Raw genomic sequence first — 72089 nt, forward strand, 5'->3', positions numbered from 1 at the left:
TCGGAGTTCAGGAAGGTACTCTGACTCTGAGAGTCTTAGCGCGGGTTGTGCTAAGCAAGAGAAATCTGACACGAGTGAAGTGTGGGTACTGAAGAAGTGGTTTCTTCAGTGGTACGATTGTGTGCACCCGGCAAGCACACGGTTTAGTTTGCAGTGCACCTGTTAAGCACTTGCGGAGTGGATTGTTGGTCTGATCAACCGACCGTGAATGTAGGAAAGGGTTTTTTCGAACCACGTAAAAGTCTCTGTGTTGTTTACAGCTTTCAGTTTTACTTTCCTACTTGTGTTGTTTCAATTGATAAACTGAATACTGAATAACTGCAAAGAGAAACCTAAGACTAACAACATGCTCAACCAAGTCTATTGTGAAACTAAGTTTAATTTCCGCTGCGTATGATATCAGTCTGACTGGTCTATCTTCTGATAGTCAGGAAGAGTGTTATCATCTCTGTTTTAGCAAACTCGACTGAAGCCCTTACGTGCATCAGTTAAGTTCCAGTAACTTAACTGATAACTCCTTACTGAAGAGCTTTCAGTATCAGTCGTCAACTCTGTTTGGTCAAAACTGTTTTCAGTTAACAGGCGTCACTGTTTGCGTGTAAAGTTTCGTTTTGATCTCTATCTGGAGATCCCTCACTTTGAGGAAAAGAAAAATAGCCCATAGGTGTATTCCCCCTCCCATACACCTATTCGAGACCCTCCGGACCTAACAGATGGGGACCACCATTTAAGCACCCCATTAAACACCTCCCATTAGAGATGCTTTTAACTACTGTCAATACTATTAGGGCCCGTTTGATAGCGTTGTAGAGCATAGTTAGATAATAGGTATCACGCTTATCTTGCATTTGATAGCCGATTTATATAACAGCGAAAGCCCGCTAAAAAGAATGACCCGCATTAAAAAAATCATTGTTCTTTCTCGCTATTGTGACGAGCGTTGACTCATGGTTCCATTAACACCATTGCTACAGTAAAATGTTATTACTTTTGGTGATAACATTTTGCCCCTCAAATTCGAAGATTCAGCTTTTATAATTTCAATTCGCGCTTCATTCGCAGATCTGTTTTGACTCCTTCATAATTCGGCGCTCTCTTCTCCAGCGACCAGGTAACAAGGTAAAGTACAATACCTTTTGTGAGTTTTTAGAGTCGCATCTGCTAAGGTTAACGCAACATCAGTTTTGAATCTCTATAAATGTTAGGGCTTTTTTCTTCATCATTTGAGCTCGAGATGCATTTGACTTGTTGACAGACAAGATCGAGCAACAATTGTAGATCTGTGTTGGTAGTTACTTATGCTCCGAGTCTGTGAAAAAAAATTCGAAACAAATTTTTGCCCTTTTTTTGTTTGTCTTGAATCAATTTTGTGATACAATTTCTGTCTCGATTTTCTACTTTCCCAGTGGCAAAGGGGTTTGAGTTTCTTAATAATAATTCTTCCTTTTTTTTTTGCTTACATTTTCTCTGAAACTTGTTTCTACATTATGAAGATGAAAAAATGTTCATCGCCTATTGATAGAAATAAGTATATTTGCAAGTACTTAGTCGATGCTATCGGCGCGACGATTAACTATTCTTTGATAAAAAAAATTTGCCCCCCTTATGGATTCAAACTTCCAGAGTAGATAAAATCAAGTTCAGACCGTTGATGATTGATCTAGTGTTTGTGGTCGTCGTTTTACAAGGAACAAAAAGAGCTTCGGAGGCAATAGATAGCTGCACCGACACTGCTACTTCAATTTGAAACTTTGGGACTTCAACAAGGGAAATTGAGGAAGCTTGCTGGAGAGGGTGCCATTCCAGCTACCTTATTTTATTGAGGTACTATTTTGACTTGTTAACCTATTGATTGTCAACGATTTCGTGTGGTAATTACTCTCATCATATATCTCTTTTGCTTAACGGCATGCTAAATGAGTTTATGATGTTATTTTGCAATGGTTTTACATTGAATTTTGATTATAGGGAGATAGATGGAATGATTGATTACATACTTTGCTACTTAAAGTCTATCGTGCATTCCATTCGTTTTGTTGTATGAATGACCTATTGTTTGGAAATTTTCACTAGACCTTTATTGATCCACCATACGATACTACATGCTTCTTGTAATGCAGCAATGTATTCGAATATCTTGTTCGCTCAAATTCAGCATGCCGACAGATGTGAATAATAGTGTTTATTTTTTATATTGGTAACTTATGTTATTATGGTTATGATGAGATCACGTAAACGAAAAAGAGGTGCTAATGCAGTAGCATTTGGTTATATCGAACGTATCCTTGATCAGATTAAATATATAAATAAACTCGTAGGTGTTAGCGACATAGATTGCTTTACAAACTTACAAATGGACCGCAACACATTCGGTAGATTATGCATTCTATTGCACGATCTAAGGGGCCTAACTGATGGGTGGTATATTAGCATCGAGGAACAAGTGGCAATATTTTTGTCAACCCTAGCACATCATAAAAAAAAATAGGGTAGTTAGGTTTGATTTTTGGAGGTCCGGACAAACTGTTTCAAAATTTGTGCATATTGTTGTAAAGGCTATTTGGGACAACGCGTGATCTTATTGGTGAAACCCGAGCCCGTATCGGAGAACTATCCAGACAACCGGTGGCGATGGTTTAAGGTAATTTGTTGCCTACTATCTTTTCTAAATTTATATAGACTTATGACTCAACTAGAAACACCTCTAGATTGACTTACAATAGGACAAGGACACTCTAGCAGCGGTAAGTTAACCCAATGTCGTCTCTCAAGGAAGATCTTTAAAAGCTTTTAATTATGTCACGAGAAAGCAGTAAACTTGGATTATTAAACTAAAACTTGTAAAGTAAACTTAACGTGAAATTAAACTTGTAATTAACTAGGCAAGAAAGAACAAAGCTAAAAACGCAAGCATAAAGAAACTATAAACCCTAGGCAAGAATTAAACGATTAAAGTAAAGGCAACTAAGAATTTAAATACTTGTAAATTAAAGCTTCTAATCTAATGAACATAAAACGAAAGTGAAGAATTGAAATTGCATAATTGAAAGGAAAGCATAAACATAATGAAATTGCATAATTGAAAGTAAAGCATAAACATAACAAAGCAAGTAAATTAAAATAAATACTGAAATACCATAAATCGTCTTGAGAAGCAATCCGTCACTCGATTACAACTCTAAACGAGAACTAACTAAAAATGGAATTGAAAGAACTACCATAAACTAACTAGAACAGAGATCGAAACTAAGAACTATGAAAGCAATAAAAACCTAAAGCCTTTGGTTGCCTAGCGGAAACTAAAGATTAGGGCAAAGATTTATTCTAACTAAGTGTCGGAGGCAGAAGGATGTATTTCTTGATTCACGTTCAAGCCCCTTTTATTGACTTCATTTCAACCCTAATTACCATCAAAAAGGCCTTGCAAAACTGGACTTTTAAAGATAAGCATCGTGAAATCAAAGGACAGTCCAGCTGGCAGCGTGCTCTGCAAGTAACTCGGAAGCTCTGGCGAGAAATCGCCAGCTCTGGAAACGTGCTAACTCTAGTGGTCATGGCAGAGCTGGAAGTCAGCTCTGGAAAGTTCAGCTCTGGCGAGTCATGGCAGAGCTGGAAGTCAGCTCTGGAAAGTTCAGATCTGGAACTTTAGCTCTGTCGAGTCTTAGCTCTGCTCTGACAAGTTTGTTCTGCTCTGGAGAATTCAGCTCTGATAGTGCAGTTCAGCTCTGGAGATGGTCAGCTCTGACTATGGAAGTCAGCTCTGGCTCTGATACAGACCTATCCGCGCAGCTCTGCTCTGGCGCGGGCTTTTCAGCTCTGGACACCAGTTTGCGCCTAAAAACGTCATTCTAACCCAAAATCTCCAAAATAACACTCTTTCATCTATCAACTCAGAATCTCCTGCAAAGCATAAAATAAACCCATAAACGCACCAATTTCCAAGATATTTAACTCAAAATAAACACATGCAAACCCCCAAATTAAGAACAAGTAAGCATAAATCAACTTATCACGTGTACATTTTCATCAGCTTCTATGCTTGGGGTAATCATGATTTACTTATTGACATACTTTTGGGAACATTTTATTGTAGGGTTGTTTGGGTGCTCTCGACAGTAGGCATATAAATGTAATGGTACGAAATATTGACAAAGCGAGGTATCAAACACGAAAAGGTCAGATCTCAACCAACACGTTAGCAGTTTGTGACCGTATCATGAAATTTGCTTATGTGTTACTCGGGTGGGAAAGTTCAGCCGCATATTCGAGGATTTTGCGCGATGCTCTCACCCGTGCGAATAGCTTCAGGGTCGCTAAGGGTATATACTCTGCGTATATTTCTAACTTATGCCATTCAACTCACTGATTTTTTGCTACTCGCATGACATTATATGTAACTAATGCAGGTAACTATTGCTTATGCAACAACGGGTATGCCAACTGCGAGGCTTTCCTCGTTCCCTATAAAGGTATACGATACCATTTGAAGGAATGAGGACCGGATGCTGGAAGACCCCAAAATGCCCTGGAATTATTTGTAATCAGTGCATAGCAAACCAGAAGTTCATATCAATCACTAACACCACCATGGGGTTATGGAGTGCATCTATAATTCACGAATAGGGGGAGATAAGCTCTACAAAAAATCATAACATCCACTATTTTGTACTTAATTTTGACAAGGCATTTTGCATCCATACAAAATTCTAAACAAACAAAGCGGCAAATAATAGACACTACAACTTCCATTGAAAGTTAACACCCCACCAACAATTTGATATTCAGACACCATTTTGTATATCTCTAATGCTCATCGCTGTAAATTTTGTTTTTATTGTTTGAAGATGAAGAATAATTAGCAGCTACAACAAAACAGAGTCACAAAAGCAAAAATTAAGTTGAGAATTTCCACTCACCATATTGTCAAATAATATGCCAATTTATGGATTATCGCATTTAATACCTTTCTTGCACTAATTATTTTTGTAGTTGGTGTGTCAATCACCTTATTAAAGGCAAACTTCCATGATCACAAATGCAAATTTGGTTGCGAAAGAAATTGTAAGAAATGACTCATACTGTCATTTCATATTAACACATTTTTACCCCCCATCTAATTCAATTAATCCCCATGTTTGCATTCACCAATGGAGCACTTGATAACGTCACAGTGCAGTAAATGGAACTACCAAACCTCCTTCTATTTTGTCTATAAAACTTACCAAGCTATTGATGTAAGTCTTCCACCATCTCACAAATAGCGATATACACACAAAAAATGAAGTCATCCTCTCCTGACCAAGATTGGTTTTTGTATAATGTGAAATGGACTGAGGCACTTGACTCATATCTCATTCGGCGCTTGATGGAGCGCGAGAAGGAATGCCACCCCATTCCACCCATCGACTCACCCCATGCACTCATAGTGCCATGGAAGCCTTCGATAAAGAGCTCGGTGCCAACCTCAACTATGTCGACGTGCTTGAGAGAGTCATCTTTTTAAGGAGGCGCTACACATGCTTCAAAAAACTTGTGAGTCGCGTTGAGACGACTGGGATGTACTCAACAATCGTGTTTCAGCAGATGAAGCAGTGTGGAAAGTTATCTTTCGGGTAAAGCATAGCTTGTTCAGGATATATCCTCATATGTGTTAATGCGCCTTCATATTTGATTTTCTTCGTAGTATAAACACATGCTTCTTTGATTGCTCTTTAAAATGATACAGATGGATCCATTGGCTGAAGCTTACTATACCAAGGGTAATCCATAGTGGTTCAAGCTATGCCTCCTCTTCGGGTAGAATAGCATAAAGAAGAAAGTCTCCCCTATTGTTATCGTGATCAATGAGTCTCCTCATGCACTATACCCTTGCGCATCCGCTTATGAGGATAAAGTAATATCACCTGTACTCAAAGCGCCAACCGTTCGTAAGTTACTATTTGAAGACGATGCCCACTCCAGCATCGGTCCTTCCCATCACACTGAACCGAACTTGCACCTTGCGTGGACTACATCTCAAGACAAGATAGGTTTCCCTCCACCGAACGCATTTCCTAAGAAACTTCTCGACTACGGCGGCACTAGAAAGGACATTGAGCATAGCTCATGTGCATCGTCGAGTCCACACAAGTAAGGGTATCGCCTATAGAACTTCTAGGTCGACGCGGTGTAGTAGGGTTAATATGGAAGTCGCAGTAACTGTCATCTCTATTGTTTTACCTAAATATAGGTTAAGTGATGGGTATTTTATCTTACCTTATGCACTATCTAGCATGCATTGTCCACCATCACTATATTTTGTTAAGTACAAGTTTGCTCGACTTCCCCTAATGTAGAAGTTTTCGAACCAATATGTATGAATATGGCATGGTGCTATATATGAATATGTTTTGTTATTTACAAATTTTGCACCTATTGATACTGTCGATGGAAAGTTCCCTCATGCCAAGAATATGTTTTGTTGATTGCAAAATTCCCCCAGACCATTATCTTCATTGCGACATTTGAAACATCAGTTATGTCATGAAAATGAGTATATGAAAACTCCCCATATCGCCTGTGGTCTTGTATAAATATTCTCTATAAAAAAATTCATCAGCTTCGGGTATTACCATACATATAGAAGTAAACTTGACCTAATGTAGGATTTATTATAAATGACATCTTATGTCCAGCTAATCATATGAAATGAAGATAATACATGTCAGCATATAAAATAAGATATTACAAAATGATATATAGCCATGGAGTCATTGCATCTAGCCCTTAAAACATTACATTTGCTTGAGCTTTTGTGTCTAACCAAGCAAAATTATCACTGAAGTGCTGAGCATTGAAACAGAATAGCGATTCACACTACCACAAATTATCCCAACAAGACTACCAACGAGACTACGACGTCTTAGTTGTGAGAATGTGTAGGACATAGTGAGGTTTTGCCTCATCAGGAAGACCCATAAATAGCTCGAGGCCTTATTTTTCACCTGCCAGTATTTGATAAGCGTCGAATTTCTGGCTCATTGACATAGTAGACATGGCATTTAGTTGGTCAAATACCTATTTTCTAGCTTTCCCTAAATCGAATTCGTAGCCTATGCGAGAGGCAATGCAATCCATCCTCTTATCGGCGTTTCGGCCCATCTCACCCAACAGATCAACGATCCCATCAAGGTCATCAGTGGCCTTACGTTTCCTCCCAGCAACTCTTACAATCCCTCCTTCATTTTCACCCTGACAAAACCTGTCATCGGCCCCATCGTTTTCTCCTCATCTTCGAGATGCACGTGGTAATCACCCTGAACTCCATCGTTTTCCAAGTTGTCCGTGCGATGCAGAGAATTGATGGCGTCCATCACATCTTCTGCGCTTCTTCCAGTTACGCGGTCCTTCCCGAATATTTCTTTCCATTCCTCAAAATGGGGCCAGCTCTTAAAACGCATCAAGCGCGCATTAGGATCACACTGCCATTAAACAAAAAAGTTGTGGGATATTATGAGCAAAAACATGTTAAATATGAACACATTGCCATTAAACCAAAAAAGATGTTGATACTATGAACAAAAAAACAACATGCTAAATAGAAATACACTGCCACTAAACCAAAAAAGATGTGGATAATATGAACAAAAAACAACATGATAAGCAAGTTCAAAGTAATAAGAAAAACAAACAGGACTACCTTTACTATTTGTTCCCATTGCTCGTTGTTGACATCGATCATATGTGTCCCATCCACGTTGAAACCAACTCCGCTCCGATCGAGCATAACGTCTAGTGAATAGTAATTCTTCTTCCACGAGGCAATTTTCGATTGAATGTGAGGCATGCCTTTGAGGTCCGTCCGTGGAAATGTGTTCTTAACTGCTTCTTCCAACTTTTCGAGATACCCGGCTCGGAAGTTGTTATCGGACTTCCAACCCTGCACGACAAGCTCTTTTAAAGCAGGAAGAAGCACCTCCTCCTCTCTCGGAGTCCAGCTTCGCCGTGTCTTATCTGTTGTAGTTTATTTTCCACGTCTTATATCATTACTAGCTGTGTCTGTTGATTCACACATTCACAACAGAGTAAACATTCAATTAGGCAAACCCCCCCACCCCCCAATTTATGAGTGCAAAGATAATAAGAAATCTCAAACCAAAACCAATGACGCCCTGAACTTATATACAACAATAGGTTATGACAAACAAAAGCTCTTTTCCACCACAATACATATTTTAGACGCAGCATACAACCCTAATCAGCTACAGATGAATGTTAAATGAGATTATCGGAAACGACTCATACCGCATCAAGAAAACAGATAAAGTAAACTCACCTTGTTGAAAAGAGCTTATGATTGTTCTAATCTTTAGACGAAAATATGCGAATTGTCCCCGCGTGGGAACCTGCCGAGTTCTTCAGTTGAATCCACTGTCTGAGTCAACAGAAATGGCAGATTTTTGTGTGCGCTGCATATATTAACCTCTTTTATCTGAAAAGATCATGGTATGAAACCTAACTGGCGCCTCTGGTGATTTCAGTTTCTCCTCGAAAGTGAGTGAAAGAGATTTGAGGGAATTTTGATGTTATTTAAGGGTAAAAATATAATTTCAGTGATTAAACTACATCCCCACCTACCGTATCAAACAAGAATACCCTTTTTCTCAATTTTAATCTACCGCTAGAAAACACCAATTTCATGTAATGCCGGTATTAATTATAAACTATCAAACATGAGATTTACTAATTAACCACACATTATCTATACTAGTTCTTTGCCAATAATTAATACTCTCTCTGTCCCATTTGTATTGGCCCCCTTGCCATTTTAGGTTGTCCCAATTGTATTGACCCATTTCTTAAAATAGCAAAAATAAGAACTCTTAAGTGGGCAAAAGTAAAGCACTCCACCTATTTAATTCATAAATAAAGGTTTTCTTAATCTTCATGCCCAAAAGTAAGGGGCCAATACAAATGGGACGGAGGGAGTATTTGCTTATTTCTATCACGCTATCAAACGAGCCCTTATCCATTAGATCGAACATCAATAGAATTTAATTTTGTGTGCGTATGTTGGTCTGGAAGTTAATGCCAAGACCTGAGGTCTCGAGTTCGAGTCTTTCGTGGCACGGTTTTTAATTTTATTTATTTATTTATGTAATTTATAATTAAAAGGAGAGAGAGAGATTACCCACCAGTACAGTCATAAAAGTATGTATCGATACATTTCAATATTTATAAGAGTAAAATTTTTAAGAGTGATGCTAAATAGCCACATTGTGGCCACCCACATTCTAATTTAATAGAGAAAATTTGAATTTATTTAATTTATTTTTTAAAATAAAAATAGGATTTAGTTATTTTATTGTATTCTCTACATTTTAGTTATTTTTTTATAATTTTTTGTACTCCCTCCGTCCACGAAAAAGAGTCATGTTTCCCCTCTTTTTTTTGTCCACAAAAAAGAGTCCTATTTCACTTTTTATACAATTACACCCTTTATAACTTTATGTATTTACTTCATTTGCCATTGAGGACCCACCTCAAAAATTAAATACTCTCTCCACTTAAATTAAATTAAATACAATTAGCAATAAAAATCTCTCACTCTTTCTCTCGCGCGTCTCTTCTCTCTCACTCTTCTTACGTCCATCTTCTCTCACCTTTCTCACACACGTCTCGTCTCTCACTCTCACCTCTTCTCTCTCACCAAACCCGCCGCCGTGGTTCCTCCTCCGGCGAGGCTAGGACCCGACCTACGCCCATTTTCCCCTTCACCTCTCCGGCAGCAGCTAGCTCGTCGTCGCCGCCTAGATTCCGGGAACTCGCTCTCGCCCTACCTCTCGCTGTTTTCCGCTACTCTGGCTCTTCCTATGCCCTGCCTGCGTGAGTAGCTTGAAGGAGAAGCTAGCGCTTCTTGATTTGGTTAGGATTTGCTTAAATTTGTTGCTGGAATCGACTCTTTGAATTTGTTGCTGGAATTTTCTGAATTTATTGGTGGAATCGATTTGTTGAATTTGTTTGAATTTGTTGCTATAATTTCCTAAATTTGTTGGTGAAATTGATTTGTTGAATTTGTTTGAATTTATTGTTGGAATCGAATTTGTTTGAATTTGTTGTTGAATTTGTTCGATTTTCTGTTGGTGGTGGTGAATTTCTGTTTGGTGGTGGCTGGCTGCTGAATTTCTGTTAAATTTGCCTCTAATCTTTGGGAATGAAATCTGAAATTTGAATGGGAAATTAAAATTGCTCTTGATTAGCTTTTTGTTTTTCTTAAATTTGAATGAATTCGGTGCATTGATCTATAATTTCAGGAACATAAAGCAATTAAGTTTAGATATTAATAAATGATTAAGTATTTAAAATTGTTATTAACACTACCCCTATAAATTTACTTCTCTCTCCACTTACACCTACTTTAACAATTTTCTTAAAACCCGTGCCGAGTCCCAAATGGGACTCTTTTTCATGGACGGAGGGAGTAACTTTTTTATTTTTATTAAAAAATAAATAAAAAATAAAAAATGCAAAAAAAATTACAAAAAAATAACTACAATATAGAGAATACAATAAAATAACTAAATCCTATTTTTATTTTAAAAAATAAATTAAATAAATTCAATTTTTCTCTATTAAATTAGAATGTGGGTGGCCACAATGTGGCTGCATAGATTTATTGAATTTTTAAATACTTTGCACTTTTCGAGGTAATATTCGAAAGATGGTAGCACACAAATTACGATTGGGGAGACTTGTAACTTGTATGTTAAATAATTTATTACAATTATAACATAATTATACACATTCTTATTCCTAATCCATACAGATCTCATCACATTACATTTAATTATTCTGAAATACTCCCTCCGTCCCATGAAGCGTGACTCATTTCTTTTCGGCACGGGAATTAAGAAATTGGTATTTTGTGTGTTAAGTGTGGTAGGTGAAAAAGTGAAAAGGTGAATAAAGAGTAATTTTTTGCTATTTTTAGAAATAGGTCAAGCTTCGTGGGACAACCCAAAAAGGAAAGTAGGTCACGCTTCGCGGGACGGAGGGAGTAACAAGTTACGATTAAAGTCATATTGCTTCCACCAACTATCTTTAGTCGCTACCGAACTATAATTAATAAATATAAATATCATAATTAAGTAGTAATTATACTACCATTTATCTTCTAACTAACAACTACTACTTCATATTTTCCGTCAAAAAACAACTACTTTATATTCCAATATTTGAATATGCACCCAAAATGTTCTCTCTATTCAAGACTTCTTTCATGCTAAACAATGAGTTCAACTGTAACTTGCCAAGATAGAGAGAGAGATGAAAAAAGATAGCTTAGAGAGAGAGAGAGAGAGAGTTTGTTTTAGTTCAAGATCCAAATGCGTGTAGGATTTGATGTATTAGGCAGAGAATAAAGAAAGCCCACATTGTGTAGGAGTAGCAGAGGAAAAAACCTCTAAGCCACAAAGCCAAGGATGAATTGCCCAGCCGGTCCAGTCGGGATCGGCGCCTCACCGGACGATGGAAGCATAACAGCGGTTCCCATTGTACACCATCCCACCACTGTGCGACGCCATGCTTGTAAACCTGCCATCGGACTGCTGCAAGATAGCGTCACCACCACCCGAAACCCTCGTCCCATCGCCACCACCTTCCCCATAACCGAAATGAAACGCGTCCACACCACCAGCACTGGCCGCCGCAAGAGCCTCCGACTGCTGCTTCTTGGTGCTCAGAAACCGGCCCCCACTCCCCCTCACTCTATTCAGCGCATGCTGATGACGAGACTCGTGCAGATACGGCTGCATTCATCATATATATAACATGCATCTTCACTTCATCAACATTCACAATTTCTGATTCAAAATCAATCATGATCACAACTTACTTTCCGAGTTTTCACAAGTTTGTTTTGTGCCTCCAGCTTAGCTCGAGTCTGTCTCCTCCTAAGTATACCATGATATTGTTTTGCATTCACGTATATGGGGCCGTCCTCGGGAAGATCCACGGGCAGCGGCACACGCCCGGATGCGGCGGCCATCATCTGCGGTTGTATCTGAACAAGACAACACATTAAGATGAAACATGATATGCATAGTGATATGTAGCTACTGCTACTACTCACGATGTTATGAGGGCCGTAGGGCGTAAACAATCCGGTGAAGTAGGGGTCTGCGTAGGCATACGGGAGCTGCACCTGATGTGGGAATTTTTCCGACCAAATCATATCTGATTCAACCAACAAACATCAACATTATCATTAGTGGTATTGAGACAACGACAACTTACAATCGGTTGGGTAATCTCAGCATGTGACACGTTGATGGAGAGCTCGGGATTGCACAGGAACAAGCCCCCCTTCATATGTTGCCCATGCTTACCATAGCTTTCATCATGTACTGCACCAACAATGTTATTATTATCTGTTGCATCTCGAAAATTAGGACAAGCAGCTAACTAATGCTGGATCAAAATCAATACCGGAGTCAGATGAAGCGCATTGATCTTGAGAACCAGCCTTTCCCATGGCGGTGAATTCCTTGTGAGAAAGGCTCGTTGATTCAGTCGAGGAAGAGTGTTGATCTTGTAGTTGAAAGTCAATGTACTTCACTTCCTGGCCTCGTTGAGGAGGACAGTCCACTTCAAAATTGAGATTTTTGGATATTGTTTGGGAGAAATGCTGCTCGTGCATATTCTGCACAACAAAAACAATCAAGATGAGGAGGCGTCGGAGATGTTGCTCGTTCAATGCATTTTGTTGAAGAAGTTTCGAAGTCATACAGCCATTAGTTTAGGAATGTAGCTGAAGCCAGATGCATAACCAAAGACCTTTAAGGGCTCATTTTTAGCTGCTTGGGGAAAAACACAAAATGAGTAATCTTAATCATACAATAACACCAATTCAATATTTATTGAGTTTATAAGACTGAACATGAAGCAGAAAAGAAGTTACATAAGTTCTTAAGACACATAACTCCTGTAGACGTTGCATATGAACACCAATGATATCGAAGAACTTGGCACATACCCGAGATTAGTGCGTATGAAGTAAAAGAAATAACTTACGTACAACGAAGCCACGACTAACACTCTTAGTGAAAAGAAAGGAAAAAAAGGAAAATCTTTATACAATTTCTGAACCTGAATACATATGTAAGAAAACAAAAATTCACACACAAAAATACACATAAACATATATTTACAAACAGATAACACTTATATTGTGAGAGTTTCCATTCTCTTATTTTATATACTTATTGGAAATAAATTGGAAATGGAGTGTGCTTTTTTACATCTTTTGTTTCATTCAATTATCTTTTCCCCTTCTCTTTATTTTTGTTTATTCTTAATTCATTTGGTCTCTCCCAAGGACCCAATAAAGAAATCTCAAAAAGACTACGAATATGGCCTCTTAGAATTTAATTATTTGTGAATTCCAACTTAAATAGAAAGCTAAACTTCAAATATTAAAGGTAAGAATTCCATCAGCACTTTCATTCTTTCGCGTTCTACCAGGTGGGAGAATTTATCCTCTAACACAATGAGGATGATATATAAAGAAAGAATCACGCACGCACACACAGAAAAATGAAAAGCCCAAACTAGGACTGAACTCCAAAAAATTTAAGAAATAAGATAGAAATCGAACAAAACTCTGCATCGGAAACAACTCAGCATGATATGGTGTGTTCCGAGCAGGAAACTAAACTCGATCCTATATAATCAGAGAGAGGTTCGCCTATGACCACTGCTATGACAAGATTTACAAGTGACATATTGAACTACAATGCATAATGTATAGCCCCCACCATAGGCAAAGAACTCTATTTCTACACTAAAGCAAGCACCATAACTAAATCCTCAACAATGTCCATCTCAAATCGAACAAATTTTAAAAACAACATTGTATTTAATGGATTAAGGACAGAAGTTGGTGATCTTTCAATATGCAATGATAACATGCAATTAATGGAATTTATCACCTAACAACAACGGATTACCAACTAAGACTCGTGTAGCATACGAATGATTTCATAAATGGAGATAGAGGGAATGAATCAAGACCATCAACACCAAAACAAATCAAGAAACCATGAAAACCCAAAACTAAGAGCAATTAACTAAACATAAGAAACCTAACCTCCACCTTAAATTCCATAGAAAGAGAAAGAAAGGTATGGTTAAAATTAGAAAAGAATATAATACTATAGTATATGATATAGAAAACATGTTCCCAAACATAGTACTAAAAACGAACAAACAAACCAAAAACACAAAATATCCATCCCAAAATGTCCCAAAACAAGTAGTGCCAATATGAGGAAATGAATGTCCTCCTCTATCACTTCGATTTGGATATGCGTTTCAAGAATTGTATCAATTCACTGCTTCAATTGGATATCAGAAGTTTAAGCCTAAAACAATCTCAGATGGGAATTTTGTCATGTATATCGAAATCCAAAAAAATAAAAATTTGAAGTAGGAAACATGGAAAGTTAATACTAATAACTTTACTAAAATCTAAATCCAGCTACAGTAGCAACACCAGCAACCATTCGAACCTCAGGCTCCACATGCATCAAACATACAAAATTAAAAAAGAAAAAAAAAAAAAACCCCACCTATTTGGCATATCTAGATCAGTCATACAACTGAAGATGAATCAAACACAAAACCTCAATAAAGACAGCAATTTTTTTGACAAGAAGAGAAGAAAAATAAAACAAAAGCCTTTATAATATCCACATATGCAACACAAGAGAGAGAGAGAGAGAGATCCTCTGCTGTGGATCGAAACACGGCACGAGCTGCTGTGCACGAGACGGCACGGTACAAGCGAAAAAGGAGCGTTCTTCAACAAAATCAATCGAAAAGACAAAAAGTTAGAAAACAACTTTAAATCATACAGAACCCTGGGGGGAGATGGGGGCTTGTTCTTCATTTTGGTGATTGACACCCAGCTAGGCGAGTTGGTGCAGAAAAAAAAAATTCAAATGGCTTGGTCTCTTATATATTGGAGTTTTATTTTGAAAGGAAGTAAAAATAGCGGCGGCAACTGAGATTTTAGTGCGGCGTCGTCATCACTCTTGGGGAAGATGTTTAGGAGAGTTAAGTAGAACGCTGCGTCTCCGTTTCATGCACAGCAGTGTTTGAATCCACAGCAGAGGATCCGATTTAGTATAGTGAAAGGGAGAGAGAGAGAGAGGGGAAGACCTTTAGGATCTGGTGCCAATACTTGGAGGAACAATGAACACAACTGTTGGGATGAAATTGGGCATGTTTCCCTTCCCTTAATACTCTACTGTTTCCCTCACAAGATTCTCTCTGGATTCTTGTTTTACAAACCATGTAAAACAAAAAATAAGAAGAAGTCAATGTTTCGAAAACCGTGTAATTAGGGTATTTAATTTAACCATTGTATGGTCCATTTGAGTAAAAATAAATGTATTTTTAAATACTAATTATTATTAAATATATGGATGACACGTGTCATCATCCTAAAATCCTCATGCATTGCATGTCATTCATGGTGGACTCACCCCTAATAGAGTATTATTATACTAATATTATCAAATATATATATACTTATACTACTACAATACAAGTAACAATAGGGACGCACGCTACCACCCACCAGCACCATTGATGGCATCATTTCATATGACCTACTCTTTTTGTTTTGTAGTAGTTAATGTCTTTATATGTGGGAGTGGGCCCCCCATTGTTTCTTGTAGGCTTCCTTGTGTTTGTGAATCAGTTCCCATCAACTCTCCACAACCCACCTTCAATTCAAAACTTCACACTTGTTTCTTTCTCGATTGTTCTTGCAACATACCATACGAGTATTATTTCTTTTTTGGAATGGATATACTATATCTATAACTATTTCAAATCTATAAACATGAATTGAAGACATGTTGACTGTTCTGTTCCTACAATATTCTATAAAGTATAAATTTTAAAATTTCTTCTTCAAACACGTTGACTCATTTTAATGCTCGAATCTCTCCCAACCTTTAATAATTTCAAGTTTAAACATTTATCAATTTTATCATAAGATACTTTATTTTTATTTTACTACTCCCCCGTCCCATGAAATATGACCCATTTCTTTTCAGCACGGGAATTAAGAAATTGATATTTTGTGTGTTAAATGTAGTAGGTGAAAAAAGTGAAAAGGTAAATAAAGAATTATTTTTTTGTCATTTTTAGAAACAAGTTAAGCTTCCTGGGACAAAACTAAAAAGAAAACTGTGTTATGCTTCGTGGGACGGAGGGAATATAAGATAAATCTCTAAAAAGAAAGATAAACCAGTTTATCACTAGTAAATCCCAATCGAACAATACTCATATTCTTCACTATTTAATAATTACAAATTCATTTTATGGAAAAAAAAATACAAATTCGTAATTTATTAGGGGTAATCTTTAACCAAATAAATTTCATTAATTTGTGTGCACAAGGCTAGAATAAATGTTAGTTTAGTTTTAGCGTAAAAATGTTAGTTTTGTTACTTTCTTGATGCTGTTATTACTTACATTTTTTTATTAACTATAACTTCATAATTTATTAGTATAATCTTCTTAATTTACGTGCATAAGATTAAAATAACATACAAGATAATAATAATAATAATAATAATAATAATAATAATAATAATAATAATAATAATAATAATAATAATAATAATAATAACTTTATCAAAAAAAACAACGCAACTGAAATTGGAATACGAGTAAACTTGAGTAACAAGACTTTAATTAAAGGGGTTATGGTTTTAAAACAAAAGGAACACGACGAACTTCGAAAAAAAGGAACTTGAGTTAGTCTTGGGTGTAATACCCCGTTTCCTCGAGCTAAGTTTAGAATAATTTTGAACTTAGATTTAAGATGATTCACGCCGGATAAAGAAAATGAATTTATTTTAATTCCAACAAAAATGATTTACAAAAGTATTTGTAAATTTAGTTATTAAGTTTTGTAAATTCACGCCGGTTAATTGCGTGTAATATCACGAACTTTGTTTAAAATCCATTTTCCCCATGAACTTTAAAAATTCCACAGATTATCAAATACTTTCAAAACTGTTCAAACTCCCCATACCAACTTTTATGATAATTACAAGCCTACCCTATATTCATATAAAATTATAAAAAGACCCCCACATCTATTCAATATTTTTACAAAATAATAAAAGAACCCCAACATGGTATTATTCAGATTAAATTATTCTTATGAGTTTTATATATTTATTTATTTTTGATTTTTTAGTTTATTTATTTTTTCAAAAATTTATTTCTATTTTATTTATTTTCCAGATTATTTATTTATTTTCTGAATTTTAAGTTTATTTATTTATTTATTTTTGAATTTTAATTTTATTTATTTTCTGAAAATTTTATTTCTTTTTTATTTATTTCCAGTTTATTTATTTATTTTCTGAATTTTCAGTTTATTTATTTATTTTCGAAATTTTAGTTTATTTATTTTCTGAAAAATTACTTTCTAGTTTATTTATTTTTCAGTTTATTTATTTATTTAATGAATTTTCTGTCTATTTATTTATTTATTTATTTATTTTCGAGTTTTCAGTTTATTTATTTTCTGAAAAAATGATTTCCAATTTATTAAGTTTTCAGTTTATTTATTTCTTTTTTGAATTTTCAGTTTATTTATTTATTTATTTTCGAATTTTCCAGTTTATTTATTTTCTGAATTTTCAGTTTATTTATTTATTTATTTTCTAATTTTTTTTTTCAGTTTATTTATTTATTTTATGAATTTTCACATCATTATCTATAAATAAATAAACTGGAATTTTTTTAGAAAATAAATAAACTGAAAATTTGAAAATAAATAAATAAATAAACTGGAAAATTCGAAAATAAATTAATAAATAAACTGAATATTCAGAAAATAAATAAACTGGAAAATTCAAAAATAAATAAACTGAAAATTCAGAAAATAAATAAATAAACTGAAAAACTTAATAAATTGGAAATCATTTTTTCAGAAAATAAATAAACTGAAAACTCGAAAATAAATAAATAAATAAATAGACTGAAAATTCAGAAAATAAATAAATAAACTGAAAATAAATAAAATAGAAATAAATTTTTCAAAAAATAAATAAAATGAAAATTCAAAAATAAATAAATAAATAAACTTAAAATTCAGAAAATAAATAAATAATCTGAAAAATAAATAAACTATAAATAAATTTTTCAAAATATAAATAAAATGAAAAATCGAAAATAAATAAATATATAAAACTCATAAGAATAATTTAATCTGAATAATATCATGTTGGGGTTCTTTTATTATTTTGTAGAAATATTGAATAGATGTGGGGGTCTTTTTATAATTTTATATGAATATAGGGTAGGCTTGTAATTATCATAAAAGTTGATATGGGGAGTTTGAACAGTTTTGAAAGTATTTGATAATCTGTGGATTTTTTAAAGTTCGTGGGGAAAATGGATTTTAGACAAAGTTCGTGATATTACACGCAATTAACCCTTTATTTAATATAGCATTCAAGCATTTTCACGAGCTTTTAATTAGCAAACCCTGAAGAATTATTACAGTTTCGACAATTTTATCCTGAGGGATTTTATATGTCAAATGTCACTCAACTCACTTACACTGACCTCTCCCATCAGCCACCCTACCCTGCTGCAGACACCCTACCACCCCAATTTCAATTTCCAGCCATGCCTAAGGATATGCTGTCAAATTCCTTTGCTTAAACACGTTCAAGCCAATTTCAGTTGGCATTCTCAATATCCAAGATTTCAGATTTTCTCTTCCGCAGCAGGAATTCAAGTGCAGAGCCAATCACCCCAGATTTCATACGAATTTCCTAAAGGTGCCATTTTTAACTCCCTATTCGCCCTACTTCACATTCATCTAAGAAACCCAGATCATGTTATGTGTGAAGAATTTCAACTGCCCAACAAGAAAAACACGCATACATACATTACATTTGCACTCTGTTCATAGATGCATATATTTACATTCAAGCAGTTCTGTTTTCAAAGAAAAGAAGAGTAGAAAATGTTTTGAAGCATGTTTGCTGAAAAATGGAGTCTTGAGCTTTGTCCATGTCTGTCGAGTCTGGGCAGAAGGTCGACGGCGGTGGCTCGGCGCCACTGTCGGTCTGACCGGAGAAGAGAGAAGGTCGGGGGGTGAGAAGAAGGGAAGGGTGTTGGGCTAGGGCTTGAGGGTTGGGCTTGAGTTTTGGGCCGAGGCTTGGGCTGTAGTCATTTATTTATTTACCTGCTTGGGCTTAGTTTTATTCATGTATTGGGCCTTTGTTTTATTTTTGTGGGCTGCGAAATTTTTGAAGTTGGCCCTTACATTTAATTATTTTGGGCAGTCCATATTTTAATTAATTAGACTTCTTTGAGTTTGATTAATTATTTTAAAAGACTAGTTTTCATAATAATATTAAATTATTATTATGTGCATATTTTAAGTAATTACTTATTATATGCTAAGCATAACATGATATTGCATTTTATTTTGCAATAAGAGTATTCAAGTATTTAATTGGTTTTAATTATAATTCCAATTATTAAAGAAAGATGAGTATTTAATAATTTCAAGTTTAAACATTTATCAATTTTATCATAAGATACTTTATTTTTATTTTACTACTCCCCCGTCCCATGAAGTATGACCCATTTCTTTTCAGCACGAGAATTAAGAAATTGATATTTTGTGTGTTAAATGTAGTAGGTGAAAAAGTGAAAAGGTAAATAAATAATTATTTTTTTGCCATTTTTAGAAACAAGTTAAGCTTCCTGGGACAAACTAAAAAGAAAATTGTGTTATGCTTCGTGGGACGGAGGGAATATAAGATAAATCTCTAAAAAGAAAGATAAACCAGTTTATCACTAGTGAATCCCAATCGAACAATACTCATATTCTTCACTATTTAATAATTACAAATTCATTTTATGGAAAAAAAAATACAAATTCGTAATTTATTAGGGGTAATCTTTAACCAAATAAATTTCATTAATTTGTGTGCACAAGGCTAGAATAAATGTTAGTTTAGTTTTAGCGTAAAAATGTTAGTTTTGTTACTTTCTTGATGCTGTTATTACTACTAGTAAGATTTACATTTTTTTTATTAACTATAACTTCATAATTTATTAGTATAATCTTCTTAATTTACGTGCATAAGATTAAAATAACATACAAGATAATAATAATAATAATAATAATAATAATAATAACTTTATAAAGAAAAAACAACGCAACTGAAATTGGAATACGAGTAAACTTGAGTAACAAGACTTTAATTAAAGGGGTTATGGTTTTAAAACAAAAGGAACACGACGAACTTCGAAAAAAAGGAACTTGAGTTAGTCTTGGGTCAGGCGGGTCTGACCATCAGACCAGGTCAGGCGCGGGTCAGGGCGCGGGTCGGGCGCGGGCTTACGGGTTTGGGCATGGGTTGGGTTGGGTGCATATATAAAGTAATCATTGTTTTGAAGAAAAGTAGTAATCAATCTGAACAATTGTAATGTTTCAAAACATTACATTTCTTCATATGAATAATTACTTTTTTTCTATTTTTTTTCATTTATTTCTATTTTTTTAAATATTACATTTATTCATATAAATAATTATTTTTTCTCTAATTAAATAATGAATACTAAACCTTAATGGAAATATTTACTTTTATTTATCCTAAGATATACATTTGTATGCACAAATGTATACTTATGTCAATATAAATATTTCCTATCATTCAATATTTTTCTACAACCTAAATCCTGAATACTAAACCCTAAATAATCAATATTAAATCCTAAACACTGAATACTAAACCTTAAACCTTGAATATTAAACCCTAAATAATGAATACTAAACCCTAATGGGAATGTTAAACCCTAAATAATGAATACTAAACCCTAAACCTTGAATATTAAACCATAAATATACATTTATTTGATCAAATAACGAAAAGTACAAATTATAATGAATAAAAGTAACAATTATCGTGAACAAATGTAATAATTTAAAAACATTACATTTCTTCATAATAATAATTACTTTTTATTATAACAATAGTTACTTTTTATGATTTAGGTGGGGAGGGAGGCCCGTGCCGGATGATTGCACAGACAGTCGGTGGAAATGGTTCAAGGTACACAATAAAATCATTTGAAATATCTCAGTTTGCTTGATCATATCCTACTATTGATTGGTTTTTCTAATAGTTTTATTTCCTTTTTCTTGTTTGCAATCTGTTGTGAATAGGGCTGTCTAGGTGCTTTAGATGGCACCTACATAAATGTCACAGTTAGCAATATGGATAAGCCAAGATATAGGACTCGGAAAGGCTAAATATCTACAAACACCCTAGCTGTTTGTGACCGGAACATGAAGTTTGCATATGTCCTCCCTGGATGGGAAGGCTCAGCAGCAGACTCTAGAATATTACGTGATGCTTTGAATCGAGACAATGGCCTTAAAGTGCCTAAGGGTATTGCAAATTCTGCCATAATTTTCCTCTATCAATATGTGTATTTCACCTTGCCTCATGCATGATATATGGCTTCTTGTTTAAATCTAGGGAATTACTATTTGTGTGACAACGGTTATGCAAATAGTGAAGGGTTCCTAACCCCTTACAAAGGGGTTAGATATCATTTGAAAGAGTGGGGTCCGACAAATGCTAGACCACAAAATAAGGAAGAGATATTCAATTTGAAGCACAGTAAGGCACGAAATGTGATTGAGCGAGCATTCGGAGTTATGAAAATGAGATGGGGTGTTCTTAGAAGCACTACATTTTATCCAATTAAAATCCAAAATAGGCTTATCATGGCATGTTTCTTAATTAATAATTTTATTCGTTCGGAGATGGCCGTTGATCCAATTGAACAACAATATGATTTGTTAAATGGAGAAGTCCAAGCCATAGCTGATGGTGAAGAGTTGGTTGACACGGTTGAGTCTTCTCCGGAATGGAATGCTGCGAGGGATAATATAGCACAAGGAATGTGGAATGAATATATAAATGCCATCTAGTTGTGTAATTTGTAAGACTCCATTTTCTTTTCATTTTGATGCTATTGTTATATGTTGCAACTTCTTAATGCTATGGTTATGATGCATTTAAAATTGGTTAATTTGTCAATTATTTTTTTCGTTGTGTAGGTGCTTATAGGATGGACCCGTATGTGAATGCTCCTCGTTGCTCGTGTGGAAATGGGTATTTGATGTGTGCCGGGAAACAAGCCGCAAACGCTGGAAATGGCCATTGTCTTAGTTCTTCTTGGCTTTATGCTATGTTTATTGTTAGGCAAAAATGGTCTGATGTGCGGGTATTAGAACTTGTTGTGGATTTAGGTTTTTTGATGAACTTAAATCTTGGTATGGATTATGTATTCTGATGCTTTGAAAACTGATGTATTTTGGATACAAATTATGTTTTTTGAATTTATTTGTCCTGGATACGAATTATGTATTTTGGAGTGGAAGCATTCTTGATTTCTGGGATGACATTTCCTTAGCTTACCTTTCACTCTTTTGTAGCGTCTGTGTTTACGGATGGAGTATAAAAACCTTAGAACTACAAAGATATGGATTTTCTTGATAGCATGAATCATGGTGATTTCAAAGTCGAACTTCCAAACAGTTTGGATAAACTGCAATCTGAACTTTGATAGTCTGTTTCGACAAGAATATTATACTCAAAAATCTTGAAATTTTTACAGTATGTAGTATGGAGTGTTGTTGACGTTCATGCAAATTTTCAAGTCAATTGGATAATGTTTACTACAGTTTTAAAATCGAAAACTAATACAGCCTATTGCTGTCAACTTATTCGGTGTGACAGATATGATCTGTCTTTTTCAGTATGATCCTGTTGAAGAATACCTTTGAACTTTTTATAGTGTCGAATTGAAGATGTTAAGGACCCACACACCAAATTTCAGATTTATTTGACAACGTTTGTTATATTTTTAAAATCCAAACTTTTTGTTGACAGAAACTGCCAAATATGGTAGACGATAGGAAAACAGTTATATCTCTCAAATCACTTGGAGTTTTTCAACACACTTTTTTTTAATTTAAACTAGACTCACAGAGGTTTCTATTCATATAAAATTCAAACCCTGTATGTTTTTGTATTAAAGCAGTTTTTTGTGTAAAATTCAATCAGTGCAGTAATTTTTTGTGTAAAATTCAATCAGTGCAGTAATAGGAAGGGATGACATTTCCTTAGCTTACCTCATTTTCTATGAAAACTATCTTTTCTATTGCACTGAACAAGATCAATACAAACAGGAGCGGTTATGTAGATCAAATTACTACACATGTTGCTTTTCACATAAGTAATTACTACACAAGTTAAATAGATCAAATTACATGAAAACAAAAAAATGCATTCCACAAATATGTTCAACATATATTCGAATAATTCATAAGTTAAAAGCTAATCTTCCACAAGATCATAATCAAAATATGCCGAATAATTCATAACTAAATTCCCAAATATGTCGAATAATTCATAACATAGGCAACATTCACATAAAAAAAGGGATAAAATGCGCATAGGCATTTGCAAGAATGTTTGCCAACAAAATGCAAAGTTAAAACATAAGAATATGCAAAAAAACCAAGGACAAAACGACACCAAAATCCTATTGATTCAAAGCTAGTTGTATCTCATTGCGAGAATACGCAGCACATACTGTTCCTTGGCTTCATCAGGTAGGCTGGTGAAGATGTCAAGCTTCTCCACTTCCTTAGTAATCAACTCACAAGCGTCAAATTTGTCATTGAGAGACAAAGCTTCAAAGCGGCTTAACTGTGCAAAAATTTCCTTTCTCGCCTTCGAAAGATCAAAGTCGTAGCCAATTCTGCTAGCTATGGTCTCGAGCCTCTTGTCAGTGGTGCGATTGATTTCGACCAATAGCTCATGCATTCCAGGCAGATTATCATTCACCTTCCTCTTCTTAGAGGCCCCTCTTGAAGTTGCTTCCCCTTTTTGATTTTGACTCACACTGTCCTCCGATATATCTTCCGAAAAAGCATCATCTAGTTGCACATGGTAGCTTTCATCAATATGGGGTTGAGTCAAATCTGGATTGCGGTGAAGGTCATTCACAGCATCCATCACATCCTCGGCGTGCTCGCCCGTCGCCCTATCCTTGCCAAAAATCAGACTCCAATCATCTAAGTGAGGCCAACTTTTGAACCTCATCAACCTAGCATTTGCATCGCACTGAAAAAAAAAACAAAATTCGTAACCTCAAGTGTCACAAACCCATATGAAATCAGAATTAAAAAATCCATATGTATATACCCATGTTTACCTTCACGATTTGTTGCCATTGATCATCATTGCACTCAATCATGTGGGTTCCTTTGAGATTGAAGCCAACTCCACTCCTGTTTAGGATAGCGGATAAGGAGTAGTAGTTCTTTTTCCAGGCAGTTGTCTTGGAGTTGATATGGGGCATCCCCTTCAAATCGGTATTTGGGAATTCCTTCCTCATGGCATCCTCCAACTTATTCAGGTAACCTGCTCGGAAACCATTATCAGATTTCCATCCCTGCACCACTAAATCCTTCAAAGCCGCAAGTAAAACCTCTTCCTCTCTCATGGTCCAACTCCGACGAGTCTTATCGGTTTTGTTGCCACGAGCACGAACCATGTCACTGTTGCCTATGTAATGGAATATAGATATCCCAAATTCAACCAATGTATATGTCAGATTAATAAAAGCCCTTGTTTTATGTTTTTTGCTTAACACAAAACATCACAACACCACAAACAAATACTAGTTCAGCAAAATATCAAAATGCCATCAAATAGAACAGAACATAAGATAAAATATACAAAAACTACGGCTTAATGATATTTCACAAGAAATCAGCCTCATATTTGCGAAACTAAAGCAAAGAATACTACAAGATTTGTCATCAGTTCCAAATGATTCTGAATCTAGCAAAAATTCATAACACATTGAAATAATCACTATAGAGTAGAAGAACTTACCTTGCATCGCAGAGCTCATTGTTGCGCGAAAAATGACTTGGAAGAATGAAAAACACAACATTGATTTGAGGATATAAATAGCGCCAAAAAACCCTACACTGATTTGGGCCGCGCGAAAATCTGGAGTGATGAAAAAAACCCTACACTGATTTGGGGCGCGCGAAAATCTGGAGTGATGAAAAAAACCCTACACTGATTTGGGGCGCGCGAAAATCTGGAGTGATGAAAAAAACCCTACACTGATTTGGGGCGCGAGAAAATCTGGAGTGATGAAAAAAATCCTACACTGATTTGGGGCTCGCGAAAAATCTGGACTGACGAAGAAAATCCTTCGCTGATTTGGGGCGCGCGAAAAATTGGAAAGATGAATCGCCAAAAAATGGGGTATAAGAATCGCCAAAAAATGGGGGCATCATAGTACTTTCGAAAATATAATGGGGGTATATTCATCAATTATATTTGTTATCCGATGTTTTACCGTTTGAACCAAACATGCGAAATACTTATCAAGGCATTTATATATTGCGAATCAAACACAAATATACATTAGTAAAGTGGGCTTAGCCACGAAAGATAACCAGATTTAGTATATGTGAGCATAAACTACCTAACTAACCAAACACGTACTAAATCCTAAACACTGAATACTAAACCTTAAACCTTGAATATTAAACCCTAAATAATGAATACTAAACCCTAATGGGAATGTTAAACCCTAAATAATGAATACTAAACCCTAAACCTTGAATATTAAACCATAAACCCTAAACCTTATTACTCGTAAGTGAGCCATAAATAACTATCACAATGCAAGCACATATGATTAATGTAATGTGATGCACATAGAAATTCTCTCAAAATAAAATTCTATACATTACATCCATAATGAAAAGATTAACTAGAATGTCAACGCTCCTAATAATAAAGATTCTATTAAAACAAAACGGCGCAGTCATAAGTGCGAGATAAACAGAAACATATACTTTAGCTTTTTTTGAAGGAAAAAAAAAACTAAAATATCATGGCGACTATGATTTGATTTCTCAAAATGACTATATGCCACAGGTATGATCCCTCCCTTCTTCATTGAATTTTCTATTTCGATATATATTTTTTCTTTAATAAGTATTTTATTTCAAAATTTAAGTGTTTAATTATGATATTTTTCTTATTATATTATTATTGTATTTTCATAATATGGTAATTAATTGTAAGTCGTGTTTATTATGATAATTGATAAATCTATGAATATAAACTTTTTTTTAATTAACTTTTTTATTTTTAATAGTATGTCTGATTCGATAGTTAACAACGCTTAATAGAAAACTGAGTAAGAATTCGTTAACATATTGCGCTTACCAGATGTATAGTTAATATCACTTAATTAATAGAAAATAAAGTAAGGATTTGTTAACATACTGTACTTATATACTAGGGATATGTTTGATGGGTTTATATGCGGGATAAATTAAATTAATACAGCTTTGTGTGGTGTTTGATATTATATGATATTAGTATGGTCAACTCCCACTTAATCCCACTTGTATGTATTATTTTGTAGGAATAACTCACACTAATACCCCCTCCCCCTCCGATAAGTTTAGTACCGCGAATCTGGATTAAAATTTTGCTACCCTTCATCACTCTAATCGATGCAATTGCCCAAACCCTAGTTCCTCACATCATTTTCTCCCTCCTGCGATTTTCGTCTCTGCCGCCCACGACTCCTATATGCAAATTGGGTGAAGCCCATTCCACATCCTTTTCCGATTTCCATCTCTTCCGTTTTTTTGAGGCGACAGCGGCAGGCTTCGCTTATCGTCGGCGTCAAGGTCAGAGATTTGAAGGTGCGTTGGGGATCCTCGTTGGGGGCTCGTGAATCGTCTTCTATTTTCAGGTCAGAAACATTGTAGACTTTATTTTACAGTTCTGGAGAAATGGCTGCAACAATGGAGGATGCAGTTCTGGAGATATGGCTGCCGAGAGCGGCTGTTTGTATTCCTTGCATAGATGAGAGTGAAAGGCCCAACGGTTTGTATTATGAGGAATGGGCTTTGATGAAGGATACCCATGGTATATGAGGATAGTTTTGGTATTAGAAAATATAATCCAACTTAAACATATGGATATCAAACACAATATAGGATTAATTAGCCATGATATCAAACACCCATCAAATAGTAGAAATCCATAATAATCCACACTAATTTCTCTGGATAACTTTAGTCCTAATTAATCCTAAACTTTAACGGGCCCTAGATGTATAGTTAAACGACGATTAATAAAAAATGAAGTAAGTATTCGTTAATATATTGCGCTTACTAGATATAAAAAATAAAATAAAAATTGTACGTTATAGTGCGCTAAATACAATGAATGCTGCATACCAATAAACAGATATTTACATGTGGCATTTAATGAAGTCCTATACAGAGTGTGGGAGACACAAAGGTTGTAATTTCTTATGCAAGAAAAGCCTACTCATTATAAATGAATTTAAATTGAGCTTCGTCGAATTTAGGTCAGGGTGCGTTCCAACCTGAAAAGACTAATTAATAAACAAAGCAATTTGGGTCAACGCATTAAATTAACAAATCTAATTCATTTAAAATTTCCTCTTAATTAACTCTTTGTGTTTTATATCTTATTTATGGAAAATCATATTATTATTATTATTATTATTATTATTATTATTATTATTATTATTATTATTATTATTATTATTATTATTATTATTATTATTATTATTATTATTATTATTATTATTCGTTGTGTTTTATAATACTCCCTTCGTCCCATATATAAGCTTGTGTTTTTTTTATGGATGTCCTAAATATATAGACTTGTTTTCTTAAAAAGTACTAATGCTTTTTCACTTATTTTCTATCATATCCCTATTTAATTCTTTAATTTACTTCAACTTTGATTCTTCATTAAATAATAAATATGGGCATATTACAAAGTTTATTGAGTGAAAATTTAAAATACTTTATTCCTTAAGTTATACATGAAAAATGTCCTCTTTTATACACATAAGAGCATCATATGCCATATTATTTAAATACTCCCTCCGTCCGCCAAAAGTATTCCACAATTACTATATTTGGCGTCCGCAAAAAGTATTCCACTTTCCTTTTTAAGGCATGGTCCCACCATCCACCTTTATATTTTATCCTTACAAACACTCTTTATTTACAAAAAACCCACCCCAAATTCAAACTCAACCACACATCTCATAAAGTGGTGGGACCCTTTTTCCACTACATCAACATCATCTCCAATTTTATTAATCTCCGTGCCCAGCCAAAGTGGAATATTTTTGGCGGACGGAGGGAGTATCATTTGATGTTGATAAGTTTGCTTGGTTTTTTGTGAAAGTCTTACACATTTGATCGATTTGACAGCTTTCGGTCATAAAAGTCAACGAGTTAACATCTATCAGTCAAGAACTCATCTGACCGGTGGGTGGCTAGATCATCTAACCGCTCGGGTGGCCAAATCATTTCACTGGGTGGTCAGATGAGTTTTTGACTGATATCTGTCAAATCGTTGACTTATGACTGATGGTTGTCAAATCGGTCAAATATGTAAAATTTTCACAAAAAAACAAGCAAGCTCATCAACATCAAAGGGTAAAATAGGTTCTTCACATAATTTAAGCATAAAATGTTTAAGTTTATATAGTAGGGCATTTTTCATATACAACTTAAGGAATAAGGTATTTTTGCCTATTAACACAAGTTTATTTGTATATTTTTATTTTCAATGATTTTTTTTAATCTTTGTGTAAATTCCAATCAACCTATATATCAGGGACGAAGGAAGTAGTTTATTTTAGGGTTATGGCCAAAAGATACACGAATTTTGGAAAAAGTTATACTCCTTCCGTCCACGGAAGAACTTCCTAGGAGGGAGTGACACGAGTTTTAAGAAAAAAGGTTGTTGAGTGTATTCAGAGTGGAGAAAACGTTATTGAGTGTATTGGGAGTGGTGAAAATGCATTATAATTAATCTTGAGAGTTGTGAAAAAGTGAAAATTAAGTAATTATAAGTGGTAGGGTATATGTTCGCTAATATTTTCACCACGCCGCAAGTATACGGGTAGTTGTAATATATGGAAGCAAGGTCGTATCCCACAAGGATTAGTAGTTCAATCTAGTGATTACCTTAAGTCATTATGCTAGACCTATTTAGACTAAACAATGGAGTGGTTGGTTTGATTATCTACTAATTACTTAACAAGTTCAAAGATAAATAAAATCAAATAAGCAAAGTGGATTAATATAATGATTAAGGCGATTTAGGGACTAGGCATCGATGATTAAGCAAATGACTTCAATTATAACTCAATACTAATCTTGACGATCCTAATTATCTAGAGTGATCTCCCAACTAGTTCTAGCCCCCTCCCGGACGACTAAAACGGTAGATTACGGGTCATAGTTGCCGTCCCCGGTCAACTTCTAACCTATAACTCCCAAAAGCACACAAAGATCGACATACTCTCACCCAACTCTCAACCTCCCGGTTATCGAATTGATATGTTTCAAACACCTTATCTATTGCAATTATTCTCTCCCGATTCAAATTGCAAATTAGGAATGTATAGAATGTGGCCAACAAACCATACAAGAAATAAAACAAGGGTTTGAAAAGATAATGTGCAAAGGAACAAACAAGATTTATATTGAGCACAAATAATCAATCCATTACAATAATCATCTAGCCTAATCCCCAAATCAATGAGAAATTAGCCTATCATGTTCAACAATAACATACCCAAAGAAAAGAGGAACATAAATGAAAGAGAGAGAAAAGAGTAAACAAATCCTATTGAGAAGCTTGCTTCAATCCTCTCTCCTCTTCAATGCCTTCTTCAAAATGGGTAGGAAGGAGTATTAATGGGGTTTAGGGCTTGGATATGGAGGTTTGGAGAAGATGAAATTGGGTGTGTTGAATGTTGGGGAAGATGAAAGATGTGAGGAATGGGGGGGGGGGGGGGAAATGGGGTTTTAGGGCTCAAAATCACGTCTGGGGCCCACTTGGGGGAAGCCCCGCCCTTTTCCCGCGGTCACGACCCGCGTCCGCGGCCTTCAAACGTGGGAAAAGGTCAGGGGACCCGCGGTCCCGCCACGCGGCCGCGGGTGATGACCGCGGGGTACTCCTGGAGTCGGGGACATCTGACCCGCGGTCCCACCCCGCGGCCGCGGGTGGTGACCGCGGGGTACTAGGCGTTTTGCGCAGTCCGCTCGTTTTGCTCCGTTCTCCCTCGTCCGGACTCGGATTTGGTCGCCGTTTGCGCTCATGGATTCCTCTCGAGACGTACTTCAATCACATGTCTTCAAAATTCTCCAATTAATCCTTGATTTTTCCTTAAATTACTCCAAAACTACACCAAGACATCAAATCTTCATAAAACTAAATATTCGGGCACAAACAAGCATTCACAAGCAGAACATGAAGGGAAATGACAACAAAACATGTGGAATTGAGGTACGAAAACCATGTTTGTCAGTATAGTCTAAAAATAGGTAGAAAGTTTTTTTATGGACGTCCGAAAAAGAAAAGATAAAAAGTTCTTTCATGGACGGAGGGAGTAATTTTCACCTGAATTTTCAATTAAACCAAAAAAAATACATGAATTTATATTTGTGTTGCAATTTTCACCTAAGTTTGACTTTCGACGAAATTAGAGCTTAGTTGGTAGTCAGAATTTCACCTGATGTTGGTCTCACTTCTGATGATGAGGAATATTTAGAAGCTTGGAGGTTTAAGAATGCAAAAATTAAATCAAATATATTAATTTTGATTTTTATATTTTTCATTTAATTTAAATTGCATTGGGGAGACTTATCCAAATGACTCATATCCATTAGTTTTTATTTTTATATTTTTCATTTAATTTAAATTGCACCAACTTAAATAATATAATTACTTGAAATTAAAATTGCATTAATTTAAAAATCCTAAAAATTACATAAACTAAAAAAAAGACATAATTAAAAATTACATACATTTAAAACTAGCTAATTTTCAAGAATAAGATACGATCGTCGTGGATTTCTCTCTTAAGGCGATTATTCGTCTCACACTCCTCAATCATTCTGTCGAGCTTGGTATTTGTATTTTGCATGTACACTTTACATTCAAGTAGAGCCTCTGAGCCTTGATACATTGAGTCCTTCACCTTTCTGTTCCCCTTCGCCGCTCTCGTCACTGCCTTCGCCGCTTTGTTTGCCATTGGCCGAGAAGATGAGATTTGCTCGCTCGAAACCGAGGTGGTGAAGTCGCCGCTCTCACTCGTCTTTGTCCTCTTGAAGAAATGCACGTCTCCCTCGAGGTACAAGCTCTTGAACTTCCGGTTCATCCGGAGGATCCTCCACGCATTCCACCATTTGAATGCAACACCTTTGCTACGCAATGCTTAGATCGTTTGGGTCTTCTCCCGATTCATGTTGTCTGAGTGCCAGGATGGCCACTTTGCGTTGGCCTCGACCCAAATCGCCTCCCAAAGCTTGACCTCATAACTCACACGGGCCTAGTGAGATTTGATTTGGCGGAGGTTGATGTCGATACCCAAGATGGCGTTCACTCGCTCGATGATGCGACCTTAATAATGCTCGCCTTTTTTATCGACGCCACAGATGGCGTCGTTCGTCTCTTCTACCCAAATTCAAGCAATGAGGTTCATCTCCTTGAGGGTGTAAGAATGACAACCTTTTTGGCCGCCTTCCGTCGGCGTCGCCTCCTTGAAGGCCATCGCCTTCTGCCGCCCACGTTTCCCCGCCGCCGCCTCGCTTTGGGCCGCCTGTGTTGCGCTCGCCGCCGCCTCCTGCTCAGCCATTTGGGGCACGTCCCCTAAGTTGAACGCCGATAAATCGAGATCGTAGTTTCTGGAAAGATCATCGGTCCAATTTGACGAAAAATAATCGGGAGCATTTGGGTCGTTGGGATCCATTTTGATAAGTGGAAGAATTTGAGAGATGGAAAATAAGATGAAGGATGAAGAGAATTGAAATTGTGGGAGGATGGTTTGGAAGAGGATTGAGGGAGTTTATATTGATGAAATTTAAATAGTAATAAATAAAAACGTCAAGGCAGTTGGAGAGAAAAAAAAAATTAAAACGGTCAAATAGCTATTTAAAGTGAAAGAAAGTTAAAAAAAATATATGAAAAATCAGCAAAAGAGCCGTTGAACATTTAAAATCATAATTTTTAATTTTTTTTAATATGGCGTGTGCAATGTATGCACCTTCCATTTAGATGGATGAGTCGGCCTTGAGTCGATGCAGCCCTGCATCAATCGACTCATCCGACAAACCGACCCGAGTCAGCCGGATGAGCCAACCGATGTGGATGCTCTTATTATTCTATAGGAAAAGTTCATTTAAATTATTAAATGTATAAAATATTAAGGTAGAATAATCGTGTAACATTATATTAGAGGATAGTGCCTAAATTGTAAGCAGTAAGTTTACCTGGTTTGGTAGAAGTCTTTCGTGAATGCCCGCAATAGTCTGATTGGATGTCATGGATCATAATCTCATCTTTAGATGAGCGTAAAAATATACTCCCTCCGTCCATGATTCAGTGCCCTGTTTGGCTTTTAAAAAGTGTCCACAATTGAATGCCCTGTTTTGCTTTTTGTACCCTTTTACCCTCTCTCTTTATTTAAAATTGCTACCCTTTGCCATTCATTACCCCACCCCTTTTTTAAAAATAGTTAATTAAAACTTGATTAACACCTAATTATATTACTCTCTCCCTATTTTAAGTATTCTACCCTATCATTTTTTTCTCCATTCTTTCGAACCCAGCGCCGCTTCCTCTCTCACTCTCCATTCTGAAAACCCTAGAATCATCTCTCTTCCTGATCTTGAGACTCTCGATTCATGAATCCACCTCCATCCAAATCTCCTCCATCGATGGAGGGCATTTTCGTGGATTATCTGGATGGATTTGTGTTGCAGGAGACGATTGTGCTAAAAACTGAATTTCATCTTCCCGATCTCTCTGAATCGGTTGATTTCATGCCCAAATCCGAAGCGGCGCCGTGGTTGCTGCCGGAATCCGTAGCGGCGCGCCTCCCTCTCTGGATCGGAGTTGATTGTGCCTGAAACTTAAACTGGGGCTTACGATTCGTGTGCAGTGCCGTGGTTGCTCCCTCTCACCGAATCGGAGTCGTGGCCACCGGAATCCGAAGCGGCGCCATGGATGCTGTCGAGAACCGATGCAGTCTTCCTCCCTCGCTCTGAATCGGAGCAGATTTTGACTCCTTACGAAGGCGGACCATGGTTGCTACCGGAAACTGAGCCGGAATACGATTTCGATGGCAATTAGTGTATCTTTGCCGTATGTGTGTTTGCTGCCGTGTGTTTGTTTGCTGCCGAATGTGTGTTTGCCGTATTGGTGTTGTCTTTGGTGGGGATTTGCTGCCGAATGTCTGTTTGTGGTGCCAATTGTGAATTTGTGTATGCTTTTTCCATTAATTGAAATAATGCAACAAATGTATCTCAATTAAAAAATAGGGGGAAAATAAATGGCAGAGAAAAAAAATGAAATTTAAGGCAAAATGGGGCCAAAAAAAATGAAATTTAATAAACTGAAAATTTTAAATTAAGAAAATAAACCCAAATGGTGCTAAAAATAAATTCATAAATTAAAAACACTCTTTTAGCACAAAATTAGTAAAAGTCATCTAATCTCTTAATCACTACCCTTATACTTTATCCACATCACCTTTTTCAGCTTTTCTTAGACTCCGTGCCCACACCCAAATGGGGCACTGAATCATGGACGGAGGGAGTATAATCTTCCCGTCTTATTTGATTTTATTTATATTTTTTTAAAATTTTCTTATTTAACTTGGTTTATTTTATTTTTACACTATACTACTATTAAATATGACATTACATTATTTTCACTATAAGTTACTCTCTCTATTTTTTATTAAGTGTCTATTTTAATATTTTCATTGTTCTCTAATAAGTGTCCCATTTCAAAATTTGAAAGTATAATTATGACATTCTTTCTATTGTATCCTTATTTAATATTTGTTTGAATAGAATAATTAGTTATACATATACATTTATTATAATAATTAATAAGGTTACATATATAAATGTGTTATTTTATTGGTATGTGTATTTTGATGACTACGGACACTTAATAAAAAAACGAAGAGAGTAACACTTATATGACACCACATTAACACTACTATTCACCGTGTTTCTAAAAATTGTGACCTTATTATCATATAAGGATGTCCCTAAAAATTGTGATATTTCCTTATTTGGAAATGATCCCACAAATTTTCTCTCATTATTTACAAAAAGATATGAGACTCAACCTTCACTCAAACACAACTACCAAATTTTTTCTTAAAACTCGTGTCATTTCCATTGGGTCACAATTTTAAGGAATGAAGGGAATATGACATCACATTAAATATGACACCATATTACTACTAAATATGACATCACATAACTATTAATTTCTTAAAATTCGTATCGAAAAGAAAGTGATCAAGTTTCGCGGGACAGATGAAGTATAATAATAGAATATATTCATTAAAATATTAATACATTGTAACATAAATTAATATTTACCCAATATTAATTAACGAAGGCAAGTTCATAACTGCCAATAAGATTATGCATTGGAAAATTTTAATTTTACATCTGTTTTTTTAGTGAAAACAAAATATGTAAATCAAGTGTCCTTCTTTATATTAGAAACAATTAAGTGCGAGAATTATTTCTGTTTCATGATCATGGATCCATCTGCTTTTCATAATGAAGGCACAATAAACTTTGCATAAAATATTATTTTTTAAAAGAAAAAGGAAAATAGGAGATTGGTAAAGTGGGAGGGTAAAAGTGAGAAATGAATAAGACAAAAGAAAGGTTGCAGTTGTTATAGTTGTCGTTTTCTTGAGTCCAAAAAAGCTGTGAGGCTATGCTATAATAATGTAGACTTAAATGTCTTTCTCCACATTTCCAATTCCCGGTGGTTTTTGACTCTTTTGCCTTTTCCACGTACAGACAACACCACACAACACGCCAAATTTTTACACCAAACTCAATTCAATGCTTCCTTATCCAAATTCCACATTTCATTCACTATCATATCAAAAAAAAAAAAAAAAAACCCCAATGTTTCGTGAAATATGTAAATCGTGATTCGTGATATTGTCTTAGTAGATTAGATACCACTATTTCATGCTATTATGTTTCATGATATATATGATTAGTTTTGGCTTCCTTGTCTAATAAATTATTTTCAAATAATTTTGAGTTAATTTAATTTCGTAATGCAAGATTAACTTAATCACGAGTAACTTAATGTGAATATAAATGTGAATGTACACACTCCACCGACTATAAACCCTTTTGTTTTATGTGATGTTGTTGTGCATATGCCACCCTAAGTCATGACTCATCATCTATATGTATATATGTGAACGATATTGTGGTATTTTCTTAATAATAACAATATGAAAATGCAGCAGCTAGTTTGTACAAATACATATTCATTTCCGTTGAGAAAGTGGTGAATGGTGATGCTTATTGAATGGGTCAGCTTGTCAGAAGAGTTATTGATGGGATTTGAAAGTATTTGTATGAGTGAATCAAATTTTTTGAGGCAATCGGTATAATTTATTTTTGTGTCTAAATAAAATTTTAATAGGTTTAGGACTATAATTCAATCATTTGTTATAATAAATAATTGTTCTATTGATTCAACAACAAGTATACTGAAATTATAGAAAAATTTGTGTGTATGCATTTTTAAAAATTGTTTCATTTTTTATAAAAATAAATTAATTTTCATTATTAATAATTCATAATCTTGTTTTAATTAGAGGATTGACTTAAACTCCGCAATGAAAATTAACTAAGAAATAAAAAAGGGGATCGAAAATAACACAAAATTAACAAACTAATATAACAAATTGCCGTAAAATGTAATGCAATTAGCTTGAATGCTACGATTATTAAAACAACTACGGCGTCATTATGTGGCCTCATCAGTGGTCTTTCGTCCTTGGTCCAAAAGAAATCTCTGCATCAGTGTTCATATTGGTAATTATCATTACCTGACTTGCCTAGGCTCTGACAGCCCTGATTACAACTTTTCTGGCTCTATTGGATGCTCCATCTATTTCTCCTCCAGTGATCATTCTTACTTATTCGTTAGGCAGCTGAGGTGGTGCAGGCGGTCGCCTCTGCTCTTTTTGATCTCACGAGCCTATTGCCCCTTATTCTCTTTTGTATTACTTCAATCGGCCTCTCCTCACGTGGAATTTCAGTACATACTTCAGGTGTGTGAACTCATTCGTGGTGTGACCAAATCTATTGTGAAACTCGCAAAGCAAGTCATTAGGTCATGTTGCAGAGATCCAATTACATATGACTTGGGCGGATGAAACCAATAATTGTTTTTTACAACATGAAAGATGTAATCTTGGGTTTTGTTCAGAAGGGGTGTATGTTTCATATGTTGGAGCTCTGCAGATTTCGTTGATGTTTTATCTCCTGTTGTCGACTCTCATTCTCAGTAAGGGGCATTGTTCATTGACTTTTCTTCTCCCCTCACCGGTTTCTCTTTCCGGCATTGGGCATTGCTCTATTGTGATATTAAAAGCAATCGGACCTCTAGGTAGGGGTGCCCTTGGTGCCGACATGTTAGGGTATCTGGCTTCATTTCGTTCATCTCCTTTTTTCGGATCTCTTGTTCCGATTTCTGTCAACTTCTGGTTTTCTAGCTGCTTTAGCTTCCTCCAATTGTATGTACCCAGGCAGGCGGGACAGTAGATCATCAAAGTTCCTCGCTGTTGTGATCTGTAATGCGTCGAACAGTGGTCCCGATTTGAGTCCCCAGATGAAAGCATAATCTTTTATTACTGACTTGACCTCTGGTACCTCCAATGAGGCCATATTGAATTGGGCATCGTACTCCCTCAAAGTCTCTTGCGGTTCATGTTGTATGTCCATCAGGGACATGATCGCCTTTTCTGCTCTTTTGGAACTGGCGCTCTGGTGCATGAATAGGTCGTAAAGCTCGTCAAAATTGTGGATAGATCCTGACTTTAACTTGCGGAACCATTGTTGAGCCATGCCTGACAGGGTTGTTGAAAAGAGCCTACAACGAATACCCCCACTATATTGGTGCAACGTCATGAGCCCCTCAAATCAGGTTTGTAATGCGCCGACAACACATCTGACAGAATTTCCTCTGACAACATATTTTACAGGTTTGTAATGCTGCATGTAGACCTCTTAGGTGGTGGCTCCTCCCTTGTCTCCCGATTTCAAAGATACACTACTCGCTCATGTTGACCTCTTGGGCGGTGGCTCATTCCTTGTCTCCCGATTTCAAAGATACACTACTCGCTCTTTCGATGGTGCTTTCAGTGTCTCCGAGAACTCTTCCTTATAAATAGGCTCTCGTCATCCCTTCTTATTCTTCAGGGCTGCTTGCAAATCATGTACTTGTTGTTGCATGATTGCAAGTTTAGTTGGTAGATCCATCTCATTTCCTCTTCCTCGGTGCAATTTCTCTGATGCCTCTTGTGTTGATTCTTCCACGTCTTCTATGAGTACTTGATCCATGGGATCACGCAAGTTTTTATCGACAAGGTTATCCTGAGCTTCAGGGTTTCGTCCGTCCTTTGTTTTCTCAGTCAAGATGGATTTGGTTCTTTTGGCTCCCTCATAGGTTTTCTGCGTTTAAGGATCACTACCATGGTGGTGCAGGGGTGGTGAACGGGGAATATGATGTTCCGGCCATACTCATTAATTTCCTCATGAGTAGTAAGTTGAGGGTTTGTGACATATCATCATTAGAATTCGTTGCAGGGCTGTTTCCTGCGAGTGTCGCTATGGCAGTACTGTTGATGACTGTATTAATCGGCACTCGATCAATAGACTCGTTATTGCCGACGATCCATGCTGCCAAGTCCAAGATTCGATTATGACCGTTATCTCCTTGGTTGAAATCTACGTTGAGGTCGCGGTTGACATTGACATTGGCGTTCTCCTTCTCCATGGCTCAATAATGGATTAACATGCGTAGAAAGAAAACGTTAACAAAAAACTATCTTCAAACGTCTAGCTCGGGTTCCGACTTTCCAAAGACAGAGCCAATTTTTGTGCCCAAAAATATCATTTATAACGGAAAACTAAAGAACACGGGAAGATTGCGAAAATATAGAGAACTTTGGTATTGAATATAGCGTAAGGCTTTGAATAATTGAGCGTATGTGAATGATTAACTATTGTAGTGGGAACTTGCACCTTGTGTGGACTACATCTCAAGACAAGATAGGTTTCCCTCCACCGAACGCATTTTCTAAGAAACCTCTCGACTATGGCGGCACTAGAAAGGACATTGAGCATAGCTCATGTGCGTCGTCGAGTCCACACAAGTAAGGGTATCGCCTATAGAACTTCTAGGTCGACGTGGTGTAGTAGGGTTAATATGGAAGTCGCGGTAATTGTCGTCTCTATTGTTTTACCTAAATATAGGTTAAGTGATGGGTATTTTGTCTTACCTTATGCACTATCTAGCATGCATTGTCCACCATCACTATATTTTGTTAAGTACAAGTTCGCTCGACTTCCCCTGATGTAGAAGTTTTCGAATCAATATGTATGAATATGACATGGTACTATAAATATGTTTTGTTATTTACAAATTTTGCACCTATTGATATTGTTGATGGAAAGTTCCCTCATGCCAATAATATATTTTGTTGATTACAAAATTCCACCAGACCATTATCTTCATTGCGACATTTGAAACATCAGTTATGTCATGAAAATGAGTATATGAAAATTCCCTCATATCGCCTGTGGTCTTGTATAAATACTCTCTATAAAAAAAATCATCAGCTTCGGGTATTACCATATATATAGAAGTAAACTTGACCTGATGTAGGATTTATTGTAAATGACATCTTATGTTGAGCTAATCATATGAAGTGAAGATAATACATGTCAGCATATAAGATATTACAAAATGATATATAGCCATGGAGCCATTGCGTCTAGCCCTCAAAACATTACATTTGCTTGAGCTTTTGAGTCTAACCAAGCAAAATTATCACTGAAGTACTGAGCATTGAAACAGAATAGCGATTCACACTACCACAAATTATCCCAACAAGACTACCAACAAGACTACGTCGTCTTAGTTGTGAGAATGTGTAGGACATAGTGAGGTTTTGCCTCATCGAGAAGACCCATAAACAGCTCGAGGCCTTATTTTTCACCTGCCAGTATTTGATAAGCGTCGAATTTCTATCTCATTGACATAGTAGACATGGCATTTAGTTGGTCAAATACCTTTTTTCTAGCTTTCCCTAAATCGAATTCGTAGCCTATGCGAGAGGCAATGCAATCCATCCTCTTGTTGGCGTTTCGGTCCATCTCACCCAACAGACAAACGAGCCCATCAAGGCCATCAGTGGCCTTACGTTTCCTCCCATCAACTCTTACAATCCTTCCTTCCTTTTCACCCTGACAAAACCTATCATCGGCCCCATCGTTTTCCGCCTCATCTTCGAGATGCACGTGGTAATCACCTTGACCTCCATCGTTTTCCAAGTTGTCCGTGCGATGCAGAGAATTGATGGTGTCCATCACATCTTCTGCGCTTCCTCCAGTCACACGGTTCTTCCCGAATATTTCTTTCCATTCCTCCAAATGGGGCTAGCTCTTAAAACGCATCAAGTGCGCATTAGGATCACACTGCCATTAAACAAAAACGTTGTGGGATATTATGAACAAATACAACATGTTAAATATGAACACACTGCCATTAAACCAAAAAAGATGTTGGTACTATGAACAAAAAACAACATGCTAAATATAAACACACTGCCACTGAACCAAAAAAATATGTGGATAAATTCAGTTCAGTTGTGAATTCACAATCGTAATAATTCACAATTAGATTTAAGAATTCACAACCAGGTCGATGAATTCACAACTTAATGTTCTTGAATTCACAACTAGCTCGATGAATTCACAATTTAATATTCTTGAATTTACAACCAAATCTATAAATTCACAATCAAAATAAATTACAGCTTTAATTGTGAATTCAAACTTTAAAAACTCAAATTCACAACTACTTGAATTCACAACCAAAATAAATTTTAGTTGTGAATTCACAACCAGATTTATTGTGAATTCACAACCAACATAAATCTGGTTGTGAATTAAATTTTGGTTGTGAATTTGTTTGTTGTGAATTCACAACCAAAAAATTATAGTTATGAATTAAATTTTGGTTGTGAATTGAACTGGTTGTGAATTAAATTTTGGCTGTGAATTCGACTAGTTGTGAATTCACAAACAAAAAATTCTGATTGTGAATTCGACTGGTAGTGAATTGAGAATTCACAACCAGTGTGAATTCACAACCAAAAAATTTAGGTTGTGAATTCACACTAATTGTGAATTGCGGGATTTTTTAAAGGGGTTGCGTGATGTAAAGTGGACATTTTTTTAATTTTTAATGTGGAAGGGTATTTTGGTAAAAGTGGCCATTTTTTAATATTTTTATCTTAGTGGATAATTTTTAATTTTACAATATGAAAGTGGCCATTTTAAAAATCCACTCTTCAAAAAATACATTAAAATGATAAATATTGCTATAAAACGAAATAAAATATAAATGTACACTCATAAAAAATTATTCATTAAAATAATTTCTTTTTACGTGCGAACGCACGTTATCTCTACTAGTATTTATAACAGAGGAAATTTTTTAAGTACTTTGCACTTTTCGAGGTAATATTCGAAAGATGGTAGCACACAAATTACGATTGGGGAGACTTGTAACTTGTATGTTAAATAATTTATTACAATTATAACATAATTATACACATTCTTATTCCTAATCCATACAGATCTCATCACATTAAATTTAATTATTCTGAAATAACAAGTTACGATTAAAGTCATATTGCTTCCACCAACTACCTTCAGTCGCTACCGAACTATAATTAATAAATATAAATATCATAATTAAGTAGTAATTATACTACCATATATCTTCTAACTAACAACTACTACTTTATATTTTCCGTCAAAAAACAACTACTTTATATTCCAATATTTGAATATGCACCCAAAATGTTCTCTCTATTCAAGACTTCTTTCATGCTAAACAATGAGTTCAACTGTAACTTGCCAAGATAGAGAGAGAGATGAAAAAAGATAGCTTAGAAAGAGAGAGAGTTTGTTTTAGTTCAAGATCCAAATGCGTGTAGGATTTGATGTATTAGGCAGAGAATAAAGAAAGCCCACATTGTGTAGGAGTAGCAGAGGAAAAAACCTCTAAGCCACAAAGCCAAGGATGAATTGCCCAGCCGGTCCAGTCGGGATCGGCGCCTCACCGGACGATGGAAGCATAACAGCGGTTCCCATTGTACACCATCCCACCACTGTGCGACGCCATGCTTGTAAACCTGCCATCGGACTGCTGCAAGATAGCGTCACCACCACCCGAAACCCTCGTCCCATCGCCACCACCTTCCCCATAACCGAAATGAAACGCGTCCACACCACCAGCACTGGCCGCCGCAAGAGCCTCCGACTGCTGCTTCTTGGTGCTCAGAAACCGGCCCCCACTCCCCCTCACTCTATTCAGCGCATGCTGATGACGAGACTCGTGCAGATACGGCTGCATTCATCATATATATAACATGCATCTTCACTTCATCAACATTCACAATTTCTGATTCAAAATCAATCATGATCACAACTTACTTTCCGAGTTTTCACAAGTTTGTTTTGTGCCTCCAGCTTAGCTCGAGTCTGTCTCCTCCTAAGTATACCATGATATTGTTTTGCATTCACGTATATGGGGCCGTCCTCGGGAAGATCCACGGGCAGCGGCACACGCCCGGATGCGGCGGCCATCATCTGCGGTTGTATCTGAACAAGACAACACATTAAGATGAAACATGATATGCATAGTGATATGTAGCTACTGCTACTACTCACGATGTTATGAGGGCCGTAGGGCGTAAACAATCCGGTGAAGTAGGGGTCTGCGTAGGCATACGGGAGCTGCACCTGATGTGGGAATTTTTCCGACCAAATCATATCTGATTCAACCAACAAACATCAACATTATCATTAGTGGTATTGAGACAACGACAACTTACAATCGGTTGGGTAATCTCAGCATGTGACACGTTGATGGAGAGCTCGGGATTGCACAGGAACAAGCCCCCCTTCATATGTTGCCCATGCTTACCATAGCTTTCATCATGTACTGCACCAACAATGTTATTATTATCTGTTGCATCTCGAAAATTAGGACAAGCAGCTAACTAATGCTGGATCAAAATCAATACCGGAGTCAGATGAAGCGCATTGATCTTGAGAACCAGCCTTTCCCATGGCGGTGAATTCCTTGTGAGAAAGGCTCGTTGATTCAGTCGAGGAAGAGTGTTGATCTTGTAGTTGAAAGTCAATGTACTTCACTTCCTGGCCTCGTTGAGGAGGACAGTCCACTTCAAAATTGAGATTTTTGGATATTGTTTGGGAGAAATGCTGCTCGTGCATATTCTGCACAACAAAAACAATCAAGATGAGGAGGCGTCGGAGATGTTGCTCGTTCAATGCATTTTGTTGAAGAAGTTTCGAAGTCATACAGCCATTAGTTTAGGAATGTAGCTGAAGCCAGATGCATAACCAAAGACCTTTAAGGGCTCATTTTTAGCTGCTTGGGGAAAAACACAAAATGAGTAATCTTAATCATACAATAACACCAATTCAATATTTATTGAGTTTATAAGACTGAACATGAAGCAGAAAAGAAGTTAGATAAGTTCTTAAGACACATAACTCCTCTAGACGTTGCATATGAACACCAATGATATCGAAGAACTTGGCACATACCCGAGATTAGTGCATATGAAGTAAAAGAAATAACTTATGTACAACGAAGCCACGACTAACACTCTTAGTGAAAAGAAAGGAAAAAAAGGGAAATCTTTATACAATTTCTGAACCTGAATACATATGTAAGAAAACAAAAATTCACACACAAAAATATACATAAACATATAACACTTATATTGTGAGAGTTTCCCATTCTCTTATTTTATATACTTATTGGAAATAAATAGGAAATGGAGTGTGCTTTTTTACATCTTTTGTTTCATTCAATTATCTTTTCCCCTTCTCTTTATTTTTGTTTATTCTTAATTCATTTGGTCTCTCCCAAGGACCCAATAAAGAAATCTCAAAAAGACTACGAATATGGCCCCTTAGAATTTAATTATTTGTAAATTCCAACTTAAATAGAAAACTAAACTTCAAATATTAAAGGTAAGAATTCCATCAGAATTTATCCTCTAACACAATGAGGATCATATATAAAGAAAGAATCACGCACGCACACACAGAAAAATGAAAAGCCCAAACTAGGACTGAGCTCCAAAAAATTTAAGAAATAAGATAGAAATCGAACAAAACTCTGCATCGGAAACAACTCAGCATGATATGGTGTGTTCCGAGCAGGAAACTAAACTCGATCCTATATAATCAGAGAGAGGTTCGCCTATGACCACTGCCATGACAAGATTTACAAGTGACATATTGAACTACAATGCATAATGTATAGCCCCCACCATAGGCAAAGAACTCTATTTCTACACTAAAGCAAGCACCATAACTAAATCCTCAACAATGTCCATCTCAAATCGAACAAATTTTAAAAACAACATTGTATTTAATGGATTAAGGACAGAAGTTGGTGATCTTTCAATATGCAATGATAACATGCAATTAAATGGAATTTATCACCTAACAACAACGGATTACCAACTAAGACACCCTTCTCTCTCGTGTAGCATACGAATGATTTCATAAATGGAGATAGAGGGAATGAATCAAGACCATCAACACCAAAACAAATCAAGAAACCATGAAAACCCAAAACTAAGAGCAATTAACTAAACATAAGAAACCTACACCTTAAATTCCATAGAAAGAGAAAGAAAGGTATGGTTAAAATTAGAAAAGAATATAATACTATAGTATATGATGTAGAAAACATGTTCCCAAACATAGTGCTAAAAACGAACAAACAAACCAAAAACACAAAATATCCATCCCAAAATGTCCCAAAACAAGTAGTGCCAATATGAGGAAATGAATGTCCTCCTCTATCACTTCGATTTGGATATGCGTTTCAAGAATTCTATCAATTCACTGCTTAAATTGGATATTATCAGAAGTTTAAGCCTAAAACAATCTCAGATGGGAAATTTGTCATGTATATCGAAATCCAAAAAAATAAAAATTTGAAGTAAGAAACATGGAAAGTCAATAATAACTTTACTAAAATCTAAATCCAGCTACAGTAGCAACACCAGCAACCATTCGAACCTCAGGCTCCACATGCATCAAACATACAAAATTAAAAAAGAAAAAAAAAACCCCACCTATTTGGCATATCTAGATCAGTCATACAACTGAAGATGAATCAAACACAAAACCTCAATAAAGACAGCAATTTTTTTGACAAGAAGAGAAGAAAAATAAAACAAAAGCCTTTATAATATCCACATATGCAACACAAGAGAGAGAGAGAGAGAGAGAGAGAGAGATCCTCTGCTGTGGATCGAAACACGGCACGAGCTGCTGTGCACGAGACGGCACGGTACAAGCGGAAAAGGAGCGTTCTTCAACAAAATCAATCGAAAAGACAAAAAGTGAGAAAACAACTTTAAATCATACAGAACCCTGGGGGGAGATGGGGGCTTGTTCTTCATTTTGGTGATTGACACCCAGCGAGGCGAGTTGGTGCAGAAAAAAAAATTCAAATGGCTAAGAAAATGGTCTCTTATATATTGGAGTTTTATTTTGAAAGGAAGGAAAAATAGCGGCGGCAACTGAGATGGTTAGTGCGGCGTCGTCATCACTCTTGGGGAAGATGTTTAGGAGAGTTAAGTAGAACGCTGCGTCTCCGTTTCATGCACAGCAGTGTTTGAATCCACAGCAGAGGATCCGATTTAGTATAGTGAAAGGGAGAGAGAGAGAGAGAGAGGGGAAGACCTTTAGGATCTGGTGCCAATACTTGGAGGAACAATGAACACAACTGTTGGGATGAAATTGGGCATGTTTCCCTTCCCTTAATACTCTACTGTTTCCCTCACAAGATTCTCTCTGGATTCTTGTTTAACAGTCTCCTTCTCTAATATTATTATTATACTAATATTATTATCAAATAGTACATATATACTTGTACTACTACAATACAAGTAACAATAGGGACGCACGCTACCACCCACCAGCACCATTGATGGCATCATTTCATATGACCTACTCTTTTTTTTGCAACTTTTATTATTAATATTTATTTTTGAGATAGTTTCGTATCTCGTTTTGTTTTGTAGTAGTGAATGTCTTTACATGCGGGAGTGGGCCCCCCATTGTTTCTTGTAGGCTTCCTTGTGTTTGTGAATCAGTTCCCATCAAACTCTCCACAACAACCCACCTTCAATTCAAAACTTCACACTTGTTTCTTTCTCGATTGTTCTTGCAACATACCATACGAGTATTATTTCTTTTTTGGAATGGATAATACTATATCTATAACTATTTCAAATCTATAAACATGAATTCAAGACATGTTGACTCCTCCTACAATATACTATAAAGTATAAATTTTAAAGTTTCTTCTTCAAACACGTTGACTCATTTTAATGCTCGAATCTCTCGCAACCTTTAATAATTTCAAGTTTAAACATCTATCAATTTTATCATAAGATACTTTATTTTTATTTTACTATAAGATAAATCTCTAAAAAGAAAGATAAACCAGTTTATCACTAGTCAATCCCAATGGAACAATACTCATATTCTTCACTATTTAATAATTACATATTCATTTTATGAAGAAAAAAAAATACAACTTCGTAATTTATTAGGGGTAATCTTTAACCAAATAAATTTCATTAATTTGTGTGCACAAGGCTAGAATAAATGTTTGTTTAGTATTAGGGTGTGTTTGCTTTGATAGTAAAATTTCATTTGAAAAGGATGGATAAGAAAATACTATGAGATAATATTATCTTTTTCATCTTTTTTTATCATGTGTTTACTTTGTTAGAAATAGATGGATAAAAAAATTGAAATGTTGAAAAATATTTTCACACCCTCCCAATAGGATAATATTATCCAACATTTGTGAGAAAAGTAGTGAAAAGGGGTTGCCCGAATAAATTTTCCAGCCTGACCGAAAAAAATTATCCATCATAGAAAACATGTGAAAATGATGAAAAATATACTTCTTCTAACCTTTTCTATCAAAGTAAACACACTCTTAAGCGTAAAAATTGTTAGTTTAGTTTTGTTACTTTCTTGATGCTGTTATTACTACTAGTAGGATTTACATTTTTTTATTAACTATAACTTCATAATTTATTAGTATAATCTTCTTAATTTACGTGCATAAGATTAAAATAACATACAAGATGAAAATAATAATAATAATAATAATAATAATAATAATAATAATAATAATAATAATAATAATAATAATAATAATAATAATAATAATAATAATAATAATAATAATAATAATAATAATAATAACTTTATCAAAAAAAAACAACGCAACTGGGAAATTGGAATATGAGTAAACTTGAGTAACAAGACTTTAATTAAAGGGGTTATGGTTAAAAAAGAAAAAAAGAACACGTTGAATTTTTAATTAAGCAAAAAAATACCTGAATTTATATTTTTGTTGCGATTTTCACTTAAGTTTGACATTCAGCGAAATTAGAGTTTAGTTGCCAGTCGGAAGTTCACCTAATATTGGTTTAACTTATGATGATGATGAATATTTAGAAGTTCGGAGATTTAAGAAGACAAAAATTAATATATTTGACTTGATTTCGAGTGTCAACTAAACTATAATTTTGTTGAAAGTCAAATTTAAGTTAAATTGCAATAAAAATATAAATTTATATTCCTATCCATTTTGGGACATTACCTCATCACTAATAATATTTTATTTATTCTTACTTTTTAACCTTTCATTATTCTCAATACTAATTATAATACATTTTTACCACTTTCAATACTAATTATAATTATTTTTTCTATTACCAATACATTTAACATTGATTTTTTAAATTCGTATCGTTTCCTATTAAGAAGTTATTTGGTAGACGAATGGTGAAGTTATTTGGTAGACGAATGGTGTATATTTTTTGACTTAATTGAAATTTCTATTGAAAATTATAATTTTTTTTTAAAATATGTGTATTTTTTGTCATTACTCCTTATTGTAATTGTTTTAAAAAAAGACTTTTTAATATAAATTTTGTTTGAAAAAGAAATACTCCCTCCGTCTCTGAAATAAGTTCCTCTTTTTTCATTTTGGGACGTCCCTCAAATAAGTTCCTCTTTCTTTCTTTCTATTTTTGGACAACTACCCCACCACTAATAATACTTTATTTATTCTTACTTTTCACTTTTTCACCACTCCCAATACTAATTATAACATTTTTTCACCTTTTCACCACTCTCAATATTAATTATAATATATTTTTCTTCATTATCAATACACTTTACCATTTTCCTTAAAACTCGTGCCGTCCCCAAAGAGGAACTTATTTTGGGGACGGAGGGAGTACTAAATTTTATTAAGGAGGAATGTGTAGCATCAAATTTTTAGGCGGACCGTAATAAGAATTCATTTATTCCCAGCCGCCCTTTCAGTCGTTCCCACTGCATACAGTTGCCGTGCTCTCTCACGCGCTTACACGTCAGCATGCTGACGTAATGCTTATACGGAGTCAGCCTAGTGGCGTATGAGTGACACGCGCCCCTCGGGTGAGAGTAGGAACAGGTTTCCATGGAGATGGGTTTAATTTCGAGATTGCCCCTCGCGAGGTTTTCTGTGGGAGAATTCGGTCAATAAATGAAAAAGAGACTTCTAAACAAACAAACTCAGGAAAACAATAAATAAAGAATTTAATGGCAAAACGACAAACCTATTCGGTAAAAAGGTCATGGAGTTTTGTGTTATTTTCTGATCTGCCACTCTTCTTTAGTTTATGCCCTTTTTTATTTCAATAATGCCAGGATCTTTGACTCATAAAGTATGCTGCCGAATCCATTCTTATTATTGCCTAATGTTTTAAATTTACATGCTATAACCCATCGATTAATACCTACTTATTAATTGTTTATTTAAATCCAACACTCAAAGAAAATTCAGTCGTATATATAGCAGCTCACTCGATATTTATTCGGTTTACATTGCCAAATTATGAGTGTGATTGCACGTTAAAAATTAAAATTAATTTATCATTCTAAATAATCTATAATCAACTTCATTTTGTATTGATCCGTACATGATAGTATCATATATTCTTCGAGAATGTCTCAATTCTATTTACAACCATCAATTATAGATGTTATATTGTACCATTTTCAAAAATTACACTAAGCTATTTTTATTTTTATTTTTTTGAAGCACTTATGGATCATTTTTTTATTACTCGTAAGTGAGCCATAAATAACTATCACAATGCAAGCATATATGATTAATGTAATGTGATGCACATAGAAATTCTCTCAAAACAAAATTCTATACATTACATCCATAATGAAAAGATTAACTAGAATGTCAACGCTCCTAATAATAAAGATTATATTAAAACAAAACGGCGCAGTCATAAGTGCGAGATAAACAGAAATATATACTTTAGCTTTTTTTGAAGGAAAAAAAAAACTAAAATAATTATGTTTTTATCATGGCGACTATGATTTGATTTCTCAAAATGACTATATGCCACAGGTATGATCCCTCCCTTCTTTATTGAATTTTCTATTTTGATATATATTTTTTCTTTAATAAGTATTTTATTTCAAAATTTAAGTGTTTAATTATGATATTTTTCTTATTTTATTATTATTGTATTTTCATAATATGGTAATTAATTGTAACTCGTGTTTATTATGATAATTGATAAATCTATGAATATAAAGTTTTCTTTAATTAACTTTTTTTTAATAGTATGTCTAATTCGATAGTAAACAAACGCTTAATAGAAAACTGAGTAAGAATTCGTTAACATATAGCGCTTACCAGATGTATAGTTAACATCACTTCAGGGTGCGTTCTCTTTGGTTGTAAAATTATTATGAAAAAATGATGGAAATGAAAAGGTGGGAAAATTTTATCATTTCTTCTTGTTATCTCATGTTCTCTTTGATGAATTTTTTTTAATCCTATACAGATGTTCTCTTTATTTGAAAATGATGGATAAATTGTTAAATGACAATATTACCCCTATTATTGACTTACTTATTTTATACAATACTTTCAATTTTATTTTATGCCATACCTCATTTTTTTTTATAATTTTTCTCGCCACCTCCACCCCCACCCACCCTCCCCAAATTTTTATTTTTATTTTTTAATTTTTCTCGCCACCTCCACCCCACCCCACTACCCGACGTCCCCCAACCACCCCTTCCCCACCACCCTCCCCCCAACCCCCAAACAAATTTTTTTTCCTTGCCATCTCCACCCACCCCCCTACCCCAAACCCCCACCCACCCCCTCCCAACCCCCACTTTTTTTTGGGGGGGTGGAGGTGGCGAGAAAAAAAAAATTGGGTGTTGGGGGGGGGGGGGGCGTGGCTGTGGGGGTGGGGTGGAGGTGGCGAGAAAAATTAAAAAAAAAAAAAATGGGGAGGGGGGAATAGGGCGGGTGGGGGTGGGGGCGTGGGCGTGGGGTGGGGTGGGGAGTAAAATTAAAGGAAAAAAATTAATGATTTCAATCCGAATAAGACTCACTCACTTGCATTCCTAATGTTAAGGGCAAAATTGGAAGATCAAAAAATATACATCATGAGAAAATTTTATCACACCTGCAGGTCATGATAATATTATTATGATTTGGGATGAAAATATGGGAAAATGGGCTGTTCGGGAAAAATTTTTCGCCTGCTCGGAGAAAATTTGCTAATAAAGAAAACACATGAAAAAGATGAAAAATGAAGGAAATTATTTGTTTTCCATCATTTTCCCATAAAGAGAACGCACCCTAATAGAAAATAAAGTAAGGATCGGTTAACCTACTGTACTTATATACTAGATTTATAGTTAAACGACGATTAATAAAAAATGAAGTATTTGTTAATATATTGCACTTACAAGATATAAAAAATAAAAAAAAATAAAAAAATTGTACGTTATAGTGCACTAAATACAATGAATGCTGCATACCAATAAACATATATTTATATGTGGCATTTAATGAAGTCCTATGCAGAGTGTGGGAGACACAAAGGTTGTAATTTCTTATGCAAGAAAAACCTACTCATTATAAATGAATTTAAATTGAGCTTCGTCGAATTTAGGTCAGGCCGTCAGGGTGCGTTGCAACCTGAAAAGACTAATTAATAAACAAAGCCATTTGGGTCAACGCATTAAATTAACAAATCTAATTCATTTAAAATTTCCTCTTAATTAACTCTTTGTGTTTATATCTTATTTATGGAAAATCATATTATTATTATTATTATTATTATTATTATTATTATTATTACTATTACTATTACTATTATTATTATTATTATTATTATTATTATTATTATTATTATTATTATTATTATTCGTTGTGTTTTATAATACTCCCTTCGTCCCATATATATAAGCTTATTTTTTTTCTGGATGTCCTAAATATATAGACTTGTTTTCATAAAAAGTAATAATGCATTTTCACTTATTTTCTATCATATCCCTATTTAATTCTTTAATTTACTCCAACTTCAATTCTTCATTAAATAATAAATATGGGCATATTACGAAGTTTATTGAGTAAAAATTAAAAATACTCTATTCCTTAAGTTATATATGAAAAATGTCCTCTTTTATACACCTAAGCATCATATGTCCTATTCTTTAAATACCATTTGATGTTGATAAGTTTGCTTGGTTTTTTGTGAAAGTCTTACACATTTGATCGATTTGACAGATATCAATCAATAACTCATCTGACCAGTGGGTGGCTAGATCCTAGATCATCTGACCGTCCGGGTGATCAGATCATTTCACCGGCCGGTCAGATGAGTTTTTGACTGATAGTTGTCAAATCGTTGACTTATGACTGATGGCTGTCAAATCGATCAAATGTGTAAGACTTCCACAAAAAATCAAGCAAGCTCATCAATATCAAATGGTAAAATAGATTCTTCACATAATTTGGGCATAAAATGCTTAAGTTTATATAATAGGGTATTTTTCATATACAACTTAAGGAATAGGGTATTTTTGCCTATTAACACAAGTTTATTTGTATATTTCTATTTTCAATGATTTTTCTTAATCTTTGTGTAAATTCCAATCAGCCTATATATCAGAGACGAAGGAAGTAGTTTATTTTGTTATGGCCAAAAGATACACGAACTTTGGAAAAAGTTATAATTTTCACTTGAAATTTCAATTAAACCAAAAAAATACATGAATTTATATTTGTGTTGCAATTTTCACCTAAGTTTGACTTTCGACGAAATTAGAGCTTAGTTGACAATCAGAATTTCACCTGATGTTGGTCTCACTTCTGATGATGAGGAATATTTAGAAGTTTGGAGGTTTAAGAAGGCAAAAATTAAATCAAATACATTAATTTTGATTTTTATATTTTTCTTTAATTTAAATTGCAGCGGGGAGACTCATCCAAATGACTCATATCCATTTGTTTTGATTTTTATATTTTTCATTTAATTTAAATTGCACCAACTTAAATAATATAATTACTTGAAATTAAAATTGCATTAATTTAAAAATCCTAAAAATTACATAAATTAAAAAAAGACATAATTAAAAATTACATAAATTTAAAACTAGCTAATTTTCAAGAATAAGATACGATCGTCGTGGATCTCTCTCTTAAGACGATTATTCGTCTTACACTCCTTAATCATTCTGTCGAGTTTGGTGTTTATATTTTGCATGTACACTTTACATTCAAGTAGAGCCTTCGAGCCCTGATACACTGAGCCCTTCACCTTTCTGTTCCCCTTCGCCGCTCTCGTTGCCGCCTTCGCCGCTTTGTTTCCCATTGACCGGGAAGATGAAATTTCCTCGTCCGAGGCCGAGGTGGTGAAGTCGCAGCTCTCACTCGTCTTTGTCCTCTTGAAGAAATGCACGTCTCCCTCGAGGCACAAGCTCTTGAACTTCTAGTTAATCCGGAGGATCCTCCACGCATTCCACCATTTGAATGCAACGCCTTTGCTACGCAGGGCTTAGATCGTTTGGGCCTTCTCCTGATTCATGTTGTCGGAGTGCCAGGATGGCCACTTTGCGTTGGTCTCGACCCAAATCGCCTCATAAAACTTGACCTCATAACTCACACGGGCCTAGTGAGATTTGATTTGGCGGAGGTTGATGTCGATACCCAAGATGGCGTTCACTCGCTCGATGACGCTACTCCAATAATGCTTGCCTTTTTGATCGACGCCACAGATGGTGTCGTTCGTCTCTTCTACCCAAGTTCGTGCAATGAGGTCCGTCTCCTCGAGGGTGTAAGAATGACAACCTTTTTGGCCGCCTTCCGTCGACGCCGCCTCCTTCAAGGTCATCACCTTCTGCCACCCACGTTTCCCCGCCACCGCCTCGCTTTGGGCCGCCGGTGTTGCGCCCGCCGCCGCCGCCTCCTCAGCCATTTGGGGCACGTCCCCTAAGTTGAACACCGATAAGTTTGGATGGTAGTTTTCGGAAAGATCATCGGTCCAATTTGACAAAAAATAATCGGGAGCATTTGGGTCGTTGGGATCCGTTTTGATAAGTGGAAGAATTTGAGAGATGAAAAATAAGATGAAGGATGAAGAGAATTGAAATTGTGGGATGATGGTTTGGAAGATGATTGAGGGAGTTTATATAGATGAAATTTAAATAATAATAAATAAAAACGTCAAGGCAATTGGAGAAAAAAAATAATTTAAAACGATCAAATAGTTGTTTAAAGTGAAAGAAAATTAAAAAATATATATGAAAAATCAGCAAAAGAGCCGTTGAACATTTAAAATCATAATTTTTATTTTTTTTTTAATACGGCATGTGCAATGCACGCGCCTTCCATTTAGATGGATGAGTCGGCCTTGAGTCGACGCAGCCCTGCATCAATCGACTCATACGACAAACCGACCCGAGGCGGCCGGATGAGCCAACCGATGTGGATGATCTTATTATTCTATAGAAAAAGTTCATTTAAATTATTAAATGTATAAAATATTAAGGTAGAATAATCGTGTAACATTATATTAGAGGATAGTGCCTAAAGTGTAAGCAGTAAGTTTACCGGGTTTGGTAGAAGTCTTTCGTGAATGCCCGCAATAGTCTGATTGGATGTCATGGATCATAATCTCATCTTCAGATGAGCGTAAAAATATATATTCTTCTCGTCTTATTTGATTTTATTTATATTTTTTTAAAATTGTCTTATTTAACTTGATTTATTTTATTGTTAAATAATTATTTTTACACTATACTACTATTAAATATGACATCACATTATTTTCACTATAAGTTACTCTCTCTATTTTTTATTAAGTGTCTATTTTAATATTTTTCTTGCTCTCTAATAAGTGTCCTATTTCAAAATTTGAAAGTATAATTATGACATTCTTCCTATTGTACCCTTATTTAATATTTGTTTGAATAGAATAATTAGTTATACATATACATTTATTATAATAATTAATAAGGTTACAGATGTAAATGTGTTATTTTATTGGTATGTGTATTTTGATGACTACGGACACTTAATAAAAAACGAGGAGAGTAACACTTATATGACACCACATTAACACTACTATTCACTCTGTCTCTAAAAATTGTGACCTTATTATCATATAAGGATGTCTTTAAAAATTGTGATCTTTCCTTATTTGGAAATGATCCAACAAACTTTCTGTCTCATTATTTACAAAAAGATATGAGATTCAACCTTCACTCAAACACAACTACCACATTTTTTCTTAAAACTCGTGTCACTTCTATTGGGTCATAATTTTAAGGGATGAATAGAGTATTAAATATGACATCACATTAAATATGACACCATACTACTACTAAATATGACATCACATTACTATTAATTTCTTAAAATTCGTATCGAAAAGAAAGTGATCAAGTTTCGCGGGACAGATGAAGTATAATAATAGAATATATTCATTAAAATATTAATACATTGTAACATAAATTAATATTTACCCTATATTAATTAACGAAGGCAAGTTCATAACTGCCAATAAGATTATGCATTGGAAAATTTTAATTTTACATCTGTTTTTTTTAGTGAAAACAAAATACTCCCTCCGTCCCGTTAATAATGGCACGTTTTCCTTTTTGGGCTGTCCCGTTATTGATGGCACGTTTCCTATTTTGGAAAAAATAAGGGATTGATTAATGTTAATTAAAATCCTAATTAAACACTTTAAAAAATACCCTCACTCTTAACACACTCTCTCTCTCTCCCAATTACTCACTCGCCGTCTCTCCTCCTCTCCACGGCGACTCCGTCTCTCCTCCTCCTCCACGGCGACGGCGCGACGACTTCGCATCCTGTCGCCGCCTTCTCCTGCCCTCTCTACCCTCTTCTTCATCCCTCCACCACCATCTCTTAAACCCTAGCGCGGCCTCCACCCTCCACCGCCTAGCGCCACCACCACCCTCCACCGCCTCCACACCTCTGCGCTTGCTCCATCCGCCGCCGGCTCCGAGATCTGAGCGGCTCCATCGTCGCGCCTCCACCCCTATGAAGGCCGCCTTCTCCGCGATTTGAGTCCTTCCTTCCTGTTGGTGGTTCCGCCTCCAAAAATTAGGGCCCGATGCTCACCCAAGCTTTGATGTGCTTCGCCGGCGACGACAGCGGAAATGGCGGAATCTGGGTTTGTAAGTTTTGATATTCAATCAGTCAAAATCTGGGTTTGTAATTTTGTGAGAATTTATTAAAATGCTTCGAGCCACTTTTTGGTGATTGGAGATGGGTTTGTAATTTTAGTGTTTGAAAACCCATCTGTAATTTTTCGCAGCATTTGGGTGTAATTTTTGGTGATTGGAGATGGGTTTGTAATTCTTTGGGTGTAATTTTTCGTGCATTTTTTTGGATTTTGTGTTTGACAACCGATCTCTCGCCTTTCTTCCTTCCCTCTCTTCCACCGCTTTCTTCCCTCTCGCCGGAGTTCTGTAAAGGGAGGGTCGGTGGTGGCTTCTCTGCCTTGGCCAGATCCGATAGTACAGGGCCTACAAGCTTGAGTTGAGATCTGAAACTAGTGGCTTTAGTTGCAGAATTTCTTGGATTTCTTGAATTTGGGGGAAACACATTTGTTGGACGGAGATGAGGAGGACAGACGAGGCGAAGGGAAGGCGGCGGCGCCGCCACCGCCGGCGGCCTCGCCGGTGTTGATGAAGAAGAGAGTTATTTTATTAACTATATTTAACATTAATTAACAATAACATTAAACATGTGGTTCCTACAACTTTTCTCTTAATAACACTCTCCTTAATACCCGTGCCGAAAAGAAACGTGCCGTTAATAACGGGACGGAGGGAGTATGTAAATCAAGTGTCGTTCTTTATATTAAAAACAATTAAGTGCGAGAATTATTTGTGTTTCACGATCATGGATCCATCTGCTTTTCACAATGAAGGCACAATAAACTTTGCATAAAATATTATTTTTTAAAAGAAAAAGGAAAATAGGAGATTGGTAAAGTGGGAGGGTAAAAGTGAGAAGTGAATAAGACAAAAGAAAGGTTTGCAGTTGTTATAGTTGTCGTTTTCTTGAGTCCAAAAAAGCTGTGAGGCTATGCTATAATAATGTAGACTTAAATGTCTTTCTCCACATTTCCAATTCCCGGTGGTTTTTGACTCTTTTGCCTTTTCCACATACAGACAACACCACACAACACGCCAAATTTTTACACCAAACTCAATTCAATGCTTCCTTATCCAAATTCCACATGAAAATTCACTATCATATCAAAAAAAAAAAAAAACCCCCAATGTTTCGTGAAATATGTAAATCGTGATTCGTGAGATTGTCTTAGTAGATTAGTTTTGGCTTCCTTGTCTAATAAAATTATTTTCAAATAATTTTGAGTTAATTTAATTTGGTAATGTAAGATTAACGAGTAAGTTAATGTGAATATGAATGTGAATGTACACACTCCACCGACTATAAACCCTTTTGTTTTATGTGATGCTGTTGTGCATATGCCACCCTAAGTCATGACTCATCATCTATATGTATATATGTGAACGATATTGTGGTATTTTCTTAATAATAATAATATGAGAGCATCCGCAGCGGTGGGTGCGATGGCCGGATCGAACTCGGCCTATCGCACCCACCACCATTGCCGCACCCGGGTGTGAAGGAGGGGGGGCGTTGCTACGCACTCATGAATAGTGGGAGCGAAGGAGGGGGCGTGTAAAACACGCGCCCCTTTTCGGCCGAAAAAAAAAATTAAAAATAGCCGTTTTTGACCGTTTTTTTTCCGTTGCCGATTTTTCTTTTTTTTCTTTTTAATTTCTATACCCCCTCTATATATACATATACAACCTCATTCTCTTCTTCATCCTCTATCATTCATCCATTCTCCTCATTCATCCATTCCCCTCATCTTCTAAATTATTTCAACAAATAGCAATGGAAGGCGATTGGAGCAACTATTGGCGTGAACATCCTCAAAATCCATCCCCCGACGAATCAAATGCTTCCAGGCAAGGATTCTCGCCGTTCACGCAAGAATCGAATGCCTTTCAAGCGGCGGGCACCAATTTGAACCCCCGTTTTGCCGCCGTTGCCGAGCCCGAGCCCGACGTGGAGGAGATTGCTTCTATGCCGGCGGCATCCAAACGTAGCAACTATTATCCGGCAGAAATGGTGCTAATTTGCCGTTTGTATTGCGAGCACACCCACGACTCTGTGGTGGGTGTCGACCAAAAAGGGGCGAAGTTTTGGGGCTCCCTCTGCGCCGAGTACAACGCTAAAAGGCCCGAAGGATCTATTTCACGCGACGTCACGCAAATCAAATCTCACTTTCAACGGGTGTCGAAGGATGCGAAGAGGTTTGAGGCCATGCACAAAAAATGCCACGATCAATGGAAATCAGGCATGAGTGATATTCAAATCCTGGAGCAAGCAGAGGCAATGTGGCTAGCCGAGTACCGTGTTCCGTTCCGGTATTCGCATGCATGGAAGATCTTGCGCGAGTCGAAGAAATTTTCAAGTCTCGGCGGGGATGTTCACTCTGATGTCCATTCGGACAAACGATCAAAGGGGTCCGACGGTCTTCCCACAACGACTTCTAGTGACGCCTCTATCTCCACCCGGCCCCAAGGCCAAAAGGCGGCCAAGAGAGACAAGCGGAAAGGCAAGAAAAAGGCCGAAGAGACGTCGGAGGATAACCAAAAAGCTCTCGGGTACATGGCGAATATGGTGAATGCAATGGAAACGTTCTCCCAAGTTCAACGTGACCTCGCCGATAGCATGTTGATGAGCCGGGACACCTCTCAAATGAATCCCGACGAATTGGCGTTTCACATGTGCAAGGTGGCGGAGATCAAGCAACGACACAACATCCCGTAGATTTTTAGGATTTTTTATTTTATGTTTGTTTTAATTTAAGTAATTTAGGATTTTAATTTCTTGTATTTCTTTTATTTCTAACAATGTAGGATTTGAATTTTAATTCAATGAAATTTTAATTTCTTAATTATTGTAAAATGGAAACTAGAATAAAACTAATTCAAAAATAAAATAAAATCTATTGCACCCATAGTGAGTGCAATACCATTGTGGGAGTGGGTGCAATAGAAGTGGGACCCATTCTATTGCACCCACTATGGGTGCAAGCATTGTGGATGCTCTGAAAATGCAGCAGCTAGTTTGTACAAATACATATTCATTTCCGTTGAGAAAGTGGTGAATGGTGATGCTTATTGAATGGGTCAGCTCGTCAGAAGAGTTATTGATGGGACTTGAAAGTATTTATATGAGTGAATCAAATTTTTTGAGGCAATGGTATAATTTATTTTTGTGTCTAAATAAAATTTTAATTGGTTTAGGACTATATATTCAATCATTTATTATAATAAATAATTGTTCTATGGATTCAACAACAAGTATATTGAAATTATATTAAAAAAATTTGTATGTGTGCATTTTAAAAAATTGTTTCATTTTCTATAAAAATAATTTAATTTTAATTATTAATAATTCATAATCTTATTTTAATTAGAGGATCGACTTAAACTCCGCAATGAAAATTAACTAAGAAATAAAAAAGGGGATCGAAAATAACACAAAATTTAACAAACTAATATAACAAATCACCGTAAAATGTAATGCAATTAGCTTGAATGCTACGATTATTAAAATAACTACGGCGTCATTATGTGGCCTCATCAGTGGTCTTTCGTCCTTTGGTCCAAAAGAAATCTCTGCATCAGTGTTCATATTGGTAATTATCATTACCTAACTTGCCTAGGCTCTGGCAGCCCCAATTACAACTTTTCTGGCTCTATTGGATGCTCCATCTATTTCTCCTCCAGTGATCATTCTTACTTCTTCATTAGGCAGCTGCGGTGGTGCAGGCGGTCGCCTCTGCTCCCTTTGATCTCTCGAGCCTACTGCCCCTTATTATCTTTTGGATTACTTCAATTGGCCTCTCCTCACGTGGAATTTCAGTACATACTTCGGGTGTGTGCACTCATTCGTGGTGTGACCAAATCTATTGTGAAACTCGCAAAGCAAGTCATTAGGTCCTGTTGCGGAGATCCCTTTACATATGACTTGGGCGGATGAAACTAATCATTGTTTTTTATAGCATGAAAGATGTATTATTGGGTTCTGTTCAGGGGGTGTACATTTCATATGTTGGAGCTCTGCAGATTTCGTTGATGTTTGATCTCCTATTGTCGACTCTTCTTCTTAGTAAGGGGCATTGTTCATTGACTTCTCTTCTCCCCTCATCGGCTCCTCTTTCCAGCATCGGGCATTGCTTTGCTGTGATATTAAAAGCAATCGGACCTCTGGGTGGGGGTGCCCTTGGTGCCGGCCTGTTAGGGTATCAAGCTTCCTTTCATTCATCTCCATTTTCGAATCTCTTAATCCGATTTCTGTCAGCTTCTGCTTTTCTAGCTGCTTTAGCTTCCTCCAATTGTATGTACTCGGGCAGACGGGACAGTAGACCATCAAAGTCCTCGCTGTTGTGATCTGTAATGCGTCGAACAGTGGTCCTGGTTTGAGTCCCCAGATGAAAGCATAATCCTTTATTACTGACTCGACCTCTGGTACCTCCAATGAGGCCATATTGAATCGAGCAACGTACTCCCTCAAAGTCTCTTGCGGTTCATGTTGTATGTCCATCAGGGACATGATCGTCTTTTCTGCTCTTTTGGAACTGGCGAACTGGTGCATGAACAGGTCGTAAAGCTCGTCAAAATTGTGGATAGATCCTGACTTTAACTTGCGAAACCATTGTTGAGCCAAGCCTGATAGGGTTGTTGAAAAGAGCCTACAACGAATACCCTCACTGTATTGGTGCAACGTCATGAGCCCCTCAAATCAGGTATGTAATGCGCCGACAACACATCTGACAGAATTTCCTCTGACAACACATTTTACAGGTTTGTAACGCTGCATGTAGACCTCTTGGGTGGTGGCTCCTCGCTTGTTTCCTGATTTCAAAGATACACTACTCGCTCATGTAGACCTCTTGGGTGGTAGCTCCTTCCTTGTCTCCCGATTTCAAAGATACACTACTCACTCTTTCGATGGTGCTTTCAGTGTCTCCGAGAACTCTTCCTCATAAATAGGCTCTCGTCGTCCCTTCTTATTCTTCAGGGTTGCCTGCAAATCATGTACTTGTTGCTGCATGATTGCAAGTTTAGTTGGTAGATCCATCTCATTTGCTCCGCCTCGGTGCAATTTCTCTAATGCCTCTTGTGTTGATTCTCCCACGTCTTCTATGAGTACTTGATCCATGGGATCACGCAAGTTTTTGTTGACAGGGTTCTCCTGAGCTCCAGGGTTTTCTCCGTCCTTTGTTGCCTCAGTCAAGATGGATTTGGTTCTTTTGGCTCCCTCGTGGGTTTTCTGCGTTTAAGGATCACTACCTGGGGTAGTAACTGGTGGTGCATGGGTGGTGAACGGAGAATTTGATGTTCTGGCCATACTCATTAATTGCCTCATGAGTAGTAAGTTGAGGGTTTGTAACATAGCATCATTAGAATTCGTTGCAGGGTTGTTTCATGCGGGTGTCGCTATGGCAGTGCTGTTGATGACTGTATTAACCGACACTCGATCAATAGACTCGTTATTGCCGACGATCCATGCTGCCAAGTCCAAGATTCGATTATGACCGTCATCTCCTTGGTTGAAATCTACGTTGAGGTCACGGTTGACATTGATATTGTCGTTCTCCTTCTCCATGGCTCAGTAATGAATTAACATGCGTGGAAAGAAAACGTTAACAAAAAACTATCTTCAAACGTCTAGCTTGGGTTCCGACTTTCCAAAGACGGCGCCAATTTTTGTGCCCAAAAATATCATCTATAACGAAAAACTAAAGAACACGAGAAGATTGCTAAAATATAGAGAACTTTGGTATTGAATATAGCATAAGGCTTTGAATAATTGAGCGTATGTGAATGATGATTTTACAATAGGGTTTTACACGTATTTATAGGCTAAAACATCATGAATTCTAGTAAGAATATGACTTCTTTTGGGCTTAGAATCGGACTTGAACTCTTGATGGCTATCTTGTGTTTTATCTCGATCTCCTTTATGTCGATATACTTGAGATTCTCTGGGATAAGGTTTGTCCAGGGAAATCAGACCTGCAAGATCATCAGCAGCATTGTGTTAAAAGCAACAGCGCTGTTAGCAGCGAATTTGAATTGGATTTGTTTCAATCTTCCTATCTTCAAGTGATGCATATTTTTATCCTCGTCAATTACTTTTTATGTTGAATTCTTTATGATTTGTTTTATATAATAGCTTGTTTATTTTAGGATTTTTCTCATATTAATTTTTTGTTATTATGTGAATTATTAAAATACTATTATTAAATATAATTTGATTAAATATTCCTCACTCCTGTTAGTTGTTAAACCCGAAGTTGGTTCTGCAGTACATATTGCTGGAAAGGCCACCATTACGACGATGTAAGAGCGTACTGCCTGGTGATGATTGACCTGCCTGGCATGAAATTTATCTTAAGTTTACTCGTACACAGCTTGCTAAACTACTGTATAGACTAAAAAGAATTCCGTACAGTCATCTTGATTCTCGAAAAAGATGGAGGTGGCCGCAAAGGTGACTGCAAAGGTGGCCGCATAAAAGGTGGCCGATTTTTAGTTTAAAAGAGGATTTAAAACAACACATCATCGCTAAACACTTCGATATGGTTGTAGACAAAAAAATGGTGGATGGCCTCAAAATTTGTCAAAAAAACTAATTTTGGTCCCGTGCGATGCACAATGATAGTTATTTAACTAAATGAATAAAAAGTATAAGAAATTTATATTATTTGAAGTTGAATATCTTTTTATATTATACAACTATATTAAAATTGGTAATATTTTCATAATAAAAATATAAAATTTTTAAGTCAATAGATCTCACCAATACTAAGTGATGAGTAGGGCAGTCTAAATGGATATTGGATTTTGGATAATCCAATAACCGAACCGAACCGCTCCAGATCGGTTATCCAATAACCGAAAATTTTGGGTATTGGTTTGGGTTCGGTTATCATTTTCTTGAAAAATTCGGGTATCGATTAACCCGATCGGGTTAACCGAATAACCGATAACTATTTAATTAATAATTTAATATATATATATATATATATATATTTTTTAATTATAATGATTATTTAAAAATTAAAAGTTAAAGCCTTAAATCCTAATTTCAATATGAATTCTGAACACTCCCTACCCTACCAAACCCACCCGCCGCTCAACACCCCACCCTCTCTTCTCTATCCATAGTCTCCAGTCGGCGACGCCGTCAGCTGCTGCAAGTCCACGGTGTCGCTGCCTACCTGCGCGCGACGTCGACTTCCCTCTTGCGTGCGCTGCAAGTCCCCGGCTGCCTTGCTCCACTTCTCGCCAAACTACGCCGCTCCGACGAGCTGCCGCCCCTCTCCGCCAGACTCCACTGCTCCGCCACGAATCGCCGAAATCTACTCGATATCCAAAATCTGAATTTTGTGCCTTGAATCTACTCGAATCTTTATGTATTTTTATACTTGAATTTACTTGAGTTTGTGAATTTTTATACTTGAATTTTTGTGCGCTGAATCATCATAAACTTTGACAAAATCTGAATTTTTATGCTCTGAATTTTTGTGCGCCGAATCTATTGAAATGTACTCCAAAATCTGAATTTTTATGCGCTGAATCTACTGGAATGCACTAAAAAATCTCAATTTTTATGCTATGAATTTAATCAAATTTTTGTATTGTTCAAGACTAGAGTGTTGGACTATGCTCTCAATTTAATCGAATTTTTATGCTCTCAATTTTTATCCTTTTTGATATAATGCACCAAAATATAATCATATGTGTGTGCCGAGTTCTTAAATTGAAATTCAAGGCTGTGACCCTACATTCAGTGAGAAAAAATTGAACTATGTTTTATTTTTTTTTTCTGTTTGAGAACCTATAAGTAGATCTGCTAATGGTGAGAATTGCGATTGATTAAGTGGTGGATTATGAATTTTAATTTTTTAAACGGGTATTTTGGATACCCAAATAACTGAATCGGTTAACCGAAACAGTTATTGGATAACCGAATATCTAAAATGGTTCGAGAACGGTTAGTAAAATATGGCAATTTCGGGTTCGGGTAACCGAAAATTCGGGTACGGATAACCGAACCCGAACCGATCGACAGCCCTAGATTGATGGGGAGTAAAATATGTGTGTGACTAAGATCTCACAAATATAGATGATTTTTATAGTTATATGCTAGTAAAATCAATGACCAATATCTCAACAATATATTTTTATCAACAATCATTATTAGCTAGTTAAAATGTTCATCAAAATATCCATATATTTTTTATATGACCAATATCTCAACAACATATTTTATCAACGATCATTATTAGCTATTTAAAATGTCCATAAAAAACTTCATATATTTTTTTATTTCAGGTTTATACTTATAAAGAAAGATTTTCTAGAACTTTTGCTTTTTTATGCATATTATACAACTCGAACTTTTTTCAAAATATTTAATTTGTCCCAATTATATAGGTTGATTGAATTTTGCACAAGGATTAAGAAAATCTTTGAAAAGAAAATTATACAAATAACTTCCTAATATGCCCATATTTATTATTTAGCGATACATCAATGCTACAGTTAATCAAAAAATTAAACAGATATATTTGTATATGATTTAAAAATGTTTGAGAAAATTAACCTATATTTTGGGACATCAGAAAAAGAAAAACAAGTCTATTTAGTTGAGACGGATAGAGTATATTTTATCCACACAAATGAGGACAATAGAAATGAGAAGAAGTTGGATGATTGTTTTGCGCACACTAAAATTTATACTTTTTTTAGTGTGAATTTATGGATTTTTTAAAGATAAATTTGAAACTAAAATAAATAATTTTTAAGTGGAAGAATTTGATTGAGGAAAACGGTAGTATAAGATAATGTAAAAGTTTAAGATTTTTGTAAAGAAAGTAAAAGATTTATTTTAAGGTTCAATGCAGTGAAATTATTTTGAATTGATGTTTTCATATTCTCCCTTTTTTAGAAATTGACACTTTATGTTAATGTGTGTGAGAAAAAAATTGATTATCTTCATGAGTTCAAATTGTAATAACGAATTTGATTTTATTAAAAAAAATTAATCCTACTCACTTGTCCGCTTTAATAGTCCGTATTTTATATTGAAAATTTATAAAATTGGTAATAAATGTAGTAAATCACTTATTTTGATAGAGAGGTACTACTCTATAATATCCTCAAATTTTTAAAATTGAAAATTTAATCTTTTATGTTTGTGTGTGAGTTAAAATTTACTTTTAATGAACTACTTTGATTATACTATATAATATTGATATTATGAGTTATTTTGTTTAAATAATTATAATTTAGATTATTTGAATGTTTTTGTCCCTTTTATACTATTATTATATGGATATATATATATATATATATATATATATTAAATTAATTTAATAAACATTCATCGACTATGATATCTTATCTTTTATAGATTATAATCAATAAATATATATACACATTTATTATATGGAATGTATCATTTATATAACACAATTTGTTGTTAATGGTAAATAATTAAATCTTCTTAAATGTTGATACAAAATTATCAATATATAAGCATGATATGCCATTTATACATATCATTTTTTTTTAATTATATAATTAAAAATAAAAGTTACTAATTACAACAATATTTAGTCGTTATTATATACTTATATAGATGTATTATGTTATCTCTCGTATTTCTTTCTTTATATATATATATATATATATATATATATATATTGGAGAGAGTTCAATGGAGACCACTCCCTTAGATAAAGAATAAAAACTAAATCTTGTGTGTCGATTTTGCTTAATCTAACGGACCAAAAATTGTAGATTTTTCTTGCATTTAAATCTGTAAAGGTCAAATAAGTAAATGCATAATATTTTGTAACTGATATCGTCCATATATAATTAAATTCATTCAGCATTATTTTATATTTGGCAAGATATACTAAATCCCAAAAAATTAGTTAAATATTGTGTATCAGCCGTTTTTGTATATGTTTCAGTCACTCCTAAAAAATGAACATACTAATGTTCGTCGACATGTTCGTACAAAAACAAATGAACATACTAATGTTCATCGATATGTTCGTCGAAATAGATCAGGTCCCAGAATGGAAAGAGAGGAATTTTCGGGATTTGTTCAACGGGATGAATTCGGTCAATTTGTTTTTTTACATATTTGACCTTTTTCGATTAAATAAATGCTAATCGCCAATTTTTAATTACATGAAAAATTAAATTCGAATGCAATCTGGATTGTTGATTGAGATTCAATAAATGCCTTAATTTGGTCTTTATTCTCTATCTAGAGAAGTGGTTGTCGTAGAATGCAACTCTCTCTCTCTATATATATATAAAACTAAAAAATTGGGAGGAAGCTCCCTGGATCCATCAGTGGACATCTTGATTCGTGAAAAATTGCATGGAGTATTAATAAATTTCATATATGTACAGAAATGTGAATGAATTTCAATAATTAATCATGTATTGCGTTTGCAGATCGTTTGAGTTCTTGATTGTTAATCTAAAAATAAGAATTATTGTGCAAAATATATAAAGTAAAAGGAAATAGTAAGACAATATTAAGAAGCATAAAACCCGAAATGCATGCATGAGAAACTCAAGGATGGGACGTTGTAAGAAAATCGTACAGTGTTTTGTGCTTCACTTCTCAGAACACAAACCTTACAATAGACATGTATGTCCCAAATCCCAATTACTAAAATTAAAACATTCCATATCCCCATTGTCTATTGTCAGAGAGAGAAACACACTGGCCCAGTAGAGTAGAGGCACCGTACATTTTAATTTCATTATATTTTTCCTGTTGGCTGCCTTTTTTGTTCTGTGTTTCGTTTTCATTTTAAAGAATGATGTTATGTGGTAGTTTTCTATGTTTCATTCTGTTACTGCATTTGATTGATTTTGTCTGACCAATGAATCTCTAATTTTAAAAGTCATTAATTTCAATGAAATTCAAGAGTTTGGGAACTTAAAGATTGATTGCATCGGAATTAAGAGTTTGTCTTCTCCTTTATAATGTCCTATACTATCAAGAACTCAAAGGAAAATGTACATAATCACGCTTGATCCATTTTATCCATGATTACAATTAATAATTGAATCGTGATTTTTCACAAATTTAAAATCACTCCCGCCAAATATTCAATTCATGGAACTACTTAATTACATACACTGCATATCTAATCAAATCACACGCGAGAATCAATTGAGAGAGAAAGAGAAGTGACTCTCACACATTATCTTGCAAACAATTACTTTAATCCAGTCCAAATTTAATAAATTCACATTACAAATTAAACTATCTAATACAACACATGCACCCAGCTGTACTTATTATTGTTTCAGTAAAACTCACAAGTCTACTTTGCAGAAGCAAATTACCTTTGAACCTGCTTTCTGCACTTGTTCATCTTGGTGATTTCATCTGCACGAACAGAGGCAAAATGCTTATATCTTTCTCTCAAACCAGGAAATGGAGCATCAAGAATGTTATTTAACAGCGGGATGAAGAATTAGCAGCTGAAAAATCACAATCATGCAAGCATGGGATGATGCTGATTGAATGATCATATAAATAGAGCATATATAACCAAGCCAAGCTACAACGGCATCTACAGCTCTAGCTTAATCCTGTCGGACCATGTGAATATATTTGAGTGCACTCGGTCTCCTCCTATGTCTTCTCCAGTTGCACCTGCTGCAATCCTGATGATATCTTCAATTAGAGCAAAGTTTCCCAATATATCAACATGGGCTCCACTTTGGGTTCCCCTGCCTTGTAGTAAATTTGCAGGAGGGGCGTGATTATACTCCCTTATGAAGGTATGGATACCCGAGGGATTAAATCTGGTCTTTCCCCTCCAACCTTTAGCAAACATAAATCCAGCACTTAGAACTGGTACAGTTTCATCTCCGTCTATGGAATATACTCCTCCTTTTAGACAATGGCATTTGGATCCACCATCAGCTGAGGTGTCAATTTGGAAAGGAATAGTGCATTCTGAACTAGGACTCAGCTTGTATATGTATGCTCGTTCAGTAGGGATACCTACTCCGTACATTGAAAAGATCTCCATGTCTGGGGCGTCTGGTAATCTGCACCAAGGATAAAAGTTGCTGTGAGGGACGGAGATCCGAAACCAATTTAGGGTTACTATTACTAATGTTTGATTATTTGAAATAAAATCTAACTTCTAATGCAGACAACCATGGAAACTGCAGGATTATGAAGTTTAAGACTCAGCCAAAGACATCCAATGAAGGATACTTATACAAAGGAAGTAAAGAGTGTTACTTTGTTTCAAGAGGATTTGACCAGTATTTGTAATGATCATATTTTTTGTCACTCAGATCATCCGCGATTCCATATGAAAATTGTGCACCACCACGCTTCATCATCTTTGGGGCAACGAAATATAGCAAGTCCAGCATTGAATTAGCTGTGTAGACCTTATAATCAGCAACTGCTTTGATCCCATCGATGCCCATATCATGGTACTCTGTCCATACATCACGGCATGTTGTGTTTGCAAGATTATTACCCTTGATAGCACCCTAAAGGATCATCCAAAACATGGACATCAATGAATCTGATTTTCTTGAAGCCAACAAAGACATTTCATCTTTAGCATAAAAAATCAGTTTTTGAATGTTTCTAATTCAGAAAATGGAGCAAGTAAATATGTTATTCTACTTTTCTGGGCAGATCATGGAAATAAACAAGCAAGTGCTATTTTATTCTTTAGTGCAGCCTATATGTGTGAAGTTGAGAGGGTTCACCATCGATTAGGCTGAGAGCTCCCCAAGTAAATAAATGAGTGTGAGCCAAAAAGTTACCCTAAAATCAGCACTCTCAATCTCTGATGAATGCAAATCAGCCACTTCCTTTCCAAATGATATCAGTCTTCCATACTTTGTGCGACTATAAGTGGTCAAATTCAGAGTCTTGTTATCACCCGTTGTTTGATCATAACCATTCTTCTTTGGACTACATATGTGACCTTCTTCAGGGGACCAATCAATTCCACCCCAGATAGTATCCCCACCCTTGAGTAACATCGACATTGTTGAGTCCCAAGTACGAGTCATTCGCAGCACATGCTGTAAAGTCTGAAAGCCAAATACATCCTTATCCAAAATATTTGGTGCGACAGCCCTGCAGAAGCAGCAAAAAGTAACCAAACCTGAGCTTGAGGACGGGAGGAAAAGGGGGAAATAAAAGAATAAAAAACTCAATTCTGTGAAGATTTATAATCTCCCTCCAAAAAACTCTAACAAATAACCAAACAAAACCTTTTTTTTTCCGGGGGTAAGGCCTAAGGAGTGGTTCTTAACATCTACATTGAAGATTCATCATCGCACCACAGAAAAGATTCATCAATTCTTTGCATACAGTTAACTGCATATTTGTGCTCAATAGCAGATAGGCATTTACGTATAACCAGAAGAAATTATGTCATAAGCTTCTTCTAGGAAACCACAGCATACCAATTGCACTGAAACTCAATATAATATCATTCAACTAATAACCATGAAAGAAAGATAAACAGAAGAACCTAAGCGTGTAGCAACCAAATGTATTTTGCACAACTCATGATGGCGCAATAACGCAACAGAAACGACAGATGGGGGCAGTTATGCTAGGTTTGAGAACATTTGTAATTTTTCAAGTAATCTACCAGAAAACCGTGCGGCATCCAGGTGACTATTAATGGAAAATAGCCACACATTAATTCATACAACAGTTGCAATATAGTGGAAGAGCTGCAGATCACTATGACAATCATTCCAAACCGGTAAATCAAGAGAGTTAGACAAAAAAAACCTTGCAACTGCAATATCCTTGGCTTCAGCAGAAAATAATCCTGAAACTACTCTAGGAAGACCTAGAAAAGGTCCACCAATGTTCATTACAGCCTTTATATGCTTTGCGCACCAATTTGGTCCACCACCACCACCCATTGGTGCAGGTGCCTCCACCCATTTCATAAAATGCAAGAAATACAGAGCACCCATTGAATGTGGTACTACTACCACCTTTTTACCACCATTAACCGTAACCAAGAGCTCTATGTTTTTTTTCATTCTGCTGAGAGTCTGGTCTCGAACCTGAAGATTAGAACATAGTAAAAGAGAAAACAATTTGTATATGATTAGAAAGAAACCAAGGATGAGGAAAGTTCAATAGAAATATGAAAGCTATAAGCTATACGAATAAGGTTAGGTCGCCTTTATCTGTGTAAATGGCCATCTTTCATGGCAGAACTTAATCAATGGTTCAATCCCATTAAAGGCCCTAAAACTGGCAGGGCTCCACGTACAATGAGCTTTTCTAATTACTGCCATATTAGTTTGTTCAAAGGATCATAAGAATTCTAAGTAAGAAAGTGGCACACCTCAGTATTTTGAAATGAAAGCCTCCAATCATATGCTGCCATAAACATATTCTTGTCCTCATATCCTATACGAGCCAAGTTGGCAATCAAAAGTGCCCACACAAAGTACCCAGGAGTGAAGTAATCAGCTGCTACAAGTCCAGAAACAGGTCTGATCTTTATGCCAGGAGGATCTAGTCCAGTTTCATTATCCAGTGACATGTGCTCAACCCAACACAAGGGTCTGCATATATAATGCAACTTCTGAGTGGAAAACTGAAAAGATTTTATAGAGCAACATAAGCTAACTTAGGCAAATCAAGCAAGCATCAAACATGCAACTCTTTTAAAAAATCCCTGAAATCTATCAAAATAACATTACAAAGAAAAGGAAAACATTCCAAATAAACATATATCTGCACTGGTGCATATGGAGACGCAAACTGAGAGGAGAGATCTCAGTAAAGCATATGAATAGTATCTTAGTATTTGACAATTATCAATGTGCAGCCATTACGGAATCGCATCGTATAAATGGCCATTGAGCATGCACTACCTTAAATTAATAGCAGATGCATTAAACATTAGTATCTATCCAGTACAATGTTTCATATTATATTGAAGGAATAAGTCAGCCATTTTGTAGCTTCATTTGTAAATACATAAGCTTGTTCCATCATATCCAGCATTGATACATCCATGTCAATTATCAGTCAGCAATGCAACATTAATTGCTGCAACTGTACGATGAAAATCCTCTCCAGTTCCAAGCAAGTGACAAAATGAACCTTGCGAGTAGCATTGAAGCTTTTATCACATCTATTTTCTCGGAAAGGTTCAAAGTTCAATTGGTATTGTCAAGCCAAAATCAACAATCATCGGACGGAATGTAAATTTCGCAAACTCGATTAACCTATCAGTTACTAGCTAAAATCCACCTTGAATATACTCCACATGCATGTATCATATCCCCCAACGGATCATAATCAGCACAATTGATAAAAACAACAAAATTATATGTTCTGTTGTCCCATAGAATCCGAATGCTATAAACATAGATATGCTACAGTATTATTAAAAATGATTTAGGAATTGATGGATACCTTCTGTAGACTTCACCAAATGTTCCACCCCACAGCCTGTTTCTGAACAACCCCTCAGCACAAGAGTGCCCATCCCACAATTCGAGCCCCCCCGTCACTATCCCGGGGACGAAAACCACCGGATGCTTCGCTTGCAACCCGTCCTTGGCTAACTTCAACCCTGGCGGATCCGGCAGCGGCCCCGTAATCGCCTCCGTTACGTACTGCGGCATTGCGTTGAACAGGAACAACAAAAACCACCACATCGAGCAAATGCATCCGACGAACCAGCAGCACCTATCCACACAATTCCGTTTCCTCCTCGCCGCCGCCGCCGGAGGCGAGCTCCGCTGCGAATTGAGTTTTGAATCCGATTTTTCCTCCGATTCCTTGGTCAATGTCTCCTTCTTCTCGTCCGATTGAGGCCTTCTACCACTGGCGCCTTTTCTACGCCTGAATATCGCCATTTATACGTATCTTGTATCACTGTGTATAACATGCAGAAGCGTATAAGCATAAGCTACAAATTTCCTATTGTATTTTGAGACAGTCAAGAAAGAACCATGAGCTGTATCGTCTCTGTGCATATTGTCAGATAGAATGGATGATTAATTTTATACCCCTGATTTGCTTTGCAATAAATGAATGCAAAATGAGCTTTCCGAGAGCTTGATCAACCGCTCCATAGCCAATCAAAACCAGTAAACACAAATCGATGAAGAACCAGTGGTTTTTCTGCAGAGACGAATATGAATAAAATCTACAAATATGTATATGAGAAAGAGAGAGTTTGTGTATTGTGTAGGGAAGGTGAGAGGTGACTCGTGACTCTCTGAAAATTTTGGCGAATGAAATTGAGTTCATAAATATATACTGCGATACGGAGCTGCTGAGGTTAGAAATAGCGATGCTTCAAGGTATTGTACAGTTAATCTAGGGTAAAGAGAGTCAAAAGGACTTTTAAATGTACAAGCCCGCATTGCGAGTTTGAAAAGTTTGCCGAAAACACGAGAATTGACATGTGAGGTGGTGTCGAACGGTGAAGGAGGAGTGTCACGTGGATTTTCTTGTCAAATATGTGGAAAGACTTTTGAAAACATTTGGAGTGTTTGCGACCGTTGATTTGTCTAAATTTTACAGCGCAATCGGGATAATCGTGCGCTTGTAATGGTCTTCATCTTGGTCCACTTTTGGGTGTGTTTTATTCAAATTATATTGATTCGAAATTATTTAATCTAAATTTAAAATTATTTAAGATGAATTTTATCTGAGTAAATCGAAACTCATAAGTTAATATTTTATGTATTAAGTATGGTATGTGAAAAAGTGAAATGATGAATAAATGAAAAAAAATTATAATATAAAAAATTGCTCAAATTTTATAGGACAATCCAAAAAGAAATACTGCTCAAGTTTCATAGAACGAATGAAGTTTAAAATTAATAACAAATGTGATTATAATTTATATTTGTGTTGGCTAGTGATGGAATAAATTATACCTCAAATTAAATGTCTCAAATTTATTATAAAAAAAAATGACTCAAATTTAATACATCATGATATTATCTTTAAGTATAATGTTGCATTTACCGAAAAATCGAACTCGGTGAAATTTTATCGGGATAACATTCTTACAGTCCAACCCAAATCCAATAAATATTTTTATGATGCATAAAAATTTCAAGCTTAACCGGGCTACATTGACCCGAGATGATGGGCAAA

At 35.6% G+C, this 72089-nt stretch overlaps 6 protein-coding genes across 14 annotated transcripts; 2 read left to right on the forward strand and 4 right to left on the reverse strand.

Annotated features, from left to right (window-relative positions):
* Positions 1-11176: 11176 nt before the first annotated feature.
* Positions 11177-15327, reverse strand: LOC130987099 (nuclear transcription factor Y subunit A-3-like). Of its 4 annotated transcripts, none has more exons than XM_057910732.1 (7): positions 15199-15327; positions 12766-12833; positions 12466-12679; positions 12274-12383; positions 12110-12181; positions 11873-12040; positions 11177-11786 (listed from the first exon to the last, which is right to left on the reverse strand). In XM_057910732.1, the coding sequence occupies exons 2-7, from the start codon at positions 12769-12771 to the stop codon at positions 11496-11498; spliced, it is 861 nt and encodes a 286-aa protein (XP_057766715.1). In that variant the 5' UTR covers positions 12772-12833; positions 15199-15327; the 3' UTR covers positions 11177-11495. The 4 variants fall into 4 exon arrangements, with proteins under 4 accessions (XP_057766715.1, XP_057766707.1, XP_057766699.1 ...); XM_057910724.1 differs by lacking the exon at positions 15199-15327 and adding an exon at positions 14607-15185; XM_057910716.1 differs by lacking the exon at positions 15199-15327 and adding an exon at positions 14892-14956.
* Positions 15328-21149: 5822 nt separating this feature from the next.
* LOC130987124 (uncharacterized) lies at positions 21150-22453 on the forward strand. The gene is made up of 3 exons (XM_057910741.1): positions 21150-21485; positions 21576-22044; positions 22163-22453. The coding sequence occupies exons 1-2, from the start codon at positions 21383-21385 to the stop codon at positions 22031-22033; spliced, it is 561 nt and encodes a 186-aa protein (XP_057766724.1). The 5' UTR covers positions 21150-21382; the 3' UTR covers positions 22034-22044; positions 22163-22453.
* A 1213-nt stretch (positions 22454-23666) lies between these two features.
* Positions 23667-25583, reverse strand: LOC131008935 (uncharacterized). The gene is made up of 3 exons (XM_057936059.1): positions 25014-25583; positions 24328-24680; positions 23667-24236 (listed from the first exon to the last, which is right to left on the reverse strand). The coding sequence occupies exons 1-3, from the start codon at positions 25072-25074 to the stop codon at positions 23667-23669; spliced, it is 984 nt and encodes a 327-aa protein (XP_057792042.1). The 5' UTR covers positions 25075-25583.
* Positions 25584-41104: 15521 nt separating this feature from the next.
* LOC130987129 (nuclear transcription factor Y subunit A-3-like) lies at positions 41105-45255 on the reverse strand. Of its 5 annotated transcripts, none has more exons than XM_057910755.1 (7): positions 45098-45255; positions 42688-42755; positions 42388-42601; positions 42196-42305; positions 42032-42103; positions 41795-41962; positions 41105-41708 (listed from the first exon to the last, which is right to left on the reverse strand). In XM_057910755.1, exons 2-7 carry the CDS (start codon positions 42691-42693, stop codon positions 41418-41420), a joined length of 861 nt encoding a protein of 286 aa, XP_057766738.1. In that variant the 5' UTR covers positions 42694-42755; positions 45098-45255; the 3' UTR covers positions 41105-41417. The 5 variants fall into 5 exon arrangements, with proteins under 5 accessions (XP_057766738.1, XP_057766750.1, XP_057766760.1 ...); XM_057910767.1 differs by lacking the exon at positions 45098-45255 and adding an exon at positions 44485-45056; XM_057910777.1 differs by lacking the exon at positions 45098-45255 and adding an exon at positions 44780-45043.
* Positions 45256-56954: 11699 nt separating this feature from the next.
* LOC131008942 (uncharacterized) lies at positions 56955-58019 on the forward strand. Its single transcript, XM_057936073.1, has 2 exons — positions 56955-57363; positions 57955-58019. Exons 1-2 carry the CDS (start codon positions 56955-56957, stop codon positions 58017-58019), a joined length of 474 nt encoding a protein of 157 aa, XP_057792056.1.
* An 8097-nt stretch (positions 58020-66116) lies between these two features.
* LOC130987153 (phospholipid:diacylglycerol acyltransferase 1-like) lies at positions 66117-71216 on the reverse strand. 2 transcript variants are annotated; one of them, XM_057910796.1, is made up of 7 exons: positions 70988-71216; positions 70389-70853; positions 69307-69529; positions 68736-69019; positions 67748-68066; positions 67206-67465; positions 66117-67006 (listed from the first exon to the last, which is right to left on the reverse strand). In XM_057910796.1, the coding sequence occupies exons 2-7, from the start codon at positions 70832-70834 to the stop codon at positions 66523-66525; spliced, it is 2016 nt and encodes a 671-aa protein (XP_057766779.1). In that variant the 5' UTR covers positions 70835-70853; positions 70988-71216; the 3' UTR covers positions 66117-66522. The 2 variants fall into 2 exon arrangements, with proteins under 2 accessions (XP_057766779.1, XP_057766786.1); XM_057910803.1 differs by lacking the exon at positions 70988-71216 and having other exon boundaries at positions 69307-69561; positions 70389-70528.
* Positions 71217-72089: the final 873 nt, after the last annotated feature.

This window comes from Salvia miltiorrhiza, chromosome 1 (genome assembly GCF_028751815.1).
Source record: "Salvia miltiorrhiza cultivar Shanhuang (shh) chromosome 1, IMPLAD_Smil_shh, whole genome shotgun sequence".
NCBI classification, from domain to species: Eukaryota; Viridiplantae; Streptophyta; class Magnoliopsida; order Lamiales; family Lamiaceae; genus Salvia; species Salvia miltiorrhiza.

Excerpts from the sequence above, each read along its gene's own strand:
- LOC131008935 (XM_057936059.1), bottom strand. The coding sequence starts at position 25,074 with ATGTTGTGTTTTTCATTCTTCCAAGTCATTTTTCGCGCAACAATGAGC. Across the intron at positions 24,681-25,013 it reads AATGAGCTCTGCGATGCAAG|GCAACAGTGACATGGTTCGT; the intron begins GTAAGTTCTTCT and ends TCCATTACATAG. Across the intron at positions 24,237-24,327 it reads AATGGCAACAAATCGTGAAG|TGCGATGCAAATGCTAGGTT; the intron begins GTAAACATGGGT and ends TTTTTTTTTCAG.
- LOC130987153 (XM_057910796.1), bottom strand. The coding sequence starts at position 70,834 with ATGGCGATATTCAGGCGTAGAAAAGGCGCCAGTGGTAGAAGGCCTCAA. Across the intron at positions 68,067-68,735 it reads AAGGATATTGCAGTTGCAAG|GGCTGTCGCACCAAATATTT; the intron begins GTTTTTTTTGTC and ends CTGCTTCTGCAG. Across the intron at positions 67,466-67,747 it reads TTGAGAGTGCTGATTTTAGG|GGTGCTATCAAGGGTAATAA; the intron begins GTAACTTTTTGG and ends ATGATCCTTTAG.
- LOC130987129 (XM_057910755.1), bottom strand. Across the intron at positions 42,306-42,387 it reads ATGCGCTTCATCTGACTCCG|TACATGATGAAAGCTATGGT; the intron begins GTATTGATTTTG and ends TTGTTGGTGCAG. Across the intron at positions 42,104-42,195 it reads CTGAGATTACCCAACCGATT|GTGCAGCTCCCGTATGCCTA; the intron begins GTAAGTTGTCGT and ends TTCCCACATCAG.
- LOC131008942 (XM_057936073.1), top strand. The coding sequence starts at position 56,955 with ATGGTGCTAATTTGCCGTTTGTATTGCGAGCACACCCACGACTCTGTG. Across the intron at positions 57,364-57,954 it reads ACGATCAAAGGGGTCCGACG|CAGCTAGTTTGTACAAATAC; the intron begins GTCTTCCCACAA and ends CTGAAAATGCAG.
- LOC130987124 (XM_057910741.1), top strand. The coding sequence starts at position 21,383 with ATGAAGTTTGCATATGTCCTCCCTGGATGGGAAGGCTCAGCAGCAGAC. Across the intron at positions 21,486-21,575 it reads TGGCCTTAAAGTGCCTAAGG|GGAATTACTATTTGTGTGAC; the intron begins GTATTGCAAATT and ends GTTTAAATCTAG.
- LOC130987099 (XM_057910732.1), bottom strand. Across the intron at positions 12,182-12,273 it reads CTGAGATTACCCAACCGATT|GTGCAGCTCCCGTATGCCTA; the intron begins GTAAGTTGTCGT and ends TTCCCACATCAG. Across the intron at positions 12,041-12,109 it reads CCTACGGCCCTCATAACATC|ATACAACCGCAGATGATGGC; the intron begins GTGAGTAGTAGC and ends TGTCTTGTTCAG.